The sequence below is a fragment of the Scomber japonicus genome, chromosome 12 (genome assembly GCF_027409825.1).
Source record: "Scomber japonicus isolate fScoJap1 chromosome 12, fScoJap1.pri, whole genome shotgun sequence".
Lineage (NCBI taxonomy): Eukaryota > Metazoa > Chordata > Actinopteri > Scombriformes > Scombridae > Scomber > Scomber japonicus.
The window spans coordinates 1,580-73,668 of record NC_070589.1 but is presented as its reverse complement, the minus strand read 5'-3'; positions in this window follow the sequence as shown (position 1 = coordinate 73,668).

Sequence of the window (72,089 nt, the reverse complement as noted above, 5' to 3'; positions counted from 1 at the left end):
TCAGGATGTATACTGGGACCATCAGGATGCATACTGGGATTATCAGGATGTATACTGGGTATACTGGGACCATCAGGATGTTCACTGGGACTATCAGGATGTGTACTGGGACCATCAGGATGTATACTGGGTATACTGGGACCACCAGGATGTATACTGGGACCATTAGGATGTATACTGGGTACACTGGGACCATCAGGATGTATACTGGGACCATCGGGATGTGTACTGGGACCATCAGGATTTATACTGGGACCATCAGGATGTATACTGGGTACACTGGGACCATCAGGATGTATACTTGGACCATCAGGATGTATATTGGGTATACTGGAACTATCAGGATGTATACTGGGACCATCAGGGTGTATACTGGGACCATCAGAATGTATACTGGGTATACTGGAACTATCAGGATGTATACTGGGACCATCAGGATGTATACTGGGAACACCAGGATGTATACTGGGTATACTGGGACCATCAGGATGTATACTGGGTATACTGGGACCATCAGGATGTGCACTGGGTATACTGGGACCATCAGGATGTATACTGGGTATACTGAGACCATCAGGATGTATACTGGGAACACCAGGATGTATACTGGGTATACTGGAACCATCAGGATGTATACTGGGTATACTGGGACCATCAGGATGTGCACTGGGTATACTGGGACCATCAGGATGTGTACTGGGACCATCAGGATGTATACTGGGTATACTGGGACCATCAGGATGTATACTGGGACCATCAGGATGTATACTGGGACCATCAGGATGTATACTGGGTATACTGGGACCATCAGGATGTATACTGGGACCATCAGGATGTGTACTGGGACCATCAGGATGTATACTGGGACCATCAGGATGTATACTGGGACCATCAGGATGTATACTGGGTATACTGGGACCATCATGATGTGTACTGGGACCATCAGGATGTACACTGGGTATACTGGGACCATCAGGATGTATACTGGGTATACTGGGACCATCAGGATGTATACTGGGTATACTGGAACTATCAGGATGTATACTGGGACTATCAGGATGTATACTGGGACCATCAGGATGTATACTGGGACCGTCAGGATGTATACTGGGTACACTGGGACCATCAGGATGTATACTGGGTATACTGGGACCATCAGGATGTATACTGGGTATACTGGGACCATCAGGATGTATACTGGGACCATCAGGATGTATACTGGGTATACTGGGACCATCAGGATGTATACTGGTTATACTGGGACCATCAGGATGTATACTGGGTATACTGGGACCATCAGGATGTATACTGGGACCATCAGGATGTATACTGGGTATACTGGGACCATCAGGATGTATACTGGGACCATCAGGATGTATACTGGATATACTGGGACCATCAGGATGTATACTGGGTATACTGGGACCATCAGGATGTATACTGGGACCATCAGGATGTGTACTGGGACCATCAGGATGTATACTGGGACCATCAGGATGTATACTGGGTACACTGGGACCATCAGGATGTGTACTGGGACCATCAGGATGTATACTGGGACCATCAGCATGTATACTGGGACCATCAGCATGTATACAGGGTCCATCAGAATGTATACTGGGTATACTGGGATTATCAGGATGTATACTGGGACCATCAGGATTTATACTGGGACCATCAGGATGTATACTGGAACTATCAGGATGTATACTGGGACTATCAGGATGTATACTGGGTATACTGGGACCATCGGGATGTGCACTGGGACCATCAGGATGTATACTGGGACCATCAGGATGTATACTGGGACCATCAGGATGTATACTGGGTATACTGGGACCATCAGCATGTATACTGGGACCATCAGCATGTATACAGGGTCCATCAGAATGTATACTGGGTATACTGGGATTATCAGGATGTATACTGGGACCATCAGGATTTATACTGGGACCATCAGGATGTATACTGGAACTATCAGGATGTATACTGGGACTATCAGGATGTATACTGGGTATACTGGGACCATCAGGATGTATACTGGGTATACTGGGACCATCAGGATGTATACTGGGTATACTGGGACCATCAGGATGTATACTGGGTATACTGGGACCATCAGGATGTATACTGGGACCATCAGGATGTATACTGGGTACACAGGGACCATCAGGATGTATACTGGGACCATCAAGATGTATACTAGGACCATCAGGATGTATACTGGGACCATCAGGATGCATACTGGGATTATCAGGATGTATACTGGGACCATCAGGATGTATATTGGAACCATAAGGATGTATACTAGGACCATCAGGATGTATACTGGGACCATCAGGATGCATGCTGGGATTATCAGGATGTATACTGGGTATACTGGGACCATCAGGATGTTCACTGGGACTATCAGGATGTGTACTGGGACCATCAGGATGTATACTGGGTATACTGGGACCACCAGGATGTATACTGGGACCATTAGGATGTATACTGGGTACACTGGGACCATCAGGATGTATACTGGGACCATCGGGATGTGTACTGGGACCATCAGGATTTATACTGGGACCATCAGGATGTATACTGGGTACACTGGGACCATCAGGATGTATACTTGGACCATCAGGATGTATATTGGGTATACTGGGACCATCAGGATGTATACTGGGACCATCAGGATGTATACTGGGACCATCAGAATGTATACTGGGTATACTGGAACTATCAGGATGTATACTGGGACCATCAGGATGTATACTGGGAAAACCAGGATGTATACTGGGTATACTGGGACCATCAGGATGTATACTGGGTATACTGAGACCATCAGGATGTATACTGGGAACACCAGGATGTATACTGGGTATACTGGAACCATCAGGATGTATACTGGGTATACTGGGACCATCAGGATGTGCACTGGGTATACTGGGACCATCAGGATGTGCACTGGGTATACTGGGACCATCAGGATGTGTACTGGGACCATCAGGATGTATACTGGGTATACTGGGACCATCAGGATGTATACTGGGTATACTGGGACCATCATGATGTGTACTGGGACCATCAGGATGTACACTGGGTATACTGGGACCATCAGGATGTATACTGGGTATACTGGGACCATCAGGATGTATACTGGGTATACTGGAACTATCAGGATGTATACTGGGACTATCAGGATGTATACTGGGACCATCAGGATGTATACTGGGACCGTCAGGATGTATACTGGGTATACTGGGACCATCAGGATGTATACTGGGTATACTGGAACTCTCAGGATGTATACTGGGACCATCAGGATGTATACTGGGACCATCAGGATGTATACTGGGAACACCAGGATGTATACTGGGTATACTGGGACCATCAGGATGTGTACTGGGACCATCAGGATGTATACTGGGTATACTAGGACCATCAGGATGTGTACTGGGACCATCAGGATGTATACTGGGAACACCAGGATGTATACTGGGTATACTGGGACCATCAGGATGTGTACTGGGACCATCAGGATGTATACTGGGTATACTAGGACCATCAGGATGTGTACTGGGACCATCAGGATGTATACTGGGTATACTAGGACCATCAGGATTCATACTGGGACCATCAGGATGTATACTGGGTATACTGGGACCATCAGGATGTATACTGGGTACACTGGGACCATCAGGATGTATACTGGGACCATCGGGATGTGTACTGGGACCATCAGGATTTATACTGGGACCATCAGGATGTATACTGGGTACACTGGGACCATCAGGATGTATACTTGGACCATCAGGATGTATATTGGGTATACTGGAACTATCAGGATGTATACTGGGACCATCAGGGTGTATACTGGGACCATCAGAATGTATACTGGGTATACTGGAACTATCAGGATGTATACTGGGACCATCAGGATGTATACTGGGAACACCAGGATGTATACTGGGTATACTGGGACCATCAGGATGTATACTGGGTATACTGGGACCATCAGGATGTGCACTGGGTATACTGGGACCATCAGGATGTATACTGGGTATACTGAGACCATCAGGATGTATACTGGGAACACCAGGATGTATACTGGGTATACTGGAACCATCAGGATGTATACTGGGTATACTGGGACCATCAGGATGTGCACTGGGTATACTGGGACCATCAGGATGTGTACTGGGACCATCAGGATGTATACTGGGTATACTGGGACCATCAGGATGTATACTGGGACCATCAGGATGTATACTGGGACCATCAGGATGTATACTGGGTATACTGGGACCATCAGGATGTATACTGGGACCATCAGGATGTGTACTGGGACCATCAGGATGTATACTGGGACCATCAGGATGTATACTGGGACCATCAGGATGTATACTGGGTATACTGGGACCATCATGATGTGTACTGGGACCATCAGGATGTACACTGGGTATACTGGGACCATCAGGATGTATACTGGGTATACTGGGACCATCAGGATGTATACTGGGTATACTGGAACTATCAGGATGTATACTGGGACTATCAGGATGTATACTGGGACCATCAGGATGTATACTGGGACCGTCAGGATGTATACTGGGTACACTGGGACCATCAGGATGTATACTGGGTATACTGGGACCATCAGGATGTATACTGGGTATACTGGGACCATCAGGATGTATACTGGGACCATCAGGATGTATACTGGGTATACTGGGACCATCAGGATGTATACTGGTTATACTGGGACCATCAGGATGTATACTGGGTATACTGGGACCATCAGGATGTATACTGGGACCATCAGGATGTATACTGGGTATACTGGGACCATCAGGATGTATACTGGGACCATCAGGATGTATACTGGATATACTGGGACCATCAGGATGTATACTGGGTATACTGGGACCATCAGGATGTATACTGGGACCATCAGGATGTGTACTGGGACCATCAGGATGTATACTGGGACCATCAGGATGTATACTGGGTACACTGGGACCATCAGGATGTGTACTGGGACCATCAGGATGTATACTGGGACCATCAGCATGTATACTGGGACCATCAGCATGTATACAGGGTCCATCAGAATGTATACTGGGTATACTGGGATTATCAGGATGTATACTGGGACCATCAGGATTTATACTGGGACCATCAGGATGTATACTGGAACTATCAGGATGTATACTGGGACTATCAGGATGTATACTGGGTATACTGGGACCATCGGGATGTGCACTGGGACCATCAGGATGTATACTGGGACCATCAGGATGTATACTGGGACCATCAGGATGTATACTGGGTATACTGGGACCATCAGCATGTATACTGGGACCATCAGCATGTATACAGGGTCCATCAGAATGTATACTGGGTATACTGGGATTATCAGGATGTATACTGGGACCATCAGGATTTATACTGGGACCATCAGGATGTATACTGGAACTATCAGGATGTATACTGGGACTATCAGGATGTATACTGGGTATACTGGGACCATCAGGATGTATACTGGGTATACTGGGACCATCAGGATGTATACTGGGTATACTGGGACCATCAGGATGTATACTGGGTATACTGGGACCATCAGGATGTATACTGGGACCATCAGGATGTATACTGGGTACACAGGGACCATCAGGATGTATACTGGGACCATCAAGATGTATACTAGGACCATCAGGATGTATACTGGGACCATCAGGATGCATACTGGGATTATCAGGATGTATACTGGGACCATCAGGATGTATATTGGAACCATAAGGATGTATACTAGGACCATCAGGATGTATACTGGGACCATCAGGATGCATGCTGGGATTATCAGGATGTATACTGGGTATACTGGGACCATCAGGATGTTCACTGGGACTATCAGGATGTGTACTGGGACCATCAGGATGTATACTGGGTATACTGGGACCACCAGGATGTATACTGGGACCATTAGGATGTATACTGGGTACACTGGGACCATCAGGATGTATACTGGGACCATCGGGATGTGTACTGGGACCATCAGGATTTATACTGGGACCATCAGGATGTATACTGGGTACACTGGGACCATCAGGATGTATACTTGGACCATCAGGATGTATATTGGGTATACTGGGACCATCAGGATGTATACTGGGACCATCAGGATGTATACTGGGACCATCAGAATGTATACTGGGTATACTGGAACTATCAGGATGTATACTGGGACCATCAGGATGTATACTGGGAAAACCAGGATGTATACTGGGTATACTGGGACCATCAGGATGTATACTGGGTATACTGAGACCATCAGGATGTATACTGGGAACACCAGGATGTATACTGGGTATACTGGAACCATCAGGATGTATACTGGGTATACTGGGACCATCAGGATGTGCACTGGGTATACTGGGACCATCAGGATGTGCACTGGGTATACTGGGACCATCAGGATGTGTACTGGGACCATCAGGATGTATACTGGGTATACTGGGACCATCAGGATGTATACTGGGACCATCAGGATGTATACTGGGACCATCAGGATGTATACTGGGTATACTGGGACCATCAGGATGTATACTGGGACCATCAGGATGTGTACTGGGACCATCAGGATGTATACTGGGACCATCAGGATGTATACTGGGACCATCAGGATGTATACTGGGTATACTGGGACCATCAGGATGTATACTGGGACCATCAGGATGTATACTGGGTATACTGGGACCATCATGATGTGTACTGGGACCATCAGGATGTACACTGGGTATACTGGGACCATCAGGATGTATACTGGGTATACTGGGACCATCAGGATGTATACTGGGTATACTGGAACTATCAGGATGTATACTGGGACTATCAGGATGTATACTGGGACCATCAGGATGTATACTGGGACCGTCAGGATGTATACTGGGTATACTGGGACCATCAGGATGTATACTGGGTATACTGGAACTCTCAGGATGTATACTGGGACCATCAGGATGTATACTGGGACCATCAGGATGTATACTGGGAACACCAGGATGTATACTGGGTATACTGGGACCATCAGGATGTGTACTGGGACCATCAGGATGTATACTGGGTATACTAGGACCATCAGGATGTGTACTGGGACCATCAGGATGTATACTGGGAACACCAGGATGTATACTGGGTATACTGGGACCATCAGGATGTGTACTGGGACCATCAGGATGTATACTGGGTATACTAGGACCATCAGGATGTGTACTGGGACCATCAGGATGTATACTGGGTATACTAGGACCATCAGGATTCATACTGGGACCATCAGGATGTATACTGGGTATACTGGGACCATCAGGATGTATACTGGGACCATCAGGATGTATACTGGGACCATCAGGATGTGTACTGGGACCATCAGGATGTATACTGGGACCATCAGGATGTATACTGGGACCATCAGGATGTATACTGGGTATACTGGAACCATCAGGATGTATACTGGAACCATAAGGATGTATACTAGGACCATCAGGATGTATACTGGGACCATCAGGATGCATACTGGGATTATCAGGATGTATACTGGGTATACTGGGACCATCAGGATGTTCACTGGGACTATCAGGATGTGTACTGGGACCATCAGGATGTATACTGGGTATACTGGGACCACCAGGATGTATACTGGGACCATTAGGATGTATACTGGGTACACTGGGACCATCAGGATGTATACTGGGACCATCGGGATGTGTACTGGGACCATCAGGATTTATACTGGGACCATCAGGATGTATACTGGGTACACTGGGACCATCAGGATGTATACTTGGACCATCAGGATGTATATTGGGTATACTGGAACTATCAGGATGTATACTGGGACCATCAGGGTGTATACTGGGACCATCAGAATGTATACTGGGTATACTGGAACTATCAGGATGTATACTGGGACCATCAGGATGTATACTGGGAACACCAGGATGTATACTGGGTATACTGGGACCATCAGGATGTATACTGGGTATACTGGGACCATCAGGATGTGCACTGGGTATACTGGGACCATCAGGATGTATACTGGGTATACTGAGACCATCAGGATGTATACTGGGAACACCAGGATGTATACTGGGTATACTGGAACCATCAGGATGTATACTGGGTATACTGGGACCATCAGGATGTGCACTGGGTATACTGGGACCATCAGGATGTGTACTGGGACCATCAGGATGTATACTGGGTATACTGGGACCATCAGGATGTATACTGGGACCATCAGGATGTATACTGGGACCATCAGGATGTATACTGGGTATACTGGGACCATCAGGATGTATACTGGGACCATCAGGATGTGTACTGGGACCATCAGGATGTATACTGGGACCATCAGGATGTATACTGGGACCATCAGGATGTATACTGGGTATACTGGGACCATCATGATGTGTACTGGGACCATCAGGATGTACACTGGGTATACTGGGACCATCAGGATGTATACTGGGTATACTGGGACCATCAGGATGTATACTGGGTATACTGGAACTATCAGGATGTATACTGGGACTATCAGGATGTATACTGGGACCATCAGGATGTATACTGGGACCGTCAGGATGTATACTGGGTACACTGGGACCATCAGGATGTATACTGGGTATACTGGGACCATCAGGATGTATACTGGGTATACTGGGACCATCAGGATGTATACTGGGACCATCAGGATGTATACTGGGTATACTGGGACCATCAGGATGTATACTGGTTATACTGGGACCATCAGGATGTATACTGGGTATACTGGGACCATCAGGATGTATACTGGGACCATCAGGATGTATACTGGGTATACTGGGACCATCAGGATGTATACTGGGACCATCAGGATGTGTACTGGGACCATCAGGATGTATACTGGGACCATCAGGATGTATACTGGGTACACTGGGACCATCAGGATGTGTACTGGGACCATCAGGATGTATACTGGGACCATCAGGATGTATACTGGGACCATCAGGATGTATACTGGGTACACTGGGACCATCAGGATGTATACTTGGACCATCAGGATGTATACTGGGTATACTGGGACCATCAGGATGTATACTGGGTACACTGGGACCATCAGGATGTATACTTGGACCATCAGGATGTATACTGGGTACACTGGGACCATCAGGATGTATACTGGGTATACTGGGACCATCAGGATGTATATTGGGTATTCTGGGACCATCAGGATGTATATTGGATATACTGGGACCATCAGGATGTATACTGGGTATACTGGAACTATCAGGATGTATACTGGGACCATCAGGATGTATACTGGGTATACTTGGACCATCAGGATGTATACTGGGTATACTGGGACCATCAGGATGTATATTGGGTATTCTGGGACCATCAGGATGTATACTGGGACCATCAGGATGTATACTGGGAACACCAGGATGTATACTGGGACCATCAGGATGTATACTGGGAACAGTAGGATGTATACTGGGTATACTGGGACCATCAGGATGTGTACTGGGTATACTGGGACCATCAGGATGTGTACTGGGACCATCAGGATGTATACTGGGTATACTAGGACCATCAGGATGTGTACTGGGACCATCAGGATGTATACTGGGTATACTAGGACCATCAGGATGTATACTGGGACCATCAGGATGTATACTGGGTATACTGGGACCATCAGGATGTATACTGGGACCATCAGGATGTATACTGGGACCATCAGGATGTATACTGGGACCATAAGGGTGTATACTGGGTATACTGGGACCATCAGGATGTATACTGGGACCATCAGGATGCATACTGGGATTATCAGGATGTATACTAGGTATACTGGGACCATCAGGATGTATACTGGGACCATCAGGATGTATACTGGGTATACTGGGACCACCAGGATGTATACTGGGACCATTAGGATGTATACTGGGTACACTGGGACCATCAGGATGTATACTGGGACCATCGGGATGTGTACTGGGACCTTCAGGATTTATACTGGGACCATCAGGATGTATACTGGGTACACTGGGACCATCAGGATGTATACTGGGACCATCAGGATGTGCACTGGGTATACTGGGACCATCAGGATGTGCACTGGGTATACTGGGACCATCAGGATGTATACTGGGTATACTAGGACCATCAGGATGTATACTGGGTATACTGGGACCATCAGGATGTATACTGGGTATACTGGGACCATCAGGATGTATACTGGGACCATCAGGATGTATACTGGGTATACTGGGACCATCAGGATGTATACTGGGACCATCAGGATGTGTACTGGGACCATCAGGATGTATACTGGGACCATCAGGATGTATACTGGGACTATCAGGATGTATACTGGGACCATCAGGATGTATACTGGGTATACTGGGACCATCAGGATGTATACTGGGACCATCAGGATGTACACTGGGTATACTGGGACCATCAGGATGTATACTGGGACCATAAGGATGTATACTGGGTATACTAGGACCATCAGGATGTATACTGGGTATACTGGGACCATCAGGATGTATACTGGGACCATCAGGATGTGCACTGGGAATACTGGGACCATCAGGATGTGCACTGGGAATACTGGGACCATCAGGATGTATACTGGGTATACTGGGACCATCAGGATGTGCACTTGGACCATCAGGATGTATACTGGGAACATCAGGATGTATACTGGGTATACTGGGACCATCAGGATGTATACTGGGACCATCAGGATGTATACTGGGACCATCAGGATGTATACTGGGTATACTGGGACCATCAGGATGTATACTGGGACCATCAGGATGTATACTGGGTATACTGGGACCATCAGGATGTGTACTGGGACCATCAGGATGTACACTGGATATACTGGGACCATCAGGATGTATACTGGGTATACTGGGACCATCAGGATGTATACTGGGACCATCAGGATGTATACTGGGTATACTGGGACCATCAGGATGTATACTGGGTATACTGGGACCATCAGGATGTATACTGGGACCATCAGGATGTGTACTGGGACCATCAGGATGTATACTGGGACCATCAGGATGTATACTGGGTACACTGGGACCATCAGGATGTGTACTGGGACCATCAGGATGTATACTGGGACCATCAGGATGTATACTGGGACCATCAGGATGTATACTGGGTATACTGGGACCATCAGGATGTATACTGGGACCATCAGGATGTATACTGGGTATACTGGGACCATCAGGATGTATACTGGGACCATCAGGATGTATACTGGGACCATCAGGATGTATACTTGGACCATCAGGATGTATACTGGGTACACTGGGACCATCAGGATGTATACTGGGTACACTGGGACCATCAGGATGTATACTGGGTATACTTGGACCATCAGGATGTATACTGGGTATACTGGAACTATCAGGATGTATACTGGGACCATCAGGATGTATGCTGGGTATACTTGGACCATCAGGATGTATACTGGGTATACTGGAACTCTCAGGATGTATACTGGGACCATCAGGATGTATACTGGGACCATCAGGATGTATACTGGGTATACTGGGACCATCAGGATGTATACTGGGACCATCAGGATGTATACTGGGTATACTGGGACCATCAGGATGTGTACTGGGACCATCAGGATGTATACTGGGTATACTGGGACCATCAGGATGTATACTGGGACCATCAGGATATATACTGGGACCATCAGGATGTGTACTGGGACCATCAGGATGTATACTGGGACCATCAGGATGTATACTGGGACCATCAGGATGTATACTGGGTATACTGGAACCATCAGGATGTATACTGGGACCATCAGGATGTATACTGGGACCATCAGGATGCATACTGGGATTATCAGGATGTATACTGGGTATACTGGGACCACCAGGATGTATACTGGGTACACTGGGACCATCAGGATGTATACTGGGACCATCGGGATGTGTACTGGGACCATCAGGATTTATACTGGGACCATCAGGATGTATACTGGGTACACTGGGACCATCAGGATGTATACTGGGTATACTGGGACCACCAGGATGTATACTGGGACCATTAGGATGTATACTGGGTACACTGGGACCATCAGGATGTGTACTGGGACCATCAGGATTTGTACTGGGACCATCAGGATGTATATTGGGTATACTGGAACTATCAGGATGTATACTGGGACCATTAGGATGTATACTGGGAACACCAGGATGTATACTGGGTATAATGGGACCATCAGGATGTATACTGGGTATACTGGGACCATCAGGATGTGCACTGGGTATACTGGGACCATCAGGATGTGCACTGGGTATACTGGGACCATCAGGATGTGTACTGGGACCATCAGGATGTATACTGGGTATACTAGGACCATCAGGATGTATACTGGGTATACTGGGACCATCAGGATGTATACTGGGTATACTGGGACCATCAGGATGTATACTGGGACCATCAGGATGTAAACTGGGTATACTGGGACCATCAGGATGTGTACTGGGACCATCAGGATGTATACTGGGACCATCAGGATGTATACTGGGACTATCAGGATGTATACTGGGACCATCAGGATGTATACTGGGTATACTGGGACCATCAGGATGTATACTGGGACCATCAGGATGTATACTGGGTACACTGGGACCATCAGGATGTATACTGGGTATACTGGAACTATCAGGATGTATACTGGGACCATCAGGATGTATACTGGGTATACTTGGACCATCAGGATGTATACTGGGTATACTGGGACCATCAGGATGTATACTGGGACCATCAGGATGTATACTGGGAACACCAGGATGTATACTGGGTATACTGGAACTATCAGGATGTATACTGGGACCATCAGGATGTATATTGGGTATTCTGGGACCATCAGGATGTATACTGGGACCATCAGGATGTATATTGGGTATTCTGGGACCATCAGGATGTATACTGGGACCATCAGGATGTATACTGGGACCATCAGGATGTATACTGGGAACACCAGGATGTATACTGGGTATACTGGAACTATCAGGATGTATACTGGGACCATCAGGATGTATACTGGGAACACCAGGATGTATACTGGGTATACTGGGACCATCAGGATGTGTACTGGGACCATCAGGATGTATACTGGGTATACTAGGACCATCAGGATGTGTACTGGGACCATCAGGATGTATACTGGGTATACTAGGACCATCAGGATGTATACTGGGACCATCAGGATGTATACTGGGTATACTGGGACCATCAGGATGTATACTGGGACCATCAGGATGTATACTGGGACCATCAGGATGTATACTGGGACCATCAGGATGTGTACTGGGACCATCAGGATGTATACTGGGACCATCAGGATGTATACTGGGTATACTGGAACCATCAGGATGTATACTGGGACCATAAGGATGTATACTGGGTATACTAGGACCATCAGGATGTATACTGGGTATACTGGGACCATCAGGATGTATACTGGGTCCATCAGGATGTATACTGGGACCATCAGGATGTATACTGGGACCATCAGGATGTATACTGGGACCATCAGGATGTATACTGGGTATACTGGGACCATCAGGATGTGCACTGGGTATACTGGGATCATCAGGATGTATACTGGGACCATCAGGATGTATACTGGATATACTGGGACCATCAGGATGTATACTTGGACCATCAGGGTGTATACTGGGACCACCAGGATGTATACTGGGACCATCAGGATGTATACTGGGACCACCAGGATGTATACTGGGACCACCAGGATGTATACTGGGACCATCAGGATGTATACTGGGTACACTGGGACCATCAGGATGTATACTGGGACCACCAGGATGTATACTGGGACCATCAGGATGTATACTGGGTACACTGGGACCATCAGGATGTATACTGGGACCATCAGGATTTATACTGGGACCATCAGGATGTGCACTGGGACCATCAGGATGTATACTGGGTACACTGGGACCATCAGGATGTATACTGGGACCACCAGGATGTATACTGTGACCATCAGGATGTATACTGGGTATACTGGGACCATCGGGATGTGCACTGGGACCATCAGGATGTATACTGGGACCATCAGGATGTATACTGGGTATACTGGGACCATCAGCATGTATACTGGGACCATCAGCATGTATACAGGGTCCATCAGAATGTATACTGGGTATACTGGGATTATCAGGATGTATACTGGTACCATCAGGATGTATACTGGGACCATCAGCATGTATACAGGGTCCATCAGAATGTATACTGGGTATACTGGGATTATCAGGATGTATACTGGGACCATCAGGATTTATACTGGGACCATCAGGATGTATACTGGAACTATCAGGATGTATACTGGGACTATCAGGATGTATACTGGGTATACTGGGACCATCAGGATGTATACTGGGTATACTGGGACCATCAGGATGTATACTGGGTATACTGGGACCATCAGGATGTATACTGGGTATACTGGGACCATCAGGATGTATACTGGGACCATCAGGATGTATACTGGGTACACAGGGACCATCAGGATGTATACTGGGACCATCAAGATGTATACTGGGATTATCAGGATGTATACTGGGACCATCAGGATGTATACTGGAACCATAAGGATGTATACTAGGACCATCAGGATGTATACTGGGACCATCAGGATGCATACTGGGATTATCAGGATGTATACTGGGACCATCAGGATGTATACTGGAACCATAAGGATGTATACTAGGACCATCAGGATGTATACTGGGACCATCAGGATGCATGCTGGGATTATCAGGATGTATACTGGGTATACTGGGACCATCAGGATGTTCACTGGGACTATCAGGATGTGTACTGGGACCATCAGGATGTATGCTGGGTATACTGGGACCACCAGGATGTATACTGGGACCATTAGGATGTATACTGGGTACACTGGGACCATCAGGATGTATACTGGGACCATCGGGATGTGTACTGGGACCATCAGGATTTATACTGGGACCATCAGGATGTATACTGGGTACACTGGGACCATCAGGATGTATACTTGGACCATCAGGATGTATATTGGGTATACTGGGACCATCAGGATGTATACTGGGACCATCAGGATGTATACTGGGACCATCAGAATGTATACTGGGTATACTGGAACTATCAGGATGTATACTGGGACCATCAGGATGTATACTGGGAACACCAGGATGTATACTGGGTATACTGGGACCATCAGGATGTATACTGGGTATACTGAGACCATCAGGATGTATACTGGGAACACCAGGATGTATACTGGGTATACTGGAACCATCAGGATGTATACTGGGTATACTGGGACCATCAGGATGTGCACTGGGTATACTGGGACCATCAGGATGTGCACTGGGTATACTGGGACCATCAGGATGTGTACTGGGACCATCAGGATGTATACTGGGTATACTGGGACCATCAGGATGTATACTGGGACCATCAGGATGTATACTGGGACCATCAGGATGTATACTGGGACCATCAGGATGTATACTGGGTATACTGGGACCATCAGGATGTATACTGGGACCATCAGGATGTGTACTGGGACCATCAGGATGTATACTGGGACCATCAGGATGTATACTGGGACCATCAGGATGTATACTGGGTATACTGGGACCATCAGGATGTATACTGGGACCATCAGGATGTATACTGGGTATACTGGGACCATCATGATGTGTACTGGGACCATCAGGATGTACACTGGGTATACTGGGACCATCAGGATGTACACTGGGTATACTGGGACCATCAGGATGTATACTGGGTATACTGGAACTATCAGGATGTATACTGGGACTATCAGGATGTATACTGGGACCGTCAGGATGTATACTGGGTACACTGGGACCATCAGGATGTATACTGGGTATACTGGGACCATCAGGATGTATACTGGGTATACTGGAACTCTCAGGATGTATACTGGGACCATCAGGATGTATACTGGGACCATCAGGATGTATACTGGGAACACCAGGATGTATACTGGGTATACTGGGACCATCAGGATGTGTACTGGGACCATCAGGATGTATACTGGGTATACTAGGACCATCAGGATGTGTACTGGGACCATCAGGATGTATACTGGGAACACCAGGATGTATACTGGGTATACTGGGACCATCAGGATGTGTACTGGGACCATCAGGATGTATACTGGGTATACTAGGACCATCAGGATGTGTACTGGGACCATCAGGATGTATACTGGGAACACCAGGATGTATACTGGGTATACTGGGACCATCAGGATGTGTACTGGGTATACTGGGACCATCAGGATGTGTACTGGGACCATCAGGATGTATACTGGGTATACTAGGACCATCAGGATGTGTACTGGGACCATCAGGATGTATACTGGGTATACTAGGACCATCAGGATGTATACTGGGACCATCAGGATGTATACTGGGTATACTGGGACCATCAGGATGTATACTGGGACCATCAGGATGTATACTGGGACCATCAGGATGTATACTGGGACCATCAGGATGTATACTGGGACCATAAGGGTGTATACTGGGTATACTGGGACCATCAGGATGTATACTGGGTCCATCAGGATGTATACTGGGACCATCAGGATGCATACTGGGATTATCAGGATGTATACTAGGTATACTGGGACCATCAGGATGTTCACTGGGACTATCAGGATGTGTACTGGGACCATCAGGATGTATACTGGGTATACTGGGACCACCAGGATGTATACTGGGACCATCAGGATGTATACTGGGACCATCGGGATGTGTACTGGGACCATCAGGATTTATACTGGGACCATCAGGATGTATACTGGGTACACTGGGACCATCAGGATGTATACTTGGACCATCAGGATGTGTACTGGGACCATCAGGATGTGTACTGGGACCATCAGGATGTATACTGGGAACACCAGGATGTATACTGGGTATAATGGGACCATCAGGATGTATACTGGGTATACTGGGACCGTCAGGATGTGCACTGGGTATACTGGGACCATCAGGATGTGCACTGGGTATACTGGGACCATCAGGATGTATACTGGGTATACTAGGACCATCAGGATGTATACTGGGTATACTGGGACCATCAGGATGTATACTGGGTATACTGGGACCATCAGGATGTATACTGGGACCATCAGGATGTATACTGGGTATACTGGGACCATCAGGATGTATACTGGGACCATCAGGATGTGTACTGGGACCATCAGGATGTATACTGGGACCATCAGGATGTATACTGGGACCATCAGGATGTGTACTGGGACCATCAGGATGTATACTGGGTATACTGGGACCATCAGGATGTATACTGGGACCATCAGGATGTACACTGGGTATACTGGGACCATCAGGATGTATACTGGGACCATAAGGATGTATACTGGGTATACTAGGACCATCAGGATGTATACTGGGTATACTGGGACCATCAGGATGTATACTGGGACCATCAGGATGTGCACTGGGAATACTGGGACCATCAGGATGTGCACTGGGAATACTGGGACCATCAGGATGTATACTGGGTATACTGGGACCATCAGGATGTGCACTTGGACCATCAGGATGTATACTGGGAACATCAGGATGTATACTGGGTATACTGGGACCATCAGGATGTATACTGGGACCATCAGGATGTATACTGGGACCATCAGGATGTATACTGGGTATACTGGGACCATCAGGATGTATACTGGGTATACTGAGACCATCAGGATGTATACTGGGAACACCAGGATGTATACTGGGTATACTGGAACCATCAGGATGTATACTGGGTATACTGGGACCATCAGGATGTGCACTGGGTATACTGGGACCATCAGGATGTGCACTGGGTATACTGGGACCATCAGGATGTGTACTGGGACCATCAGGATGTATACTGGGTATACTGGGACCATCAGGATGTATACTGGGACCATCAGGATGTATACTGGGACCATCAGGATGTATACTGGGACCATCAGGATGTATACTGGGTATACTGGGACCATCAGGATGTATACTGGGACCATCAGGATGTGTACTGGGACCATCAGGATGTATACTGGGACCATCAGGATGTATACTGGGACCATCAGGATGTATACTGGGTATACTGGGACCATCAGGATGTATACTGGGACCATCAGGATGTATACTGGGTATACTGGGACCATCATGATGTGTACTGGGACCATCAGGATGTACACTGGGTATACTGGGACCATCAGGATGTACACTGGGTATACTGGGACCATCAGGATGTATACTGGGTATACTGGAACTATCAGGATGTATACTGGGACTATCAGGATGTATACTGGGACCGTCAGGATGTATACTGGGTACACTGGGACCATCAGGATGTATACTGGGTATACTGGGACCATCAGGATGTATACTGGGTATACTGGAACTCTCAGGATGTATACTGGGACCATCAGGATGTATACTGGGACCATCAGGATGTATACTGGGAACACCAGGATGTATACTGGGTATACTGGGACCATCAGGATGTGTACTGGGACCATCAGGATGTATACTGGGTATACTAGGACCATCAGGATGTGTACTGGGACCATCAGGATGTATACTGGGAACACCAGGATGTATACTGGGTATACTGGGACCATCAGGATGTGTACTGGGACCATCAGGATGTATACTGGGTATACTAGGACCATCAGGATGTGTACTGGGACCATCAGGATGTATACTGGGAACACCAGGATGTATACTGGGTATACTGGGACCATCAGGATGTGTACTGGGTATACTGGGACCATCAGGATGTGTACTGGGACCATCAGGATGTATACTGGGTATACTAGGACCATCAGGATGTGTACTGGGACCATCAGGATGTATACTGGGTATACTAGGACCATCAGGATGTATACTGGGACCATCAGGATGTATACTGGGTATACTGGGACCATCAGGATGTATACTGGGACCATCAGGATGTATACTGGGACCATCAGGATGTATACTGGGACCATCAGGATGTATACTGGGACCATAAGGGTGTATACTGGGTATACTGGGACCATCAGGATGTATACTGGGTCCATCAGGATGTATACTGGGACCATCAGGATGCATACTGGGATTATCAGGATGTATACTAGGTATACTGGGACCATCAGGATGTTCACTGGGACTATCAGGATGTGTACTGGGACCATCAGGATGTATACTGGGTATACTGGGACCACCAGGATGTATACTGGGACCATCAGGATGTATACTGGGACCATCGGGATGTGTACTGGGACCATCAGGATTTATACTGGGACCATCAGGATGTATACTGGGTACACTGGGACCATCAGGATGTATACTTGGACCATCAGGATGTGTACTGGGACCATCAGGATGTGTACTGGGACCATCAGGATGTATACTGGGAACACCAGGATGTATACTGGGTATAATGGGACCATCAGGATGTATACTGGGTATACTGGGACCGTCAGGATGTGCACTGGGTATACTGGGACCATCAGGATGTGCACTGGGTATACTGGGACCATCAGGATGTATACTGGGTATACTGGGACCATCAGGATGTATACTGGGTATACTGGGACCATCAGGATGTATACTGGGACCATCAGGATGTATACTGGGTATACTGGGACCATCAGGATGTATACTGGGACCATCAGGATGTGTACTGGGACCATCAGGATGTATACTGGGACCATCAGGATGTATACTGGGACCATCAGGATGTGTACTGGGACCATCAGGATGTATACTGGGTATACTGGGACCATCAGGATGTATACTGGGACCATCAGGATGTACACTGGGTATACTGGGACCATCAGGATGTATACTGGGACCATAAGGATGTATACTGGGTATACTAGGACCATCAGGATGTATACTGGGTATACTGGGACCATCAGGATGTATACTGGGACCATCAGGATGTGCACTGGGAATACTGGGACCATCAGGATGTGCACTGGGAATACTGGGACCATCAGGATGTATACTGGGTATACTGGGACCATCAGGATGTGCACTTGGACCATCAGGATGTATACTGGGAACATCAGGATGTATACTGGGTATACTGGGACCATCAGGATGTATACTGGGACCATCAGGATGTATACTGGGACCATCAGGATGTATACTGGGTATACTGGGACCATCAGGATGTATACTGGGACCATCAGGATGTATACTGGGTATACTGGGACCATCAGGATGTGTACTGGGACCATCAGGATGTACACTGGATATACTGGGACCATCAGGATGTATACTGGGTATACTGGGACCATCAGGATGTATACTGGGACCATCAGGATGTATACTGGGTATACTGGGACCATCAGGATGTATACTGGGTATACTGGGACCATCAGGATGTATACTGGGACCATCAGGATGTGTACTGGGACCATCAGGATGTATACTGGGACCATCAGGATGTATACTGGGACCATCAGGATGTATACTGGGTACACTGGGACCATCAGGATGTGTACTGGGACCATCAGGATGTATACTGGGACCATCAGGATGTATACTGGGTATACTGGGACCATCAGGATGTATACTGGGTATACTGGGACCATCAGGATGTATATTGGATATACTGGGACCATCAGGATGTATACTGGGTATACTAGGACCATCAGGATGTGTACTGGGACCATCAGGATGTATACTGGGTATACTAGGACCATCAGGATGTATACTGGGACCATCAGGATGTATACTGGGTATACTGGGACCATCAGGATGTATACTGGGACCATCAGGATGTATACTGGGACCATCAGGATGTATACTGGGACCATCAGGATGTATACTGGGACCATAAGGGTGTATACTGGGTATACTGGGACCATCAGGATGTATACTGGGTCCATCAGGATGTATACTGGGACCATCAGGATGCATACTGGGATTATCAGGATGTATACTAGGTATACTGGGACCATCAGGATGTTCACTGGGACTATCAGGATGTGTACTGGGACCATCAGGATGTATACTGGGTATACTGGGACCACCAGGATGTATACTGGGACCATTAGGATGTATACTGGGTACACTGGGACCATCAGGATGTATACTGGGACCATCGGGATGTGTACTGGGACCATCAGGATTTATACTGGGACCATCAGGATGTATACTGGGTACACTGGGACCATCAGGATGTATACTTGGACCATCAGGATGTGTACTGGGACCATCAGGATGTGTACTGGGACCATCAGGATGTATACTGGGAACACCAGGATGTATACTGGGTATAATGGGACCATCAGGATGTATACTGGGTATACTGGGACCATCAGGATGTGCACTGGGTATACTGGGACCATCAGGATGTGCACTGGGTATACTGGGACCATCAGGATGTATACTGGGTATACTAGGACCATCAGGATGTATACTGGGTATACTGGGACCATCAGGATGTATACTGGGTATACTGGGACCATCAGGATGTATACTGGGACCATCAGGATGTATACTGGGTATACTGGGACCATCAGGATGTATACTGGGACCATCAGGATGTGTACTGGGACCATCAGGATGTATACTGGGACCATCAGGATGTATACTGGGACCATCAGGATGTGTACTGGGACCATCAGGATGTATACTGGGTATACTGGGACCATCAGGATGTATACTGGGACCATCAGGATGTACACTGGGTATACTGGGACCATCAGGATGTATACTGGGACCATAAGGATGTATACTGGGTATACTAGGACCATCAGGATGTATACTGGGTATACTGGGACCATCAGGATGTATACTGGGACCATCAGGATGTGCACTGGGAATACTGGGACCATCAGGATGTGCACTGGGAATACTGGGACCATCAGGATGTATACTGGGTATACTGGGACCATCAGGATGTGCACTTGGACCATCAGGATGTATACTGGGAACATCAGGATGTATACTGGGTATACTGGGACCATCAGGATGTATACTGGGACCATCAGGATGTATACTGGGACCATCAGGATGTATACTGGGTATACTGGGACCATCAGGATGTATACTGGGACCATCAGGATGTATACTGGGTATACTGGGACCATCAGGATGTGTACTGGGACCATCAGGATGTACACTGGATATACTGGGACCATCAGGATGTATACTGGGTATACTGGGACCATCAGGATGTATACTGGGACCATCAGGATGTATACTGGGTATACTGGGACCATCAGGATGTATACTGGGTATACTGGGACCATCAGGATGTATACTGGGACCATCAGGATGTGTACTGGGACCATCAGGATGTATACTGGGACCATCAGGATGTATACTGGGACCATCAGGATGTATACTGGGTACACTGGGACCATCAGGATGTGTACTGGGACCATCAGGATGTATACTGGGACCATCAGGATGTATACTGGGTATACTGGGACCATCAGGATGTATACTGGGTATACTGGGACCATCAGGATGTATATTGGATATACTGGGACCATCAGGATGTATACTGGGTATACTGAGACCATCAGGATGTATACTGGGAACACCAGGATGTATACTGGGTATACTGGAACCATCAGGATGTATACTGGGTATACTGGGACCATCAGGATGTGCACTGGGTATACTGGGACCATCAGGATGTGCACTGGGTATACTGGGACCATCAGGATGTGTACTGGGACCATCAGGATGTATACTGGGTATACTGGGACCATCAGGATGTATACTGGGACCATCAGGATGTATACTGGGACCATCAGGATGTATACTGGGTATACTGGGACCATCAGGATGTATACTGGGACCATCAGGATGTGTACTGGGACCATCAGGATGTATACTGGGACCATCAGGATGTATACTGGGACCATCAGGATGTATACTGGGACCATCAGGATGTGTACTGGGACCATCAGGATGTATACTGGGACCATCAGGATGTATACTGGGACCATCAGGATGTATACTGGGTATACTGGGACCATCAGGATGTATACTGGGACCATCAGGATGTATACTGGGTATACTGGGACCATCATGATGTGTACTGGGACCATCAGGATGTACACTGGGTATACTGGGACCATCAGGATGTATACTGGGTATACTGGGACCATCAGGATGTATACTGGGTATACTGGAACTATCAGGATGTATACTGGGACTATCAGGATGTATACTGGGTACACTGGGACCATCAGGATGTATACTTGGACCATCAGGATGTATACTGGGTATACTGGGACCATCAGGATGTATACTGGGACCGTCAGGATGTATACTGGGACCGTCAGGATGTATACTGGGTACACTGGGACCATCAGGATGTATACTGGGATCGTCAGGATGTATACTGGGACCGTCAGGATGTATACTGGGTATACTGGGACCATCAGGATGTATACTGGGTATACTGGGACCATCAGGATGTATACTGGGACCATCAGGATGTATACTGGGTATACTGGGACCATCAGGATGTATACTGGTTATACTGGGACCATCAGGATGTATACTGGGTATACTGGGACCATCAGGATGTATACTGGGACCATCAGGATGTATACTGGGTATACTGGGACCATCAGGATGTATACTGGATATACTGGGACCATCAGGATGTATACTGGGTATACTGGGACCATCAGGATGTATACTGGGACCATCAGGATGTATACTGGGTACACTGGGACCATCAGGATGTGTACTGGGACCATCAGGATGTATACTGGGACCATCAGAATGTATACTGGGACCATCAGGATGTATACTGGGTACACTGGGACCATCAGGATGTATACTTGGACCATCAGGATGTATACTGGGTATACTGGGACCATCAGGATGTATACTGGGACCATCAGGATGTATACTGGGTACACTGGGACCATCAGGATGTATACTGGGACCACCAGGATGTATACTGGGACCACCAGGATGTATACTGGGACCATCAGGATGTATAGTGGGTACACTGGGACCATCAGGATGTATACTGGGTATACTGGGACCATCAGGATGTATACTGGGACCATCAGGATGTATACTGGGACCATCAGGATGTATACTGGGACCATCAGGATGTATACTGGGTATACTGGCACCATCAGGATGTGCACTGGGTATACTGGGATCATCAGGATGTATACTGGGACCATCAGGATGTATACTGGGTATACTGGGACCATCAGGATGTATACTTGGACCATCAGGATGTATACTGGGACCACCAGGATGTATACTGGGACCATCAGGATGTATACTGGGTCCACCAGGATGTATACTGGGACCACCAGGATGTATACTGGGACCATCAGGATGTATACTGGGTACACTGGGACCATCAGGATGTGCACTGGGAATACTGGGACCATCAGGATGTATACTGGGTATACTGGGACCATCAGGATGTATACTGGGTATACTGGGACCATCAGGATGTATACTGGGACCATCAGGATGTATACTGGGACCATCAGGATTTATACTGGGTATACTGGGACCATCAGGATGTATACTGGGTATACTGGGACCAACAGGATGTATACTGGGTATATTGGGACCATCAGGATGTATACTGGGACCATCAGGATGTATACTGGGTATACTGGGACCATCAAGATGTATACTGGGACCATCAGGATGTATACTGGGACCATCAGGATGTATACTGGGTATACTGGGACCATCAGGATGTATACTGGGACCATCAGGATGTATACTGGGTATACTGGGACCATCAGGATGTATACTGGGACCATCAGGATGTATACTGGGACCATCAGGATGTATACTGGGTATACTGGGACCATCAGGATGTATACTGGGACCATCAGGATGTATACTGGGTATACTGGGACCATCAGGATGTATACTGGAACCATCAGGATGTGTACTGGGACCATCAGGATGTATACTGGGTATACTGGGACCATCAGGATGTATACTGGGACCATCAGGATGTATACTGGGTATACTGGGACCATCAGGATGTATACTGGGACCATCAGCATGTATACTGGGACCATCAGGATGTATACTGGGACCATCAGGATGTATACTGGGTATATTGGGACCATCAGGATGTATACTGGGACCATCAGGATGTATACTGGGTATACTGGGACCATCAGGATGTATACTGGGTATACTGGCACCATCAGGATGTATACTGGGTATACTGGGACCATCAGGATGTATACTGGGACCATCAGGATGTATACTGGGTATACTGGGACCATCAGGATGTATACTGGGTATACTGGGACCATCAGGATGTATACTGGGACCATCAGGATGTATACTGGTTATACCTGGACCATCAGGATATATACTGGGTATACTGGGACCATCAGGATGTATACTGGGTATACTGGGACCATCCGGATGTATACTGGGACCATCAGGATGTGTACTGGGACCATCAGGATGTATAGTGGGACCATCAGGATGTATACTGGGTATACTGGGACCATCAGGATGTATACTGGGTATACTGGGACCATCAGGATGTGCACTGGGAATACTGGGACCATCAGGATGTATACTGGGACCATCAGGATGTATACTGGGTATACTGGGACCATCAGGATGTATACTGGGTATACTGGGACCATCAGGATGTATACTGGGTATATTGGGACCATCAGGATGTATACTGGGACCATCAGGATGTATACTGGGTATACTGGGACCATCAGGATGTATACTGGGACCATCAGGATGTATACTGGGACCATCAGGATGTATACTGGGACCATCAGGATTTATACTGGGTATACTGGGACCATCAGGATGTATACTGGGTATACTGGGACCATCAGGATGTATACTGGGTATATTGGGACCATCAGGATGTATACTGGGACCATCAGGATGTATACTGGGTATACTGGGACCATCAGGATGTATACTGGGACCATCAGGATGTATACTGGGACCATCAGGATGTATACTGGGTATACTGGGACCATCAGGATGTATACTGGGACCATCAGGATGTATACTGGGTATACTGGAACTATCAGGATGTATTATGGGACCATCAGGATGTATACTGGGTATACTGGGACCATCAGGATGTATACTGGGACCATCAGGATGTGTACTGGGACCATCAGGATGTATACTGGGACCATCAGGATGTATACTGGGACCATCAGGATGTGTACTGGGACCATCAGGATGTATACTGGGTATACTGGGACCATCAGGATGTATACTGGGACCATCAGGATGTACACTGGGTATACTGGGACCATCAGGATGTATACTGGGACCATAAGGATGTATACTGGGTATACTAGGACCATCAGGATGTATACTGGGTATACTGGGACCATCAGGATGTATACTGGGACCATCAGGATGTGCACTGGGAATACTGGGACCATCAGGATGTGCACTGGGAATACTGGGACCATCAGGATGTATACTGGGTATACTGGGACCATCAGGATGTGCACTTGGACCATCAGGATGTATACTGGGAACATCAGGATGTATACTGGGTATACTGGGACCATCAGGATGTATACTGGGACCATCAGGATGTATACTGGGACCATCAGGATGTATACTGGGTATACTGGGACCATCAGGATGTATACTGGGACCATCAGGATGTATACTGGGTATACTGGGACCATCAGGATGTGTACTGGGACCATCAGGATGTACACTGGATATACTGGGACCATCAGGATGTATACTGGGTATACTGGGACCATCAGGATGTATACTGGGACCATCAGGATGTATACTGGGTATACTGGGACCATCAGGATGTATACTGGGTATACTGGGACCATCAGGATGTATACTGGGACCATCAGGATGTGTACTGGGACCATCAGGATGTATACTGGGACCATCAGGATGTATACTGGGACCATCAGGATGTATACTGGGTACACTGGGACCATCAGGATGTGTACTGGGACCATCAGGATGTATACTGGGACCATCAGGATGTATACTGGGTATACTGGGACCATCAGGATGTATACTGGGTATACTGGGACCATCAGGATGTATATTGGATATACTGGGACCATCAGGATGTATACTGGGTATACTAGGACCATCAGGATGTGTACTGGGACCATCAGGATGTATACTGGGTATACTAGGACCATCAGGATGTATACTGGGACCATCAGGATGTATACTGGGTATACTGGGACCATCAGGATGTATACTGGGACCATCAGGATGTATACTGGGACCATCAGGATGTATACTGGGACCATAAGGGTGTATACTGGGTATACTGGGACCATCAGGATGTATACTGGGTCCATCAGGATGTATACTGGGACCATCAGGATGCATACTGGGATTATCAGGATGTATACTAGGTATACTGGGACCATCAGGATGTTCACTGGGACTATCAGGATGTGTACTGGGACCATCAGGATGTATACTGGGTATACTGGGACCACCAGGATGTATACTGGGACCATTAGGATGTATACTGGGTACACTGGGACCATCAGGATGTATACTGGGACCATCGGGATGTGTACTGGGACCATCAGGATTTATACTGGGACCATCAGGATGTATACTGGGTACACTGGGACCATCAGGATGTATACTTGGACCATCAGGATGTGTACTGGGACCATCAGGATGTGTACTGGGACCATCAGGATGTATACTGGGAACACCAGGATGTATACTGGGTATAATGGGACCATCAGGATGTATACTGGGTATACTGGGACCATCACGATGTGCACTGGGTATACTGGGACCATCAGGATGTGCACTGGGTATACTGGGACCATCAGGATGTATACTGGGTATACTAGGACCATCAGGATGTATACTGGGTATACTGGGACCATCAGGATGTATACTGGGTATACTGGGACCATCAGGATGTATACTGGGACCATCAGGATGTATACTGGGTATACTGGGACCATCAGGATGTATACTGGGACCATCAGGATGTGTACTGGGACCATCAGGATGTATACTGGGACCATCAGGATGTATACTGGGACCATCAGGATGTGTACTGGGACCATCAGGATGTATACTGGGTATACTGGGACCATCAGGATGTATACTGGGACCATCAGGATGTACACTGGGTATACTGGGACCATCAGGATGTATACTGGGACCATAAGGATGTATACTGGGTATACTAGGACCATCAGGATGTATACTGGGTATACTGGGACCATCAGGATGTATACTGGGACCATCAGGATGTGCACTGGGAATACTGGGACCATCAGGATGTGCACTGGGAATACTGGGACCATCAGGATGTATACTGGGTATACTGGGACCATCAGGATGTGCACTTGGACCATCAGGATGTATACTGGGAACATCAGGATGTATACTGGGTATACTGGGACCATCAGGATGTATACTGGGACCATCAGGATGTATACTGGGACCATCAGGATGTATACTGGGTATACTGGGACCATCAGGATGTATACTGGGACCATCAGGATGTATACTGGGTATACTGGGACCATCAGGATGTGTACTGGGACCATCAGGATGTACACTGGATATACTGGGACCATCAGGATGTATACTGGGTATACTGGGACCATCAGGATGTATACTGGGACCATCAGGATGTATACTGGGTATACTGGGACCATCAGGATGTATACTGGGTATACTGGGACCATCAGGATGTATACTGGGACCATCAGGATGTGTACTGGGACCATCAGGATGTATACTGGGACCATCAGGATGTATACTGGGACCATCAGGATGTATACTGGGTACACTGGGACCATCAGGATGTGTACTGGGACCATCAGGATGTATACTGGGACCATCAGGATGTATACTGGGTATACTGGGACCATCAGGATGTATACTGGGTATACTGGGACCATCAGGATGTATATTGGATATACTGGGACCATCAGGATGTATACTGGGTATACTGAGACCATCAGGATGTATACTGGGAACACCAGGATGTATACTGGGTATACTGGAACCATCAGGATGTATACTGGGTATACTGGGACCATCAGGATGTGCACTGGGTATACTGGGACCATCAGGATGTGCACTGGGTATACTGGGACCATCAGGATGTGTACTGGGACCATCAGGATGTATACTGGGTATACTGGGACCATCAGGATGTATACTGGGACCATCAGGATGTATACTGGGACCATCAGGATGTATACTGGGTATACTGGGACCATCAGGATGTATACTGGGACCATCAGGATGTGTACTGGGACCATCAGGATGTATACTGGGACCATCAGGATGTATACTGGGACCATCAGGATGTATACTGGGTATACTGGGACCATCAGGATGTATACTGGGACCATCAGGATGTATACTGGGTATACTGGGACCATCATGATGTGTACTGGGACCATCAGGATGTACACTGGGTATACTGGGACCATCAGGATGTATACTGGGTATACTGGGACCATCAGGATGTATACTGGGTATACTGGAACTATCAGGATGTATACTGGGACTATCAGGATGTATACTGGGTACACTGGGACCATCAGGATGTATACTTGGACCATCAGGATGTATACTGGGTATACTGGGACCATCAGGATGTATACTGGGACCGTCAGGATGTATACTGGGACCGTCAGGATGTATACTGGGTACACTGGGACCATCAGGATGTATACTGGGTATACTGGGACCATCAGGATGTATACTGGGTATACTGGGACCATCAGGATGTATACTGGGACCATCAGGATGTATACTGGGTATACTGGGACCATCAGGATGTATACTGGTTATACTGGGACCATCAGGATGTATACTGGGTATACTGGGACCATCAGGATGTATACTGGGACCATCAGGATGTATACTGGGTATACTGGGACCATCAGGATGTATACTGGATATACTGGGACCATCAGGATGTATACTGGGTATACTGGGACCATCAGGATGTGTACTGGGACCATCAGGATGTATACTGGGTATACTGGGACCATCAGGATGTATACTGGTTATACTGGGACCATCAGGATGTATACTGGGTATACTGGGACCATCAGGATGTATACTGGGACCATCAGGATGTATACTGGGTATACTGGGACCATCAGGATGTATACTGGATATACTGGGACCATCAGGATGTATACTGGGTATACTGGGACCATCAGGATGTATACTGGGACCATCAGGATGTATACTGGGTACACTGGGACCATCAGGATGTGTACTGGGACCATCAGGATGTATACTGGGACCATCAGAATGTATACTGGGACCATCAGGATGTATACTGGGTACACTGGGACCATCAGGATGTATACTTGGACCATCAGGATGTATACTGGGTATACTGGGACCATCAGGATGTATACTGGGACCATCAGGATGTATACTGGGTACACTGGGACCATCAGGATGTATACTGGGACCACCAGGATGTATACTGGGACCACCAGGATGTATACTGGGACCATCAGGATGTATAGTGGGTACACTGGGACCATCAGGATGTATACTGGGTATACTGGGACCATCAGGATGTATACTGGGACCATCAGGATGTATACTGGGACCATCAGGATGTATACTGGGACCATCAGGATGTATACTGGGTATACTGGGACCATCAGGATGTGCACTGGGTATACTGGGATCATCAGGATGTATACTGGGACCATCAGGATGTATACTGGGTATACTGGGACCATCAGGATGTATACTTGGACCATCAGGATGTATACTGGGACCACCAGGATGTATACTGGGACCATCAGGATGTATACTGGGACCACCAGGATGTATACTGGGACCACCAGGATGTATACTGGGACCATCAGGATGTATACTGGGTACACTGGGACCATCAGGATGTGCACTGGGAATACTGGGACCATCAGGATGTATACTGGGTATACTGGGACCATCAGGATGTATACTGGGTATACTGGGACCATCAGGATGTATACTGGGACCATCAGGATGTATACTGGGACCATCAGGATTTATACTGGGTATACTGGGACCATCAGGATGTATACTGGGTATACTGGGACCAACAGGATGTATACTGGGTATATTGGGACCATCAGGATGTATACTGGGACCATCAGGATGTATACTGGGTATACTGGGACCATCAAGATGTATACTGGGACCATCAGGATGTATACTGGGACCATCAGGATGTATACTGGGTATACTGGGACCATCAGGATGTATACTGGGACCATCAGGATGTATACTGGGTATACTGGGACCATCAGGATGTATACTGGGACCATCAGGATGTATACTGGGACCATCAGGATGTATACTGGGTATACTGGGACCATCAGGATGTATACTGGGACCATCAGGATGTATACTGGGTATACTGGGACCATCAGGATGTATACTGGAACCATCAGGATGTGTACTGGGACCATCAGGATGTATACTGGGTATACTGGGACCATCAGGATGTATACTGGGACCATCAGGATGTATACTGGGTATACTGGGACCATCAGGATGTATACTGGGACCATCAGCATGTATACTGGGACCATCAGGATGTATACTGGGACCATCAGGATGTATACTGGGTATATTGGGACCATCAGGATGTATACTGGGACCATCAGGATGTATACTGGGTATACTGGGACCATCAGGATGTATACTGGGTATACTGGCACCATCAGGATGTATACTGGGTATACTGGGACCATCAGGATGTATACTGGGACCATCAGGATGTATACTGGGTATACTGGGACCATCAGGATGTATACTGGGTATACTGGGACCATCAGGATGTATACTGGGACCATCAGGATGTATACTGGTTATACCTGGACCATCAGGATATATACTGGGTATACTGGGACCATCAGGATGTATACTGGGTATACTGGGACCATCCGGATGTATACTGGGACCATCAGGATGTGTACTGGGACCATCAGGATGTATAGTGGGACCATCAGGATGTATACTGGGTATACTGGGACCATCAGGATGTATACTGGGTATACTGGGACCATCAGGATGTGCACTGGGAATACTGGAACCATCAGGATGTGTACTGGGACCATCAGGATGTATACTGGGTATACTGGGACCATCAGGATGTATACTGGGACCATCAGGATGTATACTGGGTATACTGGGACCATCAGGATGTATACTGGAACCACCAGGATGTATACTGGGTATACTGGGACCATCAGGATGTATACTGGAACCATCAGGATGTGTACTGGGACCATCAGGATGTGTACTGGGTATACTGGGACCATCAAGATGTGCACTGGGTATACTGGGACCATCTGGATGTATACTGGGTATACTGGGACCATCAGGATGTGCACTGGGACCAACAGGATGTATACTGGGTATACTGGGACCATCAGGATGTATACTGGGACCATCAGGATGTATACTGGGACTATCAGGATGTATACTGGGTATACTGGGACCATCAGGATGTATACTGGGACCATCAGGATGTATACTGGGTATACTGGGACCATCAGGATGTATACTGGTACCATCAGGATGTATACTGGGTATACTGGGACCATCAGGATGTATACTGGGACCATCAGGATGTATACTGGGACCATCAGGATGTATACTGAGTATACTGGGACCATCAGGATGTGTACTGGGACCATCAGGATGTATACTGGGACCATCAGGATGTATACTGGGACCATCAGGATGTATACTGGGACCATCAGGATGTGTACTGGGACCATCAGGATGTATACTGGGACCATCAGGATGTATACTGGGTATACTGGGACCATCAGGATGTATACTGGGACTATCAGGATTTATACTGGGACCATCAGGATGTGTACTGGGACCATCAGGATGTATACTGGGTATACTGGGACCATCAGGATGTATACTGGGTATATTGGGACCATCAGGATGTGTACTGGGACCATCAGGATGTATACTGGGACCATCAGGATGTATACTGGGACCATCAGGATGTATACTGGGACCATCATGATGTATACTGGGAATACTGGGACCATCAGGATGTGCACTGGGTATACTGGGACCATCAGGATTTATACTGGGACCATCAGGATGTATACTGGGTATACTGGGACCATCAGGATGTGCACTGGGAATACTGGGACCATCAGGATGTATACTGGGTATACTGGGACCATCAGGATGTATACTGGGTATATTGGGACCATCAGGATGTATACTGGGACCATCAGGATGTATACTGGGTATACTGGGACTATCAGGATGTATACTGGGACCATCAGGATGTATACTGGGACCATCAGGATGTATACTGGGACCATCAGGATTTATACTGGGTATACTGGGACCATCAGGATGTATACTGGGTATACTGGGACCATCAGGATGTATACTGGGTATATTGGGACCATCAGGATGTATACTGGGACCATCAGGATGTATACTGGGTATACTGGGACCATCAGGATGTATACTGGGACCATCAGGATGTATACTGGGACCATCAGGATGTATACTGGGTATACTGGGACCATCAGGATGTATACTGGGACCATCAGGATGTATACTGGGTATACTGGGACCATCAGGATGTATACTGGGACCATCAGGATGTATACTGGGACCATCAGGATGTATACTGGGTATACTGGGACCATCAGGATGTATACTGGGACCATCAGGATGTATACTGGAACCATCAGGATGTGTACTGGGACCATCAGGATGTATACTGGGTATACTGGGACCATCAGGATGTATACTGGGACCATCAGGATGTATACTGGGTATACTGGGACCATCAGGATGTATACTGGAACCACCAGGATGTATACTGGGTATACTGGGACCATCAGGATGTATACTGGAACCATCAGGATGTGTACTGGGACCATCAGGATGTATACTGGGTATACTGGGACCATCAGGATGTATACTGGAACCACCAGGATGTATACTGGGTATACTGGGACCATCAGGATGTATACTGGAACCATCAGGATGTGTACTGGGACCATCAGGATGTGTACTGGGTATACTGGGACCATCAAGATGTGCACTGGGTATACTGGGACCATCTGGATGTATACTGGGTATACTGGGACCATCAGGATGTGCACTGGGACCAACAGGATGTATACTGGGTATACTGGGACCATCAGGATGTATACTGGGACCATCAGGATGTATACTGGGACTATCAGGATGTATACTGGGTATACTGGGACCATCAGGATGTATACTGGGACCATCAGGATGTATACTGGGTATACTGGGACCATCAGGATGTATACTGGTACCATCAGGATGTATACTGGGTATACTGGGACCATCAGGATGTATACTGGGACCATCAGGATGTATACTGGGACCATCAGGATGTATACTGAGTATACTGGGACCATCAGGATGTGTACTGGGACCATCAGGATGTATACTGGGACCATCAGGATGTATACTGGGACCATCAGGATGTATACTGGGACCATCAGGATGTGTACTGGGACCATCAGGATGTATACTGGGACCATCAGGATGTATACTGGGTATACTGGGACCATCAGGGTGTATACTGGGACTATCAGGATTTATACTGGGACCATCAGGATGTGTACTGGGACCATCAGGATGTATACTGGGTATACTGGGACCATCAGGATGTATACTGGGTATATTGGGACCATCAGGATGTGTACTGGGACCATCAGGATGTATACTGGGACCATCAGGATGTATACTGGGACCATCAGGATGTATACTGGGACCATCATGATGTATACTGGGAATACTGGGACCATCAGGATGTGCACTGGGTATACTGGGACCATCAGGATTTATACTGGGACCATCAGGATGTATACTGGGTATACTGGGACCATCAGGATGTGCACTGGGAATACTGGGACCATCAGGATGTATACTGGGAATACTGGGACAATCAGGATGTATACTGGGTATACTGGGACCATCAGGATGTATACTGGGTATACTGGGACCATCAGGATGTGCACTGGGAATACTGGGACCATCAGGATGTGCACTGGGAATACTGGGACCATCAGGATGTATACTGGGTATACTGGGACCATCAGGATGTATACTGGGTATACTGGGACCATCAGGATGTGCACTGGGAATACTGGGACCATCAGGATGTATACTGGGTATACTGAGAACATCAGGATGTATACTGGGACCATCAGGATGTATACTGGGTATACTGGGACCATCAGGATGTATACTGGGACCATCAGGATGTATACCGAGACCGTCAGGATGTATACTGGGACCATCAGGATGTATACTGGGTATACTGGGACACATCAGGATGTATACTGGGTATACTGGGACTATCAGGATGTATACTGGGACCATCAGGATGTATACTGGGTATACTGGGACCATCAGGATGTATACTGGGACCATCAGGATGTATACTGGGTATACTGGGACCATCAGGATGTATACTGGGACCATCAGGATGTATACTGGGACCATCAGGATGTATACTGGGTATACTGGGACCATCAGGATGTATACTGGGACCATCAGGATGTATACTGGGTATACTGGGACCATCAGGATGCATACTGGAACCATCAGGATGTGTACTGGGACCATCAGGATGTATACTGGGTATACTGGGACCATCAGGATGTATACTGGAACCATCAGGATGTATACTGGGACCATCAGGATGTATACTGGGACCATCAGGATGTATACTGGGTATACTGGGACCATCAGGATGTATACTGGGACCATCAGGATGTGCACTGGGTATACTGGGACCATCAGGATGTATACTGGGACCATCAGGATGTATACTGGGAATACTGGGACCATCAGGATGTGTACTGGGACCATCAGGATGTATACTGGGTATACTGGGACCATCAGGATGTGCACTGGGTATACTGGGACCATCAGGATGTATACTGGGAATACTGGGACCATCAGGATGTATACTGGGTATACTGGGACCATCAGGATGTATACTGGGACCATCAGGATGTATACTGGGTATACTGGGACCATCAGGATGCATACTGGAACCATCAGGATGTGTACTGGGACCATCAGGATGTATACTGGGTATACTGGGACCATCAGGATGTATACTGGAACCATCAGGATGTATACTGGGACCATCAGGATGTATACTGGGACCATCAGGATGTATACTGGGTATACTGGGACCATCAGGATGTATACTGGGACCATCAGGATGTATACTGGGACCATCAGGATGTGCACTGGGTATACTGGGACCATCAGGATGTATACTGGGACCATCAGGATGTATACTGGGAATACTGGGACCATCAGGATGTGTACTGGGACCATCAGGATGTATACTGGGTATACTGGGACCATCAGGATGTGCACTGGGTATACTGGGACCATCAGGATGTATACTGGGAATACTGGGACCATCAGGATGTATACTGGGTATACTGGGACCATCAGGATGTGCACTGGGAATACTGGGACCATCAGGATGTGCACTGGGAATACTGGGACCATCAGGATGTATACTGGGTATACTGGGACCATCAGGATGTATACTGGGTATACTGGGACCATCAGGATGTGCACTGGGAATACTGGGACCATCAGGATGTATACTGGGACCATCAGGATGTATACTGGGTATACTGGGACCATCAGGATGTATACTGGGTATACTGGGACCATCAGGATGTATAATGGGACCATCAGGATGTATACTGGGACCATCAGGATGTATACTGGGTATACTGGGACCATCAGGATGTATACTGGGACCATCAGGATGTATACTGGGACAATCAGCATGTATACTGGGACCATCAGGATGTATACTGGGTATACTGGGACCATCAGGATGTTCACTGGGACCATCAGGATGTAAACTGGGTATACTGGGACCATCAGGATGTATACTGGGACCATCAGGATGTATACTGGGTATACTGGGACCATCAGGATGTATAATGGGTATACTGGGACCATCAGGATGTATACTGGGACCATCAGGATGTATACTGGGACCATCAGGATGTATACTGGGACCATCAGGATGTATACTGGTTATACCGGGACCATCAGGATGTATAGTGGGACCATCAGGATGTATACTGGGTATACTGGGACCATCCGGATGTATACTGGGACCATCAGGATGTATAGTGGGACCATCAGGATGTATACTGGGTATACTGGGACCATCAGGATGTATACTGGGTATACTGGGACCATCAGGATGTATACTGGGACCATCAGGATTTATACTGGGTATACTGGGACCATCAGGATGTATACTGGGTATACTGGGACCATCAGGATGTATACTGGGTATATTGGGACCATCAGGATGTATACTGGGACCATCAGGATGTATACTGGGTATACTGGGACCATCAGGATGTATACTGGGACCATCAGGATGTATACTGGGACCATCAGGATGTATACTGGGTATACTGGGACCATCAGGATGTATACTGGGACCATCAGGATGTATACTGGGTATACTGGGACCATCAGGATGTATACTGGAACCATCAGGATGTGTACTGGGACCATCAGGATGTATACTGGGTATACTGGGACCATCAGGATGTATACTGGGACCATCAGGATGTATACTGGGTATACTGGGACCATCAGGATGTATACTGGAACCATCAGGATGTATACTGGGTATACTGGGATCATCAGGATGTATACTGGAACCATCAGGATGTGTACTGGGACCATCAGGATGTGTACTGGGTATACTGGGACCATCAGGATGTGCACTGGGTATACTGGGACCATCTGGATGTATACTGGGTATACTGGGACCATCAGGATGTATACTGGGACTATCAGGATGTATACTGGGTATACTGGGACCATCAGGATGTATACTGGGACCATCAGGATGTATACTGGGAATACTGGGACCATCAGGATGTATACTGGTACCATCAGGATGTATACTGGGTATACTGGGACCATCAGGATGTATACTGGGTATACTGGGACCATCAGCATGTATACTGGGACCATCAGGATGTATACTGGGACCATCAGGATGTATACTGGGTATACTGGGACCATCAGGATGTATACTGGAACCATCAGGATGTATACTGGGTATACTGGGACCATCAGGATGTATACTGGAACCATCAGGATGTGTACTGGGACCATCAGGATGTGTACTGGGTATACTGGGACCATCAAGATGTGCACTGGGTATACTGGGACCATCTGGATGTATACTGGGTATACTGGGACCATCAGGATGTATACTGGGACCATCAGGATGTATACTGGGTATACTGGGACCATCAGGATGTATACTGGGACCATCAGGATGTATACTGGGTATACTGGGACCATCAGGATGTATACTGGGACCATCAGGATGTATACTGGGACCATCAGGATGTATACTGAGTATACTGGGACCATCAGGATGTGTACTGGGACCATCAGGATGTATACTGGGACCATCAGGATGTATACTGGGTATACTGGGACCATCAGGATGTATACTGGGACTATCAGGATTTATACTGGGACCATCAGGATGTGTACTGGGACCATCAGGATGTATACTGGGTATACTGGGACCATCAGGATGTATACTGGGTATATTGGGACCATCAGGATGTGTACCGGGACCATCAGGATGTATACTGGGACCATCAGGATGTATACTCGGACCATCAGGATGTATACTGGGAATACTGGGACCATCAGGATGTATACTGGGTATACTGGGACCATCAGGATGTGCACTGGGTATACTGGGACCATCAGGATTTATACTGGGACCATCAGGATGTATACTGGGTATACTGGGACCATCAGGATGTGCACTGGGAATACTGGGACCATCAGGATGTGTACTGGGAATACTGGGACCATCAGGATGTATACTGGGTATACTGGGACCATCAGGATGTATACTGGGTATACTGGGACCATCAGGATGTATACTGGGTATACTGGGACCATCAGGATGTGCACTGGGAATACTGGGACCATCAGGATGTGCACTGGGAATACTGGGACCATCAGGATGTATACTGGGTATACTGGGACCATCAGGATGTATACTGGGTATACTGGGACCATCAGGATGTGCACTGGGAATACTGGGACCATCAGGATGTATACTGGGTATACTGGGAACATCAGGATGTATACTGGGACCATCAGGATGTATACTGGGTATACTGGGACCATCAGGATGTATACTGGGACCATCAGGATGTATACCGGGACCGTCAGGATGTATACTGGGACCATCAGGATGTATACTGGGTATACTGGGACACATCAGGATGTATACTGGGTATACTTGGACTATCAGGATGTATACTGGGACCATCAGGATGTATACTGGGACCATCAGGATGTATACTGGGACCATCAGGATGTATACTGGGTATACTGGGACCATCAGGATGTATACTGGGACCATCAGGATGCATACTGGGACCATCAGGATGTATACTGGGACCATCAGGATGTATACTGGGACCATCAGGATGTATACTGGGACCATCAGGATGTATACTGGGTATACTGGGACCATCAGGATGTATACTGGGACCATCAGGATGTATACTGGGTATACTGGGACCATCAGGATGCATACTGGAACCATCAGGATGTGTACTGGGACCATCAGGATGTATACTGGGTATACTGGGACCATCAGGATGTATACTGGAACCATCAGGATGTATACTGGGACCATCAGGATGTATACTGGGACCATCAGGATGTATACTGGGTATACTGGGACCATCAGGATGTATACTGGGACCATCAGGATGTGCACTGGGTATACTGGGACCATCAGGATGTATACTGGGACCATCAGGATGTATACTTGGAATACTGGGACCATCAGGATGTGTACTGGGACCATCAGGATGTATACTGGGTATACTGGGACCATCAGGATGTGCACTGGGAATACTGGGACCATCAGATTGTATACTGGGTATACTGGGACCATCAGGATGTGTACTGGGACCATCAGGATGTATACTGGGACCATCAGGATGTATACTGGGACCATCAGGATGTATACTGGGACCATCAGGATGTGTACTGGGACCATCAGGATGTATACTGGGACCATCAGGATGTATACTGGGTATACTGGGACCATCAGGATGTATACTGGGACCATCAGGATGTATACTGGGTATATTGGGACCATCAGGATGCATACTGGAACCATCAGGATGTGTACTGGGACCATCAGGATGTATACTGGGTATACTGGGACCATCAGGATGTATACTGGAACCATCAGGATGTATACTGGGACCATCAGGATGTATACTGGGACCATCAGGATGTATACTGGGTATACTGGGACCATCAGGATGTATACTGGGACCATCAGGATGTGCACTGGGTATACTGGGACCATCAGGATGTATACTGGGACCATCAGGATGTATACTTGGAATACTGGGACCATCAGGATGTGTACTGGGACCATCAGGATGTATACTGGGTATACTGGGACCATCAGGATGTGCACTGGGTATACTGGGACCATCAGGATTTATACTGGGACCATCAGGATGTATACTGGGTATACTGGGACCATCAGGATGTGCACTGGGAATACTGGGACCATCAGGATGTGCACTGGGAATACTGGGACCATCAGATTGTATACTGGGTATACTGGGACCATCAGGATGTGTACTGGGACCATCAGGATGTATACTGGGACCATCAGGATGTATACTGGGACCATCAGGATGTATACTGGGACCATCAGGATGTGTACTGGGACCATCAGGATGTATACTGGGACCATCAGGATGTATACTGGGACTATCAGGATTTATACTGGGACCATCAGGATGTGTACTGGGACCATCAGGATGTATACTGGGTATACTGGGACCATCAGGATGTATACTGGGTATATTGGGACCATCAGGATGTGTACTGGGACCATCAGGATGTATACTGGGACCATCAGGATGTATACTGGGACCATCAGGATGTATACTGGGACCATCATGATGTATACTGGGAATACTGGGACCATCAGGATGTGTACTGGGACCATCAGGATGTATACTGGGTATACTGGGACCATCAGGATGTGCACTGGGTATACTGGGACCATCAGGATGTGTACTGGGACCATCAGGATGTGTACTGGGACCATCAGGATGTATACTGGGTATACTGGGACCATCAGGATGTATACTGGGAATACTGGGACCATCAGGATGTGTACTGGGACCATCAGGATGTATACTGGGTATACTGGGACCATCAGGATGTATACTGGGTATACTGGGACCATCAGGATTTATACTGGGACCATCAGGATGTATACTGGGTATACTGGGACCATCAGGATGTGCACTGGGAATACTGGGACCATCAGGATGTATACTGGGAATACTGGGACAATCAGGATGTATACTGGTTATACTGGGACCATCAGGATGTATACTGGGTATACTGGGACCATCAGGATGTGCACTGGGAATACTGGGACCATCAGGATGTGCACTGGGAATACTGGGACCATCAGGATGTGCACTGGGAATACTGGGACCATCAGGATGTATACTGGGTATACTGGGACCATCAGGATGTATACTGGGTATACTGGGACCATCAGGATGTGCACTGGGAATACTGGGACCATCAGGATGTATACTGGGTATACTGAGAACATCAGGATGTATACTGGGACCATCAGGATGTATACTGGGTATACTGGGACCATCAGGATGTATACTGGGACCATCAGGATGTATACCGGGACCGTCAGGATGTATACTGGGACCATCAGGATGTATACTGGGTATACTGGGACACATCAGGATGTATACTGGGTATACTGGGACTATCAGGATGTATACTGGGACCATCAGGATGTATACTGGGTATACTGGGACCATCAGGATGTATACTGGGACCATCAGGATGTATACTGGGTATACTGGGACCATCAGGATGTATACTGGGACCATCAGGATGTATACTGGGACCATCAGGATGTATACTGGGTATACTGGGACCATCAGGATGTATACTGGGACCATCAGGATGTATACTGGGTATACTGGGACCATCAGGATGCATACTGGAACCATCAGGATGTGTACTGGGACCATCAGGATGTATACTGGGTATACTGGGACCATCAGGATGTATACTGGAACCATCAGGATGTATACTGGGACCATCAGGATGTATACTGGGACCATCAGGATGTATACTGGGTATACTGGGACCATCAGGATGTATACTGGGACCATCAGGATGTGCACTGGGTATACTGGGACCATCAGGATGTATACTGGGACCATCAGGATGTATACTGGGAATACTGGGACCATCAGGATGTGTACTGGGACCATCAGGATGTATACTGGGTATACTGGGACCATCAGGATGTGCACTGGGTATACTGGGACCATCAGGATGTATACTGGGAATACTGGGACCATCAGGATGTATACTGGGTATACTGGGACCATCAGGATGTGCACTGGGAATACTGGGACCATCAGGATGTGCACTGGGAATACTGGGACCATCAGGATGTATACTGGGTATACTGGGACCATCAGGATGTATACTCGGTATACTGGGACCATCAGGATGTGCACTGGGAATACTGGGACCATCAGGATGTATACTGGGACCATCAGGATGTATACTGGGTATACTGGGACCATCAGGATGTATACTGGGTATACTGGGACCATCAGGATGTATAATGGGACCATCAGGATGTATACTGGGACCATCAGGATGTATACTGGGTATACTGGGACCATCAGGATGTATACTGGGTATACTGGGACCATCAGGATGTATACTGGGACCATCAGGATGTATACTGGGACAATCAGCATGTATACTGGGACCATCAGGATGTATACTGGGTATACTGGGACCATCAGGATGTTCACTGGGACCATCAGGATGTAAACTGGGTATACTGGGACCATCAGGATGTATACTGGGACCATCAGGATGTATACTGGGTATACTGGGACCATCAGGATGTATACTGGGTATACTGGGACCATCAAGATGTATACTGGGACCATCAGGATGTATACTGGGACCATCAGGATGTATACTGGGTATATTGGGACCATCAGGATGTATACTGGGTATACTGGGACCATCAGGATGTATACTGGGACCATCAGGATGTATACTGGTTATACCGGGACCATCAGGATGTATAGTGGGACCATCAGGATGTATACTGGGTATACTGGGACCATCCGGATGTATATTGGGACCATCAGGATGTGCACTGGGACCATCAGGATGTATAGTGGGACCATCAGGATGTATACTGGGTATACTGGGACCATCAGGATGTATACTGGGTATACTGGGACCATCAGGATGTATACTGGGACCATCAGGATTTATACTGGGTATACTGGGACCATCAGGATGTATACTGGGTATACTGGGACCATCAGGATGTATACTGGGTATATTGGGACCATCAGGATGTATACTGGGACCATCAGGATGTATACTGGGTATACTGGGACCATCAGGATGTATACTGGGACCATCAGGATGTATACTGGGACCATCAGGATGTATACTGGGTATACTGGGACCATCAGGATGTATACTGGGACCATCAGGATGTATACTGGGTATACTGGGACCATCAGGATGTATACTGGAACCATCAGGATGTGTACTGGGACCATCAGGATGTATACTGGGTATACTGGGACCATCAGGATGTATACTGGGACCATCAGGATGTATACTGGGTATACTGGGACCATCAGGATGTATACTGGAACCATCAGGATGTATACTGGGTATACTGGGACCATCAGGATGTATACTGGAACCATCAGGATGTGTACTGGGACCATCAGGATGTGTACTGGGTATACTGGGACCATCAGGATGTGCACTGGGTATACTGGGACCATCTGGATGTATACTGGGTATACTGGGACCATCAGGATGTGCACTGGGACCAACAGGATGTATACTGGGTATACTGGGACCATCAGGATGTATACTGGGACTATCAGGATGTATACTGGGTATACTGGGACCATCAGGATGTATACTGGGACCATCAGGATGTATACTGGGAATACTGGGACCATCAGGATGTATACTGGTACCATCAGGATGTATACTGGGTATACTGGGACCATCAGCATGTATACTGGGACCATCAGGATGTATACTGGGACCATCAGGATGTATACTGGGTATACTGGGACCATCAGCATGTATACTGGGACCATCAGGATGTATACTGGGACCATCAGGATGTATACTGGGTATACTGGGACCATCAGGATGTATACTGGAACCATCAGGATGTATACTGGGTATACTGGGACCATCAGGATCTATACTGGAACCATCAGGATGTGTACTGGGACCATCAGGATGTGTACTGGGTATACTGGGACCATCAAGATGTGCACTGGGTATACTGGGACCATCTGGATGTATACTGGGTATACTGGGACCATCAGGATGTATACTGGGACCATCAGGATGTATACTGGGTATACTGGGACCATCAGGATGTATACTGGGACCATCAGGATGTATACTGGGTATACTGGGACCATCAGGATGTATACTGGGACCATCAGGATGTATACTGGGACCATCAGGATGTATACTGAGTATACTGGGACCATCAGGATGTGTACTGGGACCATCAGGATGTATACTGGGACCATCAGGATGTATACTGGGTATACTGGGACCATCAGGATGTATACTGGGACTATCAGGATTTATACTGGGACCATCAGGATGTGTACTGGGACCATCAGGATGTATACTGGGTATACTGGGACCATCAGGATGTATACTGGGTATATTGGGACCATCAGGATGTGTACCGGGACCATCAGGATGTATACTGGGACCATCAGGATGTATACTGGGACCATCAGGATGTATAATGGGAATACTGGGACCATCAGGATGTGTACCGGGACCATCAGGATGTATACTGGGACCATCAGGATGTATACTGGGACCATCAGGATGTATACTGGGACCATCAGGATGTATACTGGGAATACTGGGACCATCAGGATGTGTACTGGGACCATCAGGATGTATACTGGGTATACTGGGACCATCAGGATGTGCACTGGGTATACTGGGACCATCAGGATTTATACTGGGACCATCAGGATGTATACTGGGTATACTGGGACCATCAGGATGTGCACTGGGAATACTGGGACCATCAGGATGTATACTGGGAATACTGGGACAATCAGGATGTATACTGGGTATACTGGGACCATCAGGATGTATACTGGGTATACTGGGACCATCAGGATGTGCACTGGGAATACTGGGACCATCAGGATGTGCACTGGGAATACTGGGACCATCAGGATGTATACTGGGTATACTGGGACCATCAGGATGTATACTGGGTATACTGGGACCATCAGGATGTGCACTGGGAATACTGGGACCATCAGGATGTATACTGGGTATACTGAGAACATCAGGATGTATACTGGGACCATCAGGATGTATACTGGGTATACTGGGACCATCAGGATGTATACTGGGACCATCAGGATGTATACCGGGACCGTCAGGATGTATACTGGGACCATCAGGATGTATACTGGGTATACTGGGACACATCAGGATGTATACTGGGTATACTGGGACTATCAGGATGTATACTGGGACCATCAGGATGTATACTGGGTATACTGGGACCATCAGGATGTATACTGGGACCATCAGGATGTATACTGGGTATACTGGGACCATCAGGATGTATACTGGGACCATCAGGATGTATACTGGGACCATCAGGATGTATACTGGGTATACTGGGACCATCAGGATGTATACTGGGACCATCAGGATGTATACTGGGTATACTGGGACCATCAGGATGCATACTGGAACCATCAGGATGTGTACTGGGACCATCAGGATGTATACTGGGTATACTGGGACCATCAGGATGTATACTGGAACCATCAGGATGTATACTGGGACCATCAGGATGTATACTGGGACCATCAGGATGTATACTGGGTATACTGGGACCATCAGGATGTATACTGGGACCATCAGGATGTGCACTGGGTATACTGGGACCATCAGGATGTATACTGGGACCATCAGGATGTATACTGGGAATACTGGGACCATCAGGATGTGTACTGGGACCATCAGGATGTATACTGGGTATACTGGGACCATCAGGATGTGCACTGGGTATACTGGGACCATCAGGATGTATACTGGGAATACTGGGACCATCAGGATGTATACTGGGTATACTGGGACCATCAGGATGTGCACTGGGAATACTGGGACCATCAGGATGTGCACTGGGAATACTGGGACCATCAGGATGTATACTGGGTATACTGGGACCATCAGGATGTATACTCGGTATACTGGGACCATCAGGATGTGCACTGGGAATACTGGGACCATCAGGATGTATACTGGGACCATCAGGATGTATACTGGGTATACTGGGACCATCAGGATGTATACTGGGTATACTGGGACCATCAGGATGTATAATGGGACCATCAGGATGTATACTGGGACCATCAGGATGTATACTGGGTATACTGGGACCATCAGGATGTATACTGGGTATACTGGGACCATCAGGATGTATACTGGGACCATCAGGATGTATACTGGGTATACTGGGACCATCAGGATGTATACTGGGTATACTGGGACCATCAGGATGTGCACTGGGTGTACTGGGATCATCAGGATGTATACTGGGTATACTGGGACCATCAGGATGTATACTGGGTATACTGGGACCATCAGGATGTATACTGGGATTATCAGGATGTAAACTGGGTATACTGGGACCATCAGGATGTATACTGGGACCATCAGGATGTATACTGGGTATACTGGGACCATCAGGATGTTCACTGGGACCATCAGGATGTAAACTGGGTATACTGGGACCATCAGGATGTATACTGGGACCATCAGGATGTATACTGGGTATACTGGGACCATCAGGATGTATACTGGGTATACTGGGACCATCAAGATGTATACTGGGACCATCAGGATGTATACTGGGACCATCAGGATGTATACTGGGTATATTGGGACCATCAGGATGTATACTGGGTATACTGGGACCATCAGGATGTATACTGGGACCATCAGGATGTATACTGGTTATACCGGGACCATCAGGATGTATAGTGGGACCATCAGGATGTATACTGGGTATACTGGGACCATCCGGATGTATATTGGGACCATCAGGATGTGCACTGGGACCATCAGGATGTATAGTGGGACCATCAGGATGTATACTGGGTATACTGGGACCATCAGGATGTATACTGGGTATACTGGGACCATCAGGATGTATACTGGGACCATCAGGATTTATACTGGGTATACTGGGACCATCAGGATGTATACTGGGTATACTGGGACCATCAGGATGTATACTGGGTATATTGGGACCATCAGGATGTATACTGGGACCATCAGGATGTATACTGGGTATACTGGGACCATCAGGATGTATACTGGGACCATCAGGATGTATACTGGGACCATCAGGATGTATACTGGGTATACTGGGACCATCAGGATGTATACTGGGACCATCAGGATGTATACTGGGTATACTGGGACCATCAGGATGTATACTGGAACCATCAGGATGTGTACTGGGACCATCAGGATGTATACTGGGTATACTGGGACCATCAGGATGTATACTGGGACCATCAGGATGTATACTGGGTATACTGGGACCATCAGGATGTATACTGGAACCATCAGGATGTATACTGGGTATACTGGGACCATCAGGATGTATACTGGAACCATCAGGATGTGTACTGGGACCATCAGGATGTGTACTGGGTATACTGGGACCATCAGGATGTGCACTGGGTATACTGGGACCATCTGGATGTATACTGGGTATACTGGGACCATCAGGATGTGCACTGGGACCAACAGGATGTATACTGGGTATACTGGGACCATCAGGATGTATACTGGGACTATCAGGATGTATACTGGGTATACTGGGACCATCAGGATGTATACTGGGACCATCAGGATGTATACTGGGAATACTGGGACCATCAGGATGTATACTGGTACCATCAGGATGTATACTGGGTATACTGGGACCATCAGCATGTATACTGGGACCATCAGGATGTATACTGGGACCATCAGGATGTATACTGGGTATACTGGGACCATCAGCATGTATACTGGGACCATCAGGATGTATACTGGGACCATCAGGATGTATACTGGGTATACTGGGACCATCAGGATGTATACTGGAACCATCAGGATGTATACTGGGTATACTGGGACCATCAGGATCTATACTGGAACCATCAGGATGTGTACTGGGACCATCAGGATGTGTACTGGGTATACTGGGACCATCAAGATGTGCACTGGGTATACTGGGACCATCTGGATGTATACTGGGTATACTGGGACCATCAGGATGTATACTGGGACCATCAGGATGTATACTGGGTATACTGGGACCATCAGGATGTATACTGGGACCATCAGGATGTATACTGGGTATACTGGGACCATCAGGATGTATACTGGGACCATCAGGATGTATACTGGGACCATCAGGATGTATACTGAGTATACTGGGACCATCAGGATGTGTACTGGGACCATCAGGATGTATACTGGGTATACTGGGACCATCAGGATGTATACTGGGACTATCAGGATTTATACTGGGACCATCAGGATGTGTACTGGGACCATCAGGATGTATACTGGGTATACTGGGACCATCAGGATGTATACTGGGTATATTGGGACCATCAGGATGTGTACCGGGACCATCAGGATGTATACTGGGACCATCAGGATGTATACTGGGACCATCAGGATGTATAATGGGAATACTGGGACCATCAGGATGTATACTGGGTATACTGGGACCATCAGGATGTGCACTGGGTATACTGGGACCATCAGGATTTATACTGGGACCATCAGGATGTATACTGGGTATACTGGGACCATCAGGATGTGCACTGGGAATACTGGGACCATCAGGATGTGTACTGGGAATACTGGGACCATCAGGATGTATACTGGGTATACTGGGACCATCAGGATGTATACTGGGTATACTGGGACCATCAGGATGTATACTGGGTATACTGGGACCATCAGGATGTGCACTGGGAATACTGGGACCATCAGGATGTGCACTGGGAATACTGGGACCATCAGGATGTATACTGGGTATACTGGGACCATCAGGATGTATACTGGGTATACTGGGACCATCAGGATGTGCACTGGGAATACTGGGACCATCAGGATGTATACTGGGTATACTGGGAACATCAGGATGTATACTGGGACCATCAGGATGTATACTGGGTATACTGGGACCATCAGGATGTATACTGGGACCATCAGGATGTATACCGGGACCGTCAGGATGTATACTGGGACCATCAGGATGTATACTGGGTATACTGGGACACATCAGGATGTATACTGGGTATACTGGGACTATCAGGATGTATACTGGGACCATCAGGATGTATACTGGGACCATCAGGATGTATACTGGGACCATCAGGATGTATACTGGGTATACTGGGACCATCAGGATGTATACTGGGACCATCAGGATGTATACTGGGACCATCAGGATGCATACTGGGACCATCAGGATGTATACTGGGTATACTGGGACCATCAGGATGTATACTGGGACCATCAGGATGTATACTGGGACCATCAGGATGTATACTGGGTATACTGGGACCATCAGGATGTATACTGGGACCATCAGGATGTATACTGGGTATACTGGGACCATCAGGATGCATACTGGAACCATCAGGATGTGTACTGGGACCATCAGGATGTATACTGGGTATACTGGGACCATCAGGATGTATACTGGAACCATCAGGATGTATACTGGGACCATCAGGATGTATACTGGGACCATCAGGATGTATACTGGGTATATTGGGACCATCAGGATGTATACTGGGACCATCAGGATGTGCACTGGGTATACTGGGACCATCAGGATGTATACTGGGACCATCAGGATGTATACTTGGAATACTGGGACCATCAGGATGTGTACTGGGACCATCAGGATGTATACTGGGTATACTGGGACCATCAGGATGTGCACTGGGTATACTGGGACCATCAGGATTTATACTGGGACCATCAGGATGTATACTGGGTATACTGGGACCATCAGGATGTGCACTGGGAATACTGGGACCATCAGGATGTGCACTGGGAATACTGGGACCATCAGATTGTATACTGGGTATACTGGGACCATCAGGATGTATACTGGGTATATTGGGACCATCAGGATGTGCACTGGGAATACTGGGACCATCAGGATGTATACTGGGACCATCAGGATGTATACTGGGTATACTGGGACCATCAGGATGTATACTGGGTATACTGGGACCATCAGGATGTATAATGGGACCAATCAAGATGTATACTGGGACCATCAGGATGTATACTGGGTATACTGGGACCATCAGCATGTATACTGGGACCATCAGGATGTATACTGGGTATACTGGGACCATCAGGATGTATAATGGGACCAATCAAGATGTATACTGGGACCATCAGGATGTATACTGGGTATACTGGGACCATCAGCATGTATACTGGGACCATCAGGATGTATACTGGGTATACTGGGACCATCAGGATGTTCACTGGGACCATCAGGATGTATACTGGGTATACTGGGACCATCAGGATGTATACTGGGACCATCAGGATGTATACTGGGTATACTGGGACCATCAGGATGTATACTGGGTATACTGGGACCATCAGGATGTATACTGGGACCATCAGGATGTATACTGGTTATACCGGGACCATCAGGATGTATAGTGGGACCATCAGGATGTATACTGGGTATACTGGGACCATCCGGATGTATACTGGGACCATCAGGATGTGTACTGGGACCATCAGGATGTATAGTGGGACCATCAGGATGTATACTGGGTATACTGGGACCATCAGGATGTATACTGGGTATACTGGGACCATCAGGATGTATACTGGGACCATCAGGATTTATACTGGGTATACTGGGACCATCAGGATGTATACTGGGTATACTGGGACCATCAGGATGTATACTGGGACCATCAGGATGTATACTGGGTATACTGGGACCATCAGGATGTATACTGGGACCATCAGGATGTATACTGGGACCATCAGGATTTATACTGGGACCATCAGGATGTATACTGGGTATACTGGGACCATCAGGATGTATACTGGGACCATCAGGATGTATACTGGGTATACTGGGACCATCAGGATGTATACTGGAACCATCAGGATGTGTACTGGGACCATCAGGATGTATACTGGGTATACTGGGACCATCAGGATGTATACTGGGACCATCAGGATGTATACTGGGTATACTGGGACCATCAGGATGTATACTGGAACCATCAGGATGTATACTGGGACCATCAGGATGTGTACTGGGTATACTGGGACCATCAGGATGTGCATTGGGTATACTGGGACCATCTGGATGTATACTGGGTATACTGGGACCATCAGGATGTGCACTGGGACCAACAGGATGTATACTGGGTATACTGGGACCATCAGGATGTATACTGGGACTATCAGGATGTATACTGGGTATACTGGGACCATCAGGATGTATACTGGTACCATCAGGATGTATACTGGGTATACTGGGACCATCAGGATGTATATTGGGACCATCAGGATGTATACTGGGACCATCAGGATGTATACTGGGTATACTGGGACCATCAGGATGTATACTGGGACTATCAGGATTTATACTGGGACCATCAGGATGTGTACTGGGACCATCAGGATGTATACTGGGTATACTGGGACCATCAGGATGTATACTGGGTATATTGGGACCATCAGGATGTGTACTGGGACCATCAGGATGTATACTGGGACCATCAGGATGTATACTGGGACCATCAGGATGTATACTGGGACCATCAGGATGTATACTGGGAATACTGGGACCATCAGGATGTGTACTGGGACCATCAGGATGTATACTGGGTATACTGGGACCATCAGGATGTGCACTGGGTATACTGGGACCATCAGGATTTATACTGGGACCATCAGGATGTATACTGGGTATACTGGGACCATCAGGATGTGCACTGGGAATACTGGGACCATCAGGATGTATACTGGGTATACTGGGACCATCAGGATGTGCACTGGGTATACTGGGACCATCAGGATGTATACTGGGACCATCAGGATGTATACTGCGTCAGTACTGCATTAAGTACTGCGTCAGTACTGCATTATACTGCATCAGTACTTAATGCAGTACTGACGCAGTACTACGTTATACTGCATCAGTACTGCATTATACTGCATCAGTACTACATTGTACTGCATCACTACTGCATTATACTGCATCACTACTGCATTATACTGCATCACTACTGCATTATACTGCATCACTACTACATTATACTGCATCACTACTGCATTATACTGCATCAGTACTGCATTATACTGCATCACTACTACATTATACTGCATCAGTACTGCATTATACTGCATCAGTACTACATTATACTGCATCACTACTGCATTATACTGCATCACTGCTGCATTATACTGCATCACTACTACATTATACTGCACCACTACTACATTATACTGCATCAGTACTACATTATACTGCATCACTACTACATTATACTGCATCACTACTGCATTATACTGCATCAGTACTACATTATACTGCATCAGTACTACATTATACTGCATCACTACTGCATTATACTGCATCAGTACTACATTATACTACAACAGTACTGCATTATACTGCATCAGTACTACATTATACTGCATCACTACTACATTATACTGCATCAGTACTACATTATACTACAACAGTACTGCATTATACTGCATCAGTACTACATTATACTGCATCACTACTGCATTATACTGCATCAGTACTACATTATACTGCATCACTACTACGTTATACTGCATCAGTACTGCATTAAGTACTGCGTCAGTACTGCATTAAGTACTGCGTCAGTACTGCTTAAGTACTGCGTCAGTACTACATTAAGTACTGACGCAGTACTACCTTATACTGCATCAGTACTGCATTAAGTACTGCGTCAGTACTACGTTATACTGCATCAGTACTGCATTAAGTACTGCGTCAGTACTACATTATACTACATCAGTACTACATTAAGTACTGCATCACTACTACATTATACTGTGTCAGTACTACATTATACTACATCACTACTACATTATACTGCATCACTACTACATTATACTGCATCAGTACTACATTATACTACAACAGTACTGCATTATACTGCATCAGTACTACATTATACTGCATCACTACTGCATTATACTGCATCAGTACTACATTATACTGCATCACTACTACGTTATACTGCATCAGTACTGCATTAAGTACTGCGTCAGTACTGCATTAAGTACTGCGTCAGTACTGCTTAAGTACTGCGTCAGTACTACATTAAGTACTGACGCAGTACTACCTTATACTGCATCAGTACTGCATTAAGTACTGCGTCAGTACTACGTTATACTGCATCAGTACTGCATTAAGTACTGCGTCAGTACTACATTATACTACATCAGTACTACATTAAGTACTGCATCACTACTACATTATACTGTGTCAGTACTACATTATACTACATCACTACTACATTATACTGCATCACTACTACATTATACTGCATCAGTACTACATTATACTACAACAGTACTGCATTATACTACATCAGTACTGCATTATACTGCATCACTACTACATTATACTGCATCAGTACTGCATTATACTGCATCAGTACTACATTATACTGCATCACTACTACATTATACTGCATCAGTACTACATTATACTACAACAGTACTGCATTATACTGCATCAGTACTACATTATACTGCATCACTACTGCATTATACTGCATCAGTACTACATTATACTGCATCACTACTGCATTATACTGCATCACTACTACATTATACTGCATCACTACTACATTATACTGCATCACTACTACATTATACTGCATCACTACTGCATTATACTGCATCAGTACTACATTATACTGCATCAGTACTACATTATACTGCATCACTACTGCATTATACTGCATCAGTACTTTCCTCTGTCACTGCGGGGTCTCAGGTGAGACACCTTTGAGTTCCAGATGAGGCCAGAAAAGTATTTCTGCAGATATTAAAGTAAAAACTAAAAATCAGTGCGTAGCGACACAGCAGGTATCCCCCTTCATCTTACTGCCTCGTTACTCGTAACGCTGTTGTTCTCTTGTGTCTCTGCAGGGGACTCCAGGTCTCTGCCCAGACACGACAGTAAGGACAGAGACAGAGACGGACAATCAAGTCCCGTTTCTAGCAGGATGGGGAGGTCGTCGGTTAGCCCGACCATGATGCTGGCTGGAGGAGGAGGAGGAGGTGAGTCTGAAACACGTCTAACCCTAACCCTAACCCAGTAAGGACAGTAACAGGTGAACAACTTGAAGCATCTCTGTGTGTTGATTGTTGTAAAAAACATTTTATCCTCAGAATCAAAGTCTGTGTGTAAACTTGGCCGCTCGGCATCGACGTCAGGAGTTCCTTCACCGGGTGGAACGCCACAGCGTCAGCCGCACGAGCCGCACCATCCTGTCCTCAGCCAGGTACCACACCTGTGAAACACCCGTCTGTCTACTGTCTGTCTGTCATTTACATCCAAAGTGTTTTATGTTTTATTGTAAATAGAGACTTCAGTGAACAGAACCAAAAACACTACAGGCGGCCAGATGTCTCGATCTGAACTGTAATCAAAAGGACATTTTTGTAATTTCAGTTTTGTATAAAGTGCTTGATGTAAACTTTTGTGATTTCTCTCCCTGTAAACTCTTAACACTGACAGACACTAACACGGATCCTGTATATTTAACAAATTAATACTTGAATACTAAATGTAATACTAACCTACTTTTATCACTGACACAAGCATGAAACTAACAAGACTACATTAACATCAAAAGGTCCTATATGTAATAATTGTGAAATAACTTTTTCATTTCTAATGAATGAACTGGTTGTAACATAACTTAAAAAAGGAGACCTTCTCCGACTGTCTCAGTTACTGTAACAACCAGCGGACCGATTTCTATGTGACTTAGGGTTAGGGTTAGGGCAGGGGTCGGCAACCCAAAATGGTCAAAGAGCCATATTGGACCAAAAAAACAAAAAACAAATCTGTCTGGAGCCGCAAAAAATTAAAAGCCTTATAAAAGCCTTATATGAAGGCAACACAGGCTGTAAGTGTATATTAGCTATATTAGCCTACTATCAAAATGACTAAGTAGGCTACAAATACATAATGAGCATTTATGATTAAATGTTTTTCCCTGCAGCGCATCCTGGAGAGAATGACACACCACGTGACTACTCCGCTGTACGATATTTGGTGCTTTAACTTCCATTACAATATTAATGTATTATGTTTTGTTGCATTGATGAAATTATAGAAATACAGTAAAGAAATCAGATTTTTGGTGTCATTTTTATTTTGAGGATCGAAAAAAACAAAAACAGAACGGAAAGTGCATAATAGGTCTCCTGCAATTTCAGACCTTCCCATGGAAATAAAATGCTCTTCAAACCTCAATAACAATACAATCCTCTTCTCTTTTGCCACTTATCTGGGTAACAGAGTGCAATAAAACGCCTGCAATTAAAACGCAGTCTGCAATTATAAAAATAAAACAGCAGCCTTTTGAAAAGGTAAGTAGTCTAGCTATATAAAACGAAAGTAAGCCAGTTTAATTTCGATTTCAGGGCATTTCTGTGCATTATCCTCTTCTCTTAGTTTTCTGCAAATGCCAAGTAAGTCTGTGCAAGAGTACAACGCAGCAGCATCCTCTTCTCTTTTCTCCTTCTTATCTCAGCAACAGACACGCACAAGCGCAGCAATCCTCGGACCTGAGCAATAAAACACAATAATATCCCTAAGTGTCATTCCAAATACTGACAAAAATCAGAAATCTCTTTATAAAAACAGGCACTTTGTTGCTAAATATGTGCTTATGAAAGGATTGTGTTCTCACATGTTTAATGTGACTTCTGTTTTCGGACATCACTGGATAGCTTCTCAACATCAGGCACGTAAGATGAAACTTTAATCTTAACACAGGAGTTCAAGCTCTCATCGGTGAGGCGGGTGCGGTATTTGGACTTGATGTAGTTCATGTTTGAGAATATCTGCTCACACATGTATGTTGATCCAAAGATGGATAATACTCCAAATGCATATTTCTTCATGCACTGATAACTGTCAGGAAGAGCATTCCATGTGTCAAACACAAGTTTTTCAGGTGTTGGGAGGCTTTCAATCTCGCTCCATTTGTGGCTTTGGGCAGCACAGGCTTTCTGACGAGTGAAGTCTTCAAGCGCGGCTGTCAGACTTTTGAATTTTGACACCCACAAATCTTTGTCAGCGATGTCGGCTATTTCCATTTCAAGGTCAGCTTGATTTACTCCTGGGAATGTCTTCAACAAGGACGGGTCAATCTCCAGGGGCGTGACAGGGAAAGATAGTGTCATTTTTTCCTTTCGGAAATCGCTAAATCTGCTCCCAAACGCAGCTTGCATATCAACGATCGCACTTTGTAAATAATCTCCGTTGAGTGTGTGATCGTGATTTCCGTCTTTAAACTCTCTCAGGGATGGAAAGTGAGAGAGCGTGCCTCGCTGTACATCTCTGGCGAATACAGTCAGTTTGCGCTCAAATGACAAAACAGCTTCCAGCATTTGCAGTGCAGTGTTTCCCTGCCCCTGGAGACTTTTACTGAGCTGGTTTAGGTGGCTTGTCATATCCACCATAAAGTGAAGTTTTTCCAGCCACTTGGTGTCTTCCAGTTGTGGGTAGTTCAGGTTTTTGCTTTTCAGGAATGTTTTCACGTGTTCTAAACAAGCAACAAAGCGACGCAAAACCTCACCCCTGGACAGCCAGCGGACTTTGTTGTGTAGGAGGAGGTCAGAATATTCGCTGTCAACTTCATCTAGCAATTCACGGAACTGACGGTGGTTTAATGCTTTTGCAATTATCTTGTTCACGACCTGGATGACAAGGTTCATCACCTCCATACACTCCGGGGGGAATGTTTGTGCACAGAGTGCTTCTTGGTGCAAGATGCAGTGGAATACAAGCAGATTTCGATCCAACGCTTTCTGTAGTAAGGTCACAAACCCCTTGTGAGACCCTCTCATATTGGGGGCCCCATCTGTAGCCACTGAAATCAGGTGGTTGGTGTTTATTCCTTTGTCATTTAAACACTTCAGCACAGCCTCACATATGTCCTCCCCCCGTGTTTGGCCTTTCAGTGGTATTAATTCGACCATTTCTTCTTGCGGCCCATCAGTGTTGACATACCTGCATAACAGCGCTGTCTGTTCGATATCGATCACATCACACGACTCATCACAGGCAATTGAGAACGCCGGAGCTGAATTAATGTCCTTGATTTGCTGATTGGTGATGTCGCCTGCCATTTTAATGGCCCTTTCTTTCACCGTCTTTGCGGAGAGAGGCATGTCTTTTATTTTCTGGATTATCTCGGTTTTATTTTTGAAGTCTGAAAATAGGTGTTCTGATATTTTAATGAATGAATCCTTCATGTAATCACCATCCGTGAATGGTTTTCCACGCTTTATTATCTCTCGGGTTGCAACAAAACTTGCAGCAGTAGTGGAGTTTGGAGATGCAATCCACTTCTTAAATCTACCTTTGCTCTCCTCTAATTTGTCCAGAAGTACTGCAATCGCACTTTTTCTCTCAGTCCCAACTGGGTAGTCGGTTGCAAATTTAGCATGCCTTCCCTGGAAATGTCTTTCCAAATTACTCTTTTTGTTGTTCGACAACTTCTCATTACAAAGCAAACATGCAGGCAATCCTTCTGCATTGGCAATGAAAGCAAATGATTCGGTCCATTCTGCCTTAAATCCTCTGTTCTCATCAGCTATCTTTCTCTTTTTCCCTTTGGGATCCATGGCCCATGCTGACACACCCGCCGGTTTGTTTACAACAGCCACCTGCCTGGCAAGATGCCGCGCAAAAACGTGTGTCGCAGGCTATGACGTAAATCTTCGTTGACAGAAATGTTGAAATTTAATATTTATTATGCACATTTTTACAGCATTGGAAAACGTTTAGAATGTTTTTCCTCCTACAGAAACCATATTAAAAAAAAAACATATATCCCCCCCATTCATTTTCATACATTTTTGAAGAGGCTCCAGGGAGCCACTAGGGGGGCGCTAAACAGCCGCATGCGGCTCTAGAGCCGCGGGTTGCCGACCCCTGGGTTAGGGTCATGATGTTTTCATGCCTCTCAAATCATATCTACCAGGATAAACAGAGAGCAGCTATTAGCCCTGCAGCTAATGAGACAGCTAGCTGCCTTCATCAATTATGTCCTCACCGAAGGACCAGAAAACAATCTCCAGAATGATAGCAGGACATAGCTTATACCTTCTAGTTGTTTCTATTGGCAGTCCATAGATGGTAATAAGCAGTGTGTTGCTCCCCAATCACTGAGCCTTCCAGTCTTTAAAGAACATGGTTGGTAAACAGTTGTCAGCTTGCAGGTTGGGTCAGGTTCAGGTGGATGATTACATTTTTTTTTGGTTGAGCGATGTGGGTCTCACCAGCCAGCATGTGTGTGCATGTAAGGGCGGGGGTGGGGGGGTTATTCTTTAATAGTCAGCAGTCAAGTCAATTTTCTTTATGTAGCACCAAGTCACACCACAAGTTATTTCACACACTTTTCTCATCGAGCAGGTCTAGACTGTACTTTTTAATTTACAGAGACCCAACATCTCTCCATGAGTTAAACTTGGTGACAGATGAGGCAGGAAAAAATCCCCTTTAACAGAACTGGGCTCTATAGTATAGTATAGTATAATAATAATAGCAGTAGGCATGGGTGTCAAGCAGGACCACAGGGGTCACCACAGCCACAGTCTATGACTGGGGTGCCCAACAGGACATTTTTTTTTATTTCATCTGTATTTATTTAGGAGTATTTTCACTGACTCTCATTTTCAGGAAAGCCCTGATCACATTCACACAGTTACACATTCATACCTGGAAGCTGCCTAGTACAACCTCAGTCTAATATGGGCAGCTCCATGCGGGTTAAGGGCCTTGCTCTTAGTAGAGCTGCTTCACTGTCCCCACCCACATTTATCCTGCTGGTCTGAGAGATTTAAGTGGCGACCCCCCAGTCACAAGTTTGCTTCTCTAACCTTTAGGCCTTTACTAGCAAAGAGAGAAAAAAGCCCTTTGATGCAATAAGAGGTCAAGGTGCAACTACTTGTTTTTCTAGAGGTGCATAGTATAATGAGACTGAATAACACTTCTTTACTCAGAAATAAAGGCCTCTCAGATCCAGCTGCTTAGCCTTCAGTGAGGTTTTCAAACAGAGACACGGCAGGTGATCATTGAGTGACAGGTGCAGATATGTTGATGAACTTTGCTCCATCTCCAGATGCCGTGGCTCTGCGGAGACACCACCATGATGGAGTTCTGTGTCGGGAGATCAAAGCTCGCCAGCGTCCTGAGAAGAACCTCTGTAAACAGGACAGCATGCCCATCCTGCCCAGCTGGAAGAGGAAGCAGCCACCACCATATTCAGCCCCACCCAGCACTGCTGCCGGGCAATCAACCACGGTGTTCTGGGACACCGCTATCTGAAAAACATGATGCAGTCAACAGGCCACGCACGCCACACTGACAGCTTGTTCATGATTTTAAAAATAGGTTTTTCTCTGCCAGTTCTCTCTGCTGTCATTGGACAATATTACAGCTTTCAATCAAATACAGAGTGAATAAAGTTGAATTAAAGTCCCCCTCATTAATGCTGAGGGCAGTTAGCATTCACAGACAAGAAAAAAAAGCCATTAAATTAATAAATTAACTGTTACTAAACAGCAAATAGTGAAGACCTCTTTAGATGTGGGTGTCATGTGATGCATTATAATTTATATTATATATTATATTTATCTATAAAGGAATTGACCCAAAGTGGGTCTGGACCCAGAGGTTGAGATACCTTGTCACAAAATCAGAGCAAATCAGCAGAGAGATGGACAGTTTAATTTTCAGGCTGTCACAATGCAGAAAAATATTATTACAATCCTGCAGGTGTGCTCCTACCATCCAATCAGAGCGCAGGGTGGCGTGGCCGTACAGGTGTAGCAGATCCCAGAGCTTTCTGTCGTCTTTCTACTCAGATTTTTCTATCTGACAGTCGTGTAGCAGACGCTGTGAAAAGAGGAAAAAATGATTATAAATTCATTGGTGTGAAACAAATGGACCTAAATCACAAGGTCAACATGTTTTATATTTGAAAATAATCTGTGCTTGTCTGTGTGTGCAAGAAACAGTCAGTGTTTTTTATGTTCTTCAGAGAACTGAAGTAGATCTTTTCTTATTATGATGACAAAGCACTATTTTAAAACTAGTAGATTTTGGCTTTGGTTGGTTTCATCCATTGTCCTGTAGACACAGAGACAGGTGAACAGCTGTGTTTCACTCACCTGAACACAGCTTTGACAGTTTGAAACAATGTCAGAGGAACAAAAAGATCTTTACTTATCACCATATTGACGACTCAGTCCTAAAACAACATTAAAAAAGGAAATAACTTAATTTTTCCAAACAAATTAACTTGTTTGAAGAATGTTTGAAACCACATCAACATCATGAAAACTTGAAGAACAACAACCTTCAAACACAAAGTGTCGTGTGATGGTGAGTTCCAGTTTTGGAGCAGTGGATGAAAACCACCATGAATGCCAGGTTTAGGTGGCAGAGGGGATGAGCTGATTGATTGAAGTTGTTACTATAATATTAAATGAAAGGAATATGAGATTGAAACAAAGCATTGTGGGATATGATTAAATGTCAATTAGCCTAAACACATATTAGCATACACACACATTCAGTTTATAAGGAGCTGAAGCTGGTTTCAGTCTGCAGTTACAAACTAAGTGCACTTGTTCAGTTTCTGTCTGATCTTATTAATATATATATATATATTAATATATATATATACATAGATCTTATTAAACTCCGCCAACAGTCATGAAGCACAACTATCGATCTGACTGTGAGGGGATGTCTTCATCAACACCTGAAACAGTCACATGGTTCAAAGCTACAGTGAAGACTGTTAATATGGATTTATGATCTACAGCCCAGAGCTGGAGAGGAGTCAATCATCATTATCATCATCATTTCTTTTTGTATTCATTATGCCACCAAGAGATCTTAAGAACTGTAATCTAATCATTGTGAGCAGATTGACAGATTACAGAGCAGAGAAAACAGTAGATAACGGATCAATACATATATTTATAGATCTGTGATTGATCTGGTAAAGCAGCTGTGGAGCTGAGTTTGTGTGTGTTTGATAACCATGTGACATCTCTGGAAATACACTGATCCTGTGATAATCACATCATTTGGCTGATTGGAGATGAAGCAGCTGATTGGATCTGACTCAGTTTGACTGAAAAGAGTCTGAATGAAGATTTAAGATGTGTTGATGAACTTTTATCAGACAACAGTAACCAAATATTACATACATACAAAATATAAAGTCATAATTTCATTGTTATGAGCTGAAAAAGGAAACAAGTGTGACATGTAGATTTTCCTCTGAACAGGATTAGGGTTAGGGTTAAAGTCTGACAGTTTGAACATGTGACAGATTAAGGATACGTCTATTTGTATTTTGACAATTGCTTAACTTTAATTGTTTGCACATAAAGATTTTTATATATTTAAAGATTTGATATCTACACATACAAAGACATTCGCACACATATCACTAACATTTACCTGCTTATACTAAAGTATACATGAATTTAAAGTATATAGACATTCGTGCGGGTGGAAGAAGGATAAATGCTTAAAGCCCAAAAAGTCAACACAAGATAAAGAGAATTACTTAAATTAATTAAAGAGAATTAATTAAAGGATTAATTACATAAAATTAGAATTTCTTCATGTTTTGCGACGAGATGTGAATGAGTTTGACAAGTCAGTCGATTCGTGGTCTGCCTGCTGCAGCGGTTTTATTTCTATGTAAAATAATTGAATAATATTGGACATTACAGAATAAAAGCTGTCATGATGATTACAGGTCACAGGGAGGGAATGACCCTAACCTGCTGGTTGTGTAAATATCTTGTATCTGTGGACTTGTGTGTGTTTGCACTGTGAGACAGACGAGTGACGTCTTGTCTTTATTGCACTGAAAGTCTTTGAGTCTTAATTTTTATTGAATCAGGGGAGAAAAATAAGTGTGGTTGTTGTGATGCTGTTTTCATCCTCATGGGACATGGCGAGAGAAATAAATCTGTTTTTCATGAAATTTGCAGAACTTAATCATTAACTCTGATGTATAACAGTGATTCTTCAAACAGTGAAATCATGAACAAAGGGTTAGGGTTAGGGTAAAGGTTAAGGTTAACCCTAACCCTTTCATTATGAAGTGATTTGGGGATAGGTTACGGGCCATTGGAACTCAACGAGTATCCAAAAATGCACAAGCGTTGTGGGGGATGTAAAAATGCCCCAAAAGAGGAAATCTATTTAAATTGTAATCATATACAACATCCTTTGTTATGTGTTATGTGCTAGCAGTGAAATTCTAGGTTGCAACACTCACCGCTCACCTTTGCCGTTTCCAAATTCTTTGACGCTACGGTGGCCTTCGAGGACAAGATGGCGTCGTCCACTACATCTACATAATTGAGTGAGTCTGGGTTAGGGTTGAGGTGAATATGTACTTAGTTATGTAGTTCATTATAGCAGAGGCATAGGTAAAGGGGGTTTATAAGGTTGTGGTTGAATAACTCCAGATAGAAAGGTTGTAGAGACTTGAAGCTCCCCAGGGTTAGGATTAGCCCTTGCCCCAGGCCACGGTATGGGCTTTCCAACGGTCCCACCCACCTGACTTTACGACGTCTGAAGCTCTATTGCCCCAGGGTTAGGGTTAGGATTAGCCCTTGCCCCAGGCCACGGTATGGGCTTTCCAACGGTCCCACCCACCTGTCTGTACGACGTCCGGTTTCGGAAAACATTGTTTTGTTTATATCTCTGGAAGCGTAAGTCAGACAGAGTCGTGAGTGGCACCGTTGGAAAAGGCAAAGTCAAATTATGTCTGACAGAAGCAACTTCATCTCACATTTTTGTCAAAAATATTCCCCCAGAATGTGTTCAGGAGCTGATTGGTACATATCCCAGAGTGAGTATTTATCCAACTGAAACTTGCAGTAGGTGGCGCTATGTCAGTTGAAATGGCACCAGGATGGCTCGGTTGAGTTCAGGCACACACCAAGGAGCGGTTGAGGTAAGGGTTAGGGGTTAGGGGTTATGGTTAGGGTTAGGGGTTAGGGTTATAAGTGACATTAAGGCATCAAGTGAGTTGGGTTAGGTGAGAGGATATGAGCCGGGACACCATCCATTTCCAGTTGAAATGATACAGATAGGCGTTTGGCCTGTGCCCCTCCCCTTGCATTTTTATTATTGTGTAGGTTTACACTTGGAGGTTTTATTTCAAAAAATAATTAAAAAAAAATAAAATCTGGACAAACTGAACTGACCCCCCTGAGCCTGAAGAGACCTCCCCCCTACGACACTCTGATGCCCCGCCCCCCCTCCCACCGGGCCCAGGAGGGAGGGGCTAAGCTCAGTAACTCCGCCTCCACCCACGGCTCCATGCAGAACGTGTCGATGAGGTCACAGACGCCAACGAGCCCATTGGACGATCACAACAACCTGTTCACCTCCGGGCGAATCAGGAAAGGCTCCGGAGGCCGGAGGAGTGAAGGTGAGGAAGTACTCAGTATCACAGTACTGCATTAAGTACTGCGACAGTACTGCATTAAGTACTGCGTCAGTACTGCATTAAGTACTGCGTCAGTACTGCATTATACTGCATCAGTACTTAATGCAGTACTGACGCAGTACTACGTTATATTGCACAAGTACTGCATTATACTGCATCAGTACTTAATGCAGTACTGACGCAGTACTACGTTATATTGCACAAGTACTGCATTATACTACATCAGTACTGCATTATACTGCATCACTACTGCATTATACTGCATCACTACTGCATTATACTGCATCAGTACTACATTATACTGCATCACTACTGCATTATACTGCACCACTACTGCATTATACTGCATCAGTACTGCATTATACTGCATCAGTACTGCATTATACTGCATCAGTACTGCATTATACTGCATCACTACTACATTATACTGCATCACTACTACATTATACTGCATCAGTACTGCATTATACTGCATCAGTACTACATTATACTGCATCAGTACTGCATTATACTGCATCACTACTGCATTATACTGCATCACTACTGCATTATACTGCATCAGTACTGCATTATACTGCATCAGTACTACATTATACTGCATCAGTACTACATTATACTGCATCACTACTGCATTATACTGCATCAGTACTACATTATACTACAACAGTACTGCATTATACTGCATCACTACTACATTATACTGCATCAGTACTACATTATAGTGCATCACTACTGCATCACTACTGCATTATACTGCATCACTACTGCATTATACTGCACCACTACTGCATTATACTGCATCAGTACTGCATTATACTGCATCACTACTGCATTATACTGCATCAGTACTGCATTATACTGCATCACTACTACATTATACTGCATCACTACTACATTATACTGCATCAGTACTGCATTATACTGCATCAGTACTACATTATACTGCATCAGTACTGCATTATACTGCATCAGTACTACATTATACTGCATCACTACTGCATTATACTGCATCAGTACTGCATCAGTACTACATTATACTGCATCAGTACTACATTATACTGCATCACTACTGCATTATACTGCATCAGTACTACATTATACTACAACAGTACTGCATTATACTGCATCAGTACTGCATTATACTGCATCACTACTACATTATACTGCATCAGTACTACATTATAGTGCATCACTACTGCATTATACTGCATCACTACTGCATTATACTGCATCACTACTGCATTATACTGCATCACTACTGCATTATACTGCATCAGTACTACATTATACTGCATCAGTACTACATTATACTGCATCAGTACTACATTATACTGCATCACTACTGCATTATACTGCATCAGTACTTTCCTCTGTCACTGCGGGGTCTCAGGTGAGACGCCTTTGAGTTCCAGATGAGGCCAGAAAAGTATTTCTGCAGATATTAAAGTAAAAACTAAAAATCAGTGCGTAGCGACACAGCAGGTATCCCCCTTCATCTTACTGCCTCGTTACTCGTAACGCTGTTGTTCTCTTGTGTCTCTGCAGGGGACTCCAGGTCTCTGCCCAGACACGACAGTAAGGACAGAGACAGAGACGGACAATCAAGTCCCGTTTCTAGCAGGATGGGGAGGTCGTCGGTTAGCCCGACCATGATGCTGGCTGGAGGAGGAGGAGGAGGTGAGTCTGAAACACGTCTAACCCTAACCCTAACCCAGTAAGGACAGTAACAGGTGAACAACTTGAAGCATCTCTTTGTGTTGATTGTTGTAAAAAACATTTTATCCTCAGAATCAAAGTCCGTGTGTAAACTTGGCCGCTCTGCATATTTAACATCCAGTGTTCTGTATTTTGTTTTACTTGCTCTTGTGTTGCTTCTGTAGGCAATGATGGTTTAATAAATTGTGTTAATATAATTACCTGTCTCATCATGCCTGGTGGAAATTGTCCTGTCTCTAATGCTGTTTCTACTGTTTCTAGATGGTGAACTGCCTGGAGGATTTTGAAGTGGTGTTTTGCTGCTGCTCTGGTGTGTTTGTCTAGTTAGTCTTAATGGTGATTCTGATGTGTTATGTGTCCGTGTTCTGTTGTAGGGTCTAACTGGGAGTCTCTCTCTGCTTCTACCCCTAGTGTGTGTATGGTGTGAGGGTCTATGGTAGTCAGCTGTGGGCCTGCCTGGTCTCCCCTGACCTCGTTCCCAACCAGGTCCGTCAACCCTAGCCCTATTGGCACCTGAGTGTGAGCCACCAACCTGAGTCCACCTGCCGTGGTTCTGCTGCTCCCCTCAGTGCTGTTGGGGCCTCCGTCCTGCTCCAGAACGTCCCGGGTAGTGGTGTCTGTTGTCCCTGGAAAACATTCTTGGAAGGTGGTATTATCCAGATGGAGGCCAAGAGCAGCAGAAAAGGAAGATGGTAAGTCCCAGTAGGTTTTCCCTCCGACCCGGTTGAGGATGTTTTAGGCCGGGTCGGGGTTGTGCGCTAGGTGGCCCTGGTGGGGCTCTCTCATTAGTTAAAACTTAACTTTTAATAATTAATTTAAAACCAACAAGGGTAAATTCCAATTAAATTAAAAGTGTCTTAAAACAGGGTTTTAAAACACGGTTAAAATCAGATCCTGAGTGGAAACGGGGCTCCCTGACATTTCGCAGGAGTAGTGCTTCCTCAGAGGGAATGTGAGGAAAAGGGTTAGGTTTAGGGTTAGGATTGGTATTTAGGTCAGGATTAAAGGTTTGGGGTGGGGGTTGAAATAAAAATACACTAAATTATTCTTCAAATTTAAACCAAATGGTTCCCCAATAAAAAATCCAGTGTCTTTCCCTCTTTTTTCTCTCCCAATCCGACCAATTAATAGCTCTCTGCAATCCAGCCATTCTGACTGAAGCTAGAACGTGCTTCAAAAAATGCTGAACTAAAAGCGTGTCAACTTCCTTCTGGTTTTTAATATTGTACCGATGTTGCATCATCTGAGTTGACAGAGTATTTTTTGTTTCTCCTAAATAAGTTACATTACATTTTACACAATAAATGGCATAAACACAATTTCTGGACTTTGGACTAAAACCTTGAGGGATCTTAACCACTTTGTCCCGGTGGTTCCTCATGAACCTCAGCCTCGAGAACTGCGGCTCCAATTTTTGTGGCTTTTCCAAACTCAAGGGTGGCAGCTTAGCATGGACCAGAATGTCCATCAAATTCTTGTTCCTTGTGTATGCTGACACCACCTCCGAGTTTGGAATGATCCTGTCATGTGTTAACACCTCCTCAAAATTGGACTTCAGCTTCCTGTTCAGAACTGCACTGATTAAACAGTGTCTAGTGATTAGAGGAAGGTTTCCATGATTTCTTGTCTTTTTCTCTCTAAAAGATTCCAAGCAGTGTCTAAGGAAGGGCCTCGAGTAGCCCCTCTTCCTAAGGGCCTTAAACAAAATGGCGATTGCTTCACAAAAGGCTTCCTGTCTTGTACATAAAGCGTAGAATCTGTGACTTCACTATTCCCTTAAACGTATGTTGTGGGTGAAAACTATTCTTGTGAAGCAATGCATGTGCATCAGTGATTTTAAAATGAATTTTAATGTCCAACTTATGATTTGTGTAAAAATCTGGCCGCTTAAAGACTGTCGTGTCCAAGAAATCTATGGACTGTGCATGAATTATGAATGTTTTAGCTTGATAGATGGATCATGGGAATTCAAGACTTCCATAAACTGCTCAAATTTCTCTAGGGACCCCGTACAATTCCCCACACATCATCCAAATAACATAAATAAGCTGCTGGCTTTTGAACACATTTTGAGAGTGCTTCCTGTTCCCAATTTGCCATGTAAATATTGGCGTACGCCGGGGCAAATTTCATCCCCATAGCTGTCCCCTTGACCTGCAAATAATATTTACCATCAAACATTAAATCATTTCTATTTAAATTAATATCTAACAACAAAAGTTCTTCATCAGGTCTCTTAGGGTCTGGGTATTTTTCAAAAATCCTTTTAACACAATCAATGCCAGCTTGGATGGGAATATTTGTATATAAATTATCCACATCAAATGAAAAAAAGTAAAAATTGGACGGGATCCTCAATTTGTGTACAATGTCAATAAAGTGATACGTGTCTTTGATGTAAGCAGGGTGTCTTACTGACAACGGATTCAAATAATAATCCAAAAATTCAACCGTGAAATATGTTTCACTCCCACAATCGGACACAATCGGTCTCCCTGGGGGGGGATCTCATATGAGATTGTCCATTTTTCTGGATCCTTGTGTAATTTATGTAAAATATAAAATCTCCGTTCCCTCGGCTGACAATTTCCAATCAAATATTGTCACTGTTTTCCATTTATGAATTTTTTCTTTTTTAATGAATCTGCAATTTTAATCACCATAGGAATAGTATCCATATAAATTGGTTCGTCTAGCTTTTTGTAATAATCTGTCACTTAACTGCCGTTCCACTTCAAATATGTACTGTTCTCTGCTGAGTATGACAACTCGATGACCCAATAAAAGGATATATATTTTTTTCTTTTTCTTTATCATTTCTAAAATAAGTCGCCAATTTTATTTTCCTATGGTAATTTTGGATATTAAATTCTAATTGTATTTTTTGATCCCTGCTCACATCTACGGACGGTATGAAGGACAATCCCTTCTCCAAAATGCTCCGTTGAGGTCCTGTAAGCCTAAGCTTGTAAGTGCTTGGCCAGGACGACAACGTCCCGAGTATAAAGGGACTGCGATACCTCAACTCCCTCTCATTGAGGACTCTGGGAGTGCGGGAGTTTAAAGCCTCCATCCAGTGGTCCAACATGGCACTCCCTGTATCCGCCGTCCAATGTGAAATTTGGGGAAACGGGGAAATTTGTTCCGAGGTCTGGGGAGTCCGAGCATTGGTCTCTTCCCTGGATTCATACTCTCTAGACGGGTCTTCGTCAAAGAGAGCCTGCAAATCCGCCTGTGTGGAGGCATGGATGGGGATGTCCCCTGCCTCTGACTCCTCCGAGTCAACCGGATCCTCTACCTCCCGGTCCTGAGGAAGAAAGTCCTCAAGAAGGACCCTTCTGGGTCTAGTGGCCACCCTCCGTGCCACTCTATGATCCCTGTGGGTTTCAGCCCATGGAATCTCCTAATAATCATCCGGCACCTGATCCGATTGATCAGTCATGGTAACCACTGACTTCTTGGGCTCAGGTGGCTTCTGGGGAGCCTGCGTCTGGGTCGGGACCTCGACCCGCTGCGGATCCTGTCCCGGGACAGGATCCCTGGCATCCATTTTCGCCGTGATCAGGGCCTCTGCGTGATCAATCCGCCTCTGCGTGATCAATCCAACTCTGCGTAATGCAAGGGAGGTTCCGCTTGGTGGTGCACCATCCGCACCCCTGCATACAACTTCCAGCCAGTTGGTTCCCGCTGGCTCTCAGATCCTCCACGCCGTGGAGGAACCCTTCTCCAGGCTTACTCTCCCGGTAAATTTCGTTTCATGTTTTTTATGTCTATAGTTTTAGCTCCGTAAAACTTCTGTTTTCCATGAACTTTTTTATCTTTTACTAACCCGTATTCCCTTAATTTAGGTCCCTTCCAATTACCTTACTCCCATCCTTTACTTTCCCCTTAACGTACCTCGTGTATTTTATTTTGCCTTCTCTCTGCAAACCCGCTATCCTCAAAGAAATCAACCCATGATGCAAAAAATGTTGAACAAAGGGCGTGTCCATTTCCTTCCTATTGCGCACATTATATACGTGCTGGATCAATCTAGTGGACAGATTATTTTTGGTTTCACCCACATATTTCAATCCACACTTTTTACAAAAAATTACGTGCACACAATTTTTGGATCTTAAACTAAATGCCTGCTGGATCCTAACAATAGTACGATCTTTGTCATTTTTCATAAACTTCAATTGGACAAATTTCAATTCCAGCTTCAAGGGCCTTTCTAAGATCAAGGGTGGAAGTGTGGCTTGAACCAGGGAGTCTGCTAAGTTCCGGTTTCTCCTAAAGGCTGAGACCACCCTGAACTTGGGGAGTAGGCCCTCCTGGACTACGAACCTATCAAAGCTGCCTTTGAGTTTGTGATTCAGCAGCTTGCTAGTGGACGCAAAAGTAGTAATAAGAGGAAGTAAAGACCTATTCTCCCTTTCCTTCCTCTCCTGGAATGTCCGAAGGCACCTTCGTAGGAAGGTTCTCCCATATCCTCTTTTCCGGAGGGCCTTAAATAATGTCTCCTCAGCTTCCCTAAAGTGTTCCTTTCTAGTGCAGATGCGATGAAATCTAAGAAACTGCGACTTTACAACTCCTCTGAACGTATGCTGAGGGTGGAAACTTTTTTTTGTGTAACAGAGCATGTGTATCCGTACTTTTAAAAAATAATTTTGTATCCAATTTTAATGTAGTAGAATAATTAGGTCCTTTAAAAACAGTGGTATCCAAAAAATCTAGCGATTTGTTTTTTAAGTTCGTATTTGAGCCTAATAGACGGGTCATGTGAGTTTAGGGTAGCCACATATTCACTAAACTCCTGCTCTGAACCAATCCAAATCCCCCATATATCGTCCAGGAAACGCAAATAGTAGGCTGGCTTCTTTTTACATTCCAGAAATGCCCCCTCCTCCCAATGTGCCATAAAAATATTGGTGTACGCCGGGGCGAACTTCTTTACCATAGCCGTGCCTTTTATCTGTAAGTAAAATTTATTCTCAAAAACAAAGTCGTTCCGGGTCAGATTTATCTCCAAGAGCTCAAGAAGCACTTTGTCTGGACGTTTTGGGTCAGGGAATTTCCTAAAAATGTTTCGGACACAATCAATTCCCGCCCTAATTGGGATATTAGTGTACAGATTCTTTACATCCATAGAAAAAAAACAAAAATCTGTAGGAATCCTCAAACTATGTACAATACTGATGAAATGATATGTGTCCTTAACATAGGCCGGATGACGTACAGACAGTGGATTCAAATGAAAATCCAAAAACTCAGCTGTAAAATAGGTCTCACTGTCGCAGTCTGAAACAATAGGACGCCCAGATGGAACTTCGAAGGGGACCGTCCAAGTTTCTGGATCCTTGTGTATCTTTGGTAAGATATAGAATTTTCTCTCTTGGTTGTGAACGCCCCTTCAGATATCGTCTCTGATTGGCATTTATGATTTTTTTCTTCACCAATTAGTCCAAAATTTTAGCTACTTTAGGAACTGTCTCCATGTAAATAGGTTTATTTAATTTTTCATAATATTCTGAATTATTTAATTGACGTACTGCCTCCAAAATGTATTGTTCCCTACTTTGAATAACCACTGCTGACCCTTTGTCAGCTGGTTTTAAAACGATGTGTTACGCATTTTCTTCTTAAATTGTCCTATAATGCTTTTTAAAAATAATCAAATCATGATGAACAAAATTTTTAATCTGTGGCGGCATACTATGTAAAGGGGCGTCCAATCAGAAGGACCAACAAACGGTAAGATTCCAGTTTTTTTAGTGTTCTCATAATATTTGGCTAATTTAATCCATCTGTGATAGTCTTGTATGTCCAATTTTAATTGTGTCTGTTGGTTCTTCCCCAGGTCCAGAGTGGGGACAAAACTCAAACCCCTGGCCAAAAGGGTCCGTTGTGGCTCTGAGAGCTTGAACGTTTTAGATAGGACCACCACCTCCTGGGCCTGGAAGGACCGTGGTCCCTCCATCCCCTCCTGGATTGGCCTTAGGGGAGCTTGAAGTTTAAAAACACACTCCAATGTTCCAGCATGGCTTCTCCTGTCTCCACCGTCCAGTGAATATCATCCTCCTGGGTGCTGAAGCTCTCTTCTGGCAGCAGCAGTATTTAGATTATCCTGTTCCTCCATCGGGAGGTTGGGAGAAAAGTTGACCAGAGGGATCCACACCTCTGCAAAGGGGAATCGCCTCTTAGTTGCTCTCAGTGCCCC